The sequence below is a fragment of the Castanea sativa genome, chromosome 7 (assembly GCF_040712315.1).
Source record: "Castanea sativa cultivar Marrone di Chiusa Pesio chromosome 7, ASM4071231v1".
NCBI classification, from domain to species: Eukaryota; Viridiplantae; Streptophyta; class Magnoliopsida; order Fagales; family Fagaceae; genus Castanea; species Castanea sativa.
Window position 1 is genome coordinate 15066896 of NC_134019.1, and position 72089 is coordinate 15138984.

The 72089-nt window shown below is 34.9% G+C and overlaps 2 protein-coding genes, 1 long non-coding RNA gene and 1 pseudogene across 3 annotated transcripts; 2 read left to right on the forward strand and 2 right to left on the reverse strand.

Moving 5' to 3' along the window:
* Positions 1-10415: 10415 nt before the first annotated feature.
* LOC142642295 (vacuolar iron transporter homolog 1-like) lies at positions 10416-11776 on the reverse strand (annotated as a pseudogene).
* Positions 11777-18578: 6802 nt separating this feature from the next.
* On the forward strand, positions 18579-19789 carry LOC142643728 (uncharacterized). Its single transcript, XR_012845910.1, has 2 exons — positions 18579-18717; positions 19643-19789. It is a non-coding gene; the product is annotated as an uncharacterized LOC142643728 (long non-coding RNA).
* A 2324-nt stretch (positions 19790-22113) lies between these two features.
* Positions 22114-22974, reverse strand: LOC142644784 (vacuolar iron transporter homolog 1-like). The gene has a single exon (XM_075819358.1). The coding sequence runs from the start codon at positions 22916-22918 to the stop codon at positions 22268-22270; it is 651 nt and encodes a 216-aa protein (XP_075675473.1). The 5' UTR covers positions 22919-22974; the 3' UTR covers positions 22114-22267.
* A 34819-nt stretch (positions 22975-57793) lies between these two features.
* On the forward strand, positions 57794-59136 carry LOC142644028 (uncharacterized). Its single transcript, XM_075818716.1, has 2 exons — positions 57794-58145; positions 58229-59136. Exons 1-2 carry the CDS (start codon positions 57794-57796, stop codon positions 59134-59136), a joined length of 1260 nt encoding a protein of 419 aa, XP_075674831.1.
* The last annotated feature ends 12953 nt before the right edge of the window (positions 59137-72089 follow it).

The following is a 72089-nucleotide window of genomic DNA, read 5'->3' on the forward strand; positions in this document are numbered from 1 at the left end:
GGTATGGATTTCATTGTGGTTGACGCATATTCTCCATACACGGCCATCCTCGCCAGGCCTTGGCTGCATGCTTTGGGTGCTGTCTCCTCAACTTTGCATGTCAAAGTAAAATTTCCTTCGGGTGGAATCATTGAAGAAATTCTTGGTAACTAAACAGTAGCAAGGCAATGCATATCGGCAGCAGTACTGCATCAGGCCAAGACAGAGTCCTCGGCTTTGGCTGTGGTGGACTTATAGCAATTAACGACTTTGGATGCGCCTAGTGCAGTGACAGCAGAGGATGTCATGTGTGAAGATTTGGAGAGATTTCTCATAACTGATGATCCTGAAAGGTTCTTCCAAGTTGGGATACGGTTACCATACTAAGAGAAAATGGAATTGGTGAAGTTTTAGAAAAACAATATCGATGTCTTTGCTTGGGATCCCTATGAGGCTCCGGGGGTTGACCCAAGCTTCATTTGTCATCATTTGAACGTCAACCCTACCGTTGTTCCCAGGAGGCAACCACCTCGGCGTTCCTCGAAAGAGCATTCTAAGGCTGTCAAGGAAGAAGTGCTCAAGCTCAAAAGGGCTGGGGCTATTAAAGAAGTTTTCTACTCGGAATGGTTGGTGCACACAGTCGTAGTGAAAAAGAAGAGTGAAAAATGGAGAGTATGTGTGGACTTCACAGACCTAAACAAAGCCTGCCTAAAGGACTCGTTCCCAATGCCTCGCATCGATTAACTTGTGGATGCTACGGTCGGGCATCCTCGGATGAGTTTTTTAGATGCCTTCCAAGGTTATCACTAAATACCATTGGCGTTGGGTGATCAGGAGAAGACTGCCTTCATTACTCCTACGGGAAATTATCACTATAAAGTAATGCCGTTCGGGTTGAAAAATGCAGGGGCTACTTACCAAAGGATGATGACCAAGATGTTTGAATCGCAACTTGGAAAGACCATTGAGGTATATGTGGATGATATGATAGTGAAGAGTAAGACAGTACCTATGCATGTGAAAGATCTAGACGACACCTTTTAAATACTTAGGAAGTACAAGCTGCGCCTTAACGCCTCAAAGTGTTCTTTTGGGGTGGGTTCCGTAAAGTTCCTAGGCTAGATGGTGACTCATAGAGGAATAGAGGTGAACCCGAAATAGGTTAGAGCCATTCAGGGCCTGCAACCACCTCGGAATCCAAAGGAAGTTCAAAAATTGACCGGGATGACCGTTACTCTCAACAGATTTATCTCTCGGTCAGCTGACAGATGTAGACTTTTTTTCCAATTGTTAAATAAATGGAAAGGATTCCAATGGTCTGAGGAGTGTGCTTTAGCTTTCCAACAACTTAAAGAATATCTTTCCCGACCACCCATCATGTCTCGGCTGGAGGTCGATGAAATCCTGTTTGCATACCTAGCTGTAGCTATCCATGCAGTCAGCCTGGTTCTGATAAAGGACGACAATGGGGTACAAAGACCAGTTTATTATGTCAGCAAATCTTTGAATGAAGCTGAGGTGCGTTATTTGCCTTTAGAGAAGGCAATTCTGGTTGTAGTTCATGCCACACAAAAGCTTCCTTACTATTTCCAGTCCCACACCCTTGTGGTTTTGACTTAACTGCCTCTCAAGTCAGTGTTACGGAGTGCTGACTACTCGGGCAGGGTGGCCAAGTGGGGAACTATTCTGGGAGCTTTTGATATCAAATACATGCCACGCACCTCGGTGAAGGGCCAGGTCCTCGCGGATTTGGTGGCAGAATTCGCCGAACCATCGTTAGAAGAAACTGCTAAGGAATCACACATGGATGAAAAATCAGTTGGCATGATCACGGGTAAAGGACCTCCGATTTGGAAAGCGTATGTTGATGGGGCAGCCAACTAGAGGGGGTCTGGCGTTGGACTTGTTTTGGTATCCCCTGAGGGAATTATCTTTGAGAAATCATTGAGATTAGCGTTCTCGGCCACTAATAACGAGGCCGAGTACGAAGCGTTCTTGGTCGGTATGAATATGGTACGGAGAATGGGGGGAAAGGCAATTCATATGTCCTCGGATTCTCAATTAGTCGTGGGCCAAGTGACGGGGACCATGGAGGCTAGGGATCCAAGAATGCAAGAGTACGTGACCTAGGTCAAATGTTTACAATCCGAGTTCGATTCTTTCATCCTTTCGCACGTTTCTAGAAGTGGAAACACACATGTGGACTCGTTGGCCACTTTGGCGACATCCTTGGCTCAATATTTGCCTAGGATTATCCTCGTCGAAGACTTGCTAAAACCAACTCTAACCACTGCAAATGCAGTCCACATCCATTTGATAAGGTCTGGACCTAGCTGGATTGAACTGTGGTCTCTTTTCTAAAAAGCGATATTCTACCCGAGGAAAAGTTTGAAGCAGATAAGAGTCGTTGAAAGGCGCCTCGTTTCTGGTTGTCCGAGGATCAAAAATTGTATAAACGCTCCTTTTCTGGACCATACCTGCTGTGTGTACATCCTGAAGCAATGAAGGCACTTTTGGAAGAATTACATGAGGGAATTTGTGGAAGCCATACTGGGGGGAGATCCTTCGCCCATAGGGCTCTAACTCAGGAATATTGGTGGCCCAATATGCAGAGGGAAGCTCAAGACTACGCAAGAAAGTGTGACCAATGCCAAAAGTTTGCTCCCAATATTCATCAGCCTGGGGGAGTCCTTAATCCTCTGTCTAGTCCTTGGCCATTCGCTCAATGGGGACTGGATATAGTCGGGCCTTTTTCGAGGGCAGTGGGAAACAAAAGGTGGCTGCTCGTGGGAATTGATTACTTCACCAAGTGGGTCGAAGCCGAGCCTTTATCAAATATTAGGGATGTCGACTCCAAGAAATTTATCTGGAAGAATATTATCACTAGATTTGGGGTACCTCACACACATATTTCAGATAATGGCGTACAATTTGATAGCAAAGATTTCAGGAAATACTGTAATGACTTGGGCATCACGAATAGATACTCCACCCCAGCTTATCCTTAGGGAAATGGGCAGGCCGAGGCCGTTAACAAAGTCATAGTTAATGGACTTAAGAAGAGGCTAGATGATGCGAAGGGTAGATGGGTAGAAGAGTTGCCACATGTTCTATGGACATATCGGACTACGCCGCGAAGATCCACTGGAGAAACGCCCTTCTCCATGACTTACGGGGCCGAGGCGGTGATACGTTTAGAATCTGGGTTTCCCACATTAAGTACGAGTTCCTTCAGCCTAGGGAATAATGATGGCCTCCTAGGAAAAAGCCTAGATCTGGTCGAGGAAAGACGAGAGGCCGCCATGGTCCAAATGGCTTATTATCAGCAAAAGCTTAAACGAGGATATGATGCTCATGTGAAGTTGAGGCCACTAGCACCTGGGGATTTGGTGTTGAGGAAAGTCGTGGGTACTGCCAAAAATCCAGCATGGGGAAAGCTAGCACCAAATTAGGAAGGACCATATCGGATCATCTCCGTAGCAGGCATAGGGTCATATCGATTAGCTGATCTAGATAAAAAAATTGTACAACGCCCTTGGAATGTAAACAACCTATGAAGGTATTCTTATTAATAAAAAGTATTTTTGCCGTTCTTTGTTCAAATTATCAGTATGTAGTTTGGTTTATCTATCACTGCTCATAAGTATCAAACAGAAACTTGGTCATGCCGGTCCTTGGACCACATGCCTTGTGAAAATTGATATCTTATTGTCTGTTAAACAGAACCTTAGTTATGTCGGGTCCTCAGACCTTCTACTTTGGAAAAATTAACATTTCAAGTTACTACTTCTAAGTATCAAACAGAAACTTGGTCATGCATGGTCCTCGGACCACATGCCTTATGGAAATTGATATCTTATTGTTTGTTAAACAAGACCTTAATTATGTCGAGTCCTCAAACCTTCTACTTTGGGGAAATTGATATTTCAAGTTACTACTTCTAAGTATCAAACAGAAACTTGGTCATGCATGGTCCTCGGACCACATGCCTTGTGGAAATTGATATCTTATTATTTGTTAAACAGAACCTTAGTTATGTCGAGTCCTCAGACCTTCTACTTTGGAAAAATTAACATTTCAAGTTACTACTTCTAAGTATCAAACAGAAACTTGGTCATGCATGGTCCTCGGACCACATGCCTTGTGGAAATTGATATCTTACTGTTTGTTAAACAAAACCTTAGTTATGTCGGGTCCTCAAACCTTCTACTTTGGGGAAATTAACATTTGAAGTTACTACTTCTAAGTATCAAACAGAAACTTGGTCATGCATGGTCCTCGAACCACATGCCTTGTGGAAATTGATATCTTATTGTTTGTTAAACAGAGCCTTAGTTATGTCGGGTCCTCAGACCTTCTACTTTGGGAAAATTAACATATCAAGTTACTGCTTCTAAGTATCAAACAAAAACTTGGTCATGCATGATTCTCGGACCACATGCCTTGTGAAAATTGATATCTTATTGTTTGTTAAACAGAACCTTAGTTATGTCGGGTCTTCAAACCTTCTACTTTGGGGAAATTAACATTTCAAGTTACTACTTCTAACTATCAAACAGAAACTTGGACGTGCATGGTCCTCGGACCACATGCCTTGTGGAAATTGACATCCTACTTTTAGTTAAAAAGAAGTTTGGTTATGTCGGATCCTCGGACCCTCTACTTAGGGAATAATCGCAGAAACCATACCACATTAGTATTGAGGTGTTGATGAGCCACTTGGATTGCTTTATGCCCCAAACTGAATTCTAAGTTAAATTTTTTGTGTATTGCTGTGTTACATATATTATGCTCTTGAGGCACAATTTACAAGTATACGCTAAGTATATGTACTTTTCATTTAAAGTTACGGCTAATTGAAATGTTGGAGGTGGTGTTAGTTTTTCCATTCATTCATTTTTGCGCTAAAGAGAGGCGAGTGAGTATTTTTATACTAAAGATTGGAAATCAAATGAAAGCCAAACAGTCAAAGTTTCTCATTAATTTCTTTTAATGTACATTCAAAGCAAAAAACCTTAATATAAAATTTGTTACATAACAAAAAAGGGAAGAAGTCCTAACTAGCCTAAGCCTTAAGCCTTAGAAGGGGGTCCTACTCGGAAGTGCTGGCAGCCTCTGTTCGTTTCAGCTCTATTTCAAATGAGGTCTGGACTTGTTTCCCTTTATCTCTAGCCACCGGTGGAGGGACATTGGGCTCGGCATTTTGGCTCGTAGTCTTCTCGGCGCCATCGCCCTATTCCTTCTCTTTGTTGGAACCCTTAGGTTCTTTAGGAGTTGGAATGGGCTCCGGAATCATGGAGGGGAGTGTGGAAGACGCCGTCTCGGGGGCGGGTGCGACAGGAGGAAGTTCTTCGAGCACCTGGATGTCTTGGGGGAGCCAGATGTTTTCAGGCTTCCTCAACTCGAAGGTTGTGGGAATCTCTGCCACATTTAAGGTTTCCTCTAACACTTGTTAACAATATTCCCAGCACAGCTCGGCGAACTCCTCAGTTAGTTGGTTTTCTGTCACTTCCACCCCTTCCTTGTAAGCGACCTTATTCGCGGCCTTCATGGAGTCCTTGAAGGTACGAGCCTCATCCCTCATCCTAGCAAGCTCCTTCTTCAGGTCGGAGTTTTCTTGTTGAGCTTTGGATAAGTCTTCGTCCTTCTGACGAAGAAGCTTGCGTTGCCCCTCCACCTGGGTCCTCATTGTCTTCAGGCTGGCCTCGACACAGTCCCTCTCCCTTTTTTGCTCTGCCAGCTGTGTGGTTAGTTTCTCGTTCTGCATAAGAGCTTGGCCTAGGGACTTCTCGGTTTCCTGCCTAATCTCCAGTTCAACTGCAGCTTTCTTCTGAGAGTCTTCCACCCACTTCTCAGCAACGAAGACTTCCTGAATGGCCTGTGGTTAAATATCAAAATAAATGCATTATTAGTAGCACAAATTTAAAGTACATAAGAATGATTCTTTCGTTAAGGTGTAATGAAAGCAATAAAGTGATGATAGGACTTAGATACTCACCAAGGCCAAGTCCCTTTTAGCGAGAAGAACAGATGCGGTTGGTTCATCTTGTCTAGGGCATCCATGTCCTTGGGCAGAAGAAGAGGACGTTCCGAGGCATCAGCCAAGTGGTGAGCGTGACCTTGTTGGAATGCCCTAATGATGGATTGGCAAGAGATTGGTGCCCCATCTAATTTCAGCTCGGGAGACCAGTTAGTCGGTGTACAGCGTACCTCGGCAAGGTCTCGGTTCTCCCCACTTTCCACTGAAGAGGCACGTCCCTTGTCTTTGCTAGTTTTCTGTTGTTGTTGTTGTTGTTTTAGCTTCTTTTGCCTCTCCGCATTTGCCTCCTCGGCCTCATTCTTCCTCTTCTTCTTAGGCTCCGGAAAGGGAGGCTAAGGGTCGGAGGGAGGAGGGAGGAGGGGGTGGTGGCAAGGACAGAGGGACCAAGGACCCACCCGTTTCCTTGTTAAAGACTTTCGAGCCCTTCTTATTCATCAGCCTCCGCAGAGTGGCTATATTCTTCTTCTTCGGAGCTGGAATCAGGCTGTGCAATTACTAAACCTTGTATGCCCAAATTTCAGCGGGCGCGTGCTCTTCGTCCGAGAGGATGACGAGTGGATCTTCTCGGGGTCTTTCAACTTCCTTGAGTCAAAATTGGTCGATCTCCTCGTCTAACGATTGTTGCAAGGACCCTTGCTCTTCTCGGACGGCAGTTGTTTGGGAATGTGCCGAAACAGGAATCGCTGCGATCAGGCGAGAGTATAGTATGATGGAGGGGTTGTCTGGGAGTTCACGGTTAGAAAGGAAGCTTGGTCGTGACATGTCTATCCTTCTGCGTCGTTTGTCTCCCGCGGTGATCGCGTTGTCAATTTCTTGAAAATCCACTGATAAAGGATCGTATCCTAGTATCAGGTGGGCAGCTCTCACTTGTAGGTCTTCGCTGACAAAGACTTCGGAGCGAAGGACGCAATTCAAGTCTGCAACGTTGCAAAAGCTTAGACGTGGACGTACATGTTGTTTATTTGTGAAAAGAAACATCTGAGAAGACGAGCATGGTTGGATTAGTGATAAATACCAAGGGAAAAAAAAATAATGTGCAATATAATTCAAAAAAAGCAAATGTAACAGGATTGAGTCATGGGTTAGGATATCTAACTCCTATGGAGTCACACCTGGCTCTCCCCATTTGATTGGGCAATAAGGACCGTCAAACCAGTTTCCCGAGGCGATGAGATAGTCGTCTTTCATGCCTTTGTTGGATTTGGGAAGATAGGATATCAGCCTAACAATGCTAGACCTGGATTTAATGTAGTATCCTACACTTTTGAGTTTATGGCACTCGTACATATAGGCAACATCGTGCCATGTAAGGTTTAGACCCATTTGCTTGTTTAGAGCATCGACACAACCTAAGACCCTGAATACGTTTGGTGTGCACTGATCTGGGCATAACCTATGGCTACATAGGTATTCGCTAGTTACGTTTTTCATGGGGAGGGTCATCCCGCCTTCTATGAAGGTGATCATGGGGATGATAACTTCTCCCTCTCTCCTTGCGTCACCTATGGCTTCTACTGGGCAATATTTCAAGCCTACGTCATGAGGAATCTGATATTTGGCCTAAAAACCCTTCATACCGGCGTCGGTATCTACTAGACACTTAAATCTACCCATTTGGTGGGAATGAAACGAAAGTTTAAAGAAGGAAAGGGATCTAGATGGTGGCCGAGGACAGAAGCCGAGAAGGAATGAGTAAAGAAAAGTGAGAACTTACGGGAGTTGATTAGGCGATTCTTCACGAGCTTCTTGAGAGAAAAGATAATGATTGGCACTTAGATTTCATTGATTTCTGAAAGAATGGATGGAGATACAGGTTCCCAGGCGTTTTGACGTGCGGGAGGCGGCCTCGAAATTAAAATTCTCCCGCTCAATTTTTAGAGCAAATCTGGGTCGTTGGATGTGTATCTCATCGTTGAACGTGGGGAATAGGATGTAACTTATAGACATAAATGCGTGCGTTCCGGGTTTCGAAGCGTCAGAGACGTTTTAAGGGAACGAAAGGACCCCTACACGTGTGGCAGTTTGCAAAGTGTGTGTAGGGTGCGCTGTTTGGTTTAAAACTCTATTTCTCCCCTCGGATGGAAGGGAAAAATAAAGTTTTGAGGGGCTATTATGGGGGTAAAAGTGCTTGAATATGTGTTTGGGTTTTGGGCCTGATTAGTTGGTACAAATCTATTCAATCGGGGTCTCTAGGCCCACAGGTCAGTCCGCACTATAGTATTCCAATGAGGTGTCCGAGGAGGAGTCTCTCCTCAGACGGGCCCAGCAAAGGCCCTAGGACTTGCTAAACAGTTTAAAGGCAGGATTCTGGAAGATCTATTGGGTAAAGGTGTAGTCCAAGCACCCTTTAGAAGCAGGAACGTGTGAGAAATATCTGGGGAAAAAGCTGCTACCACCACATTAAAGGCCCTGCATCTACCTCCCTGGCCGCATTGATGAAGAAATGACCTCTGAACAGTAGAATTCAGCCTTCCTGCAATTATTTGAAGACTTCAAGAAGGTGGTGGATGAGACAAGTATCTAAGAGGAAGATTTATGTGACACGTGGATGAAATATGGAAGAAGAAGAAGTATATAAGAAGACGAGAAAGGAAAGAGGAGGGGGATCTTCTTCTTGGCTAAAAAACTAAGAATTGTAATATTTTGCTTAAAAAAAGGAAATACTATATAAATTGTCATCGGCTTACGTCCGATGAGGGTTTTTTGTTACGTCCATCTATTACTTGCATAGACAGCGGCATTCTAGCCTGTTGATCAACTTTCCAACATCCCAAACCTAAGTTTCAAACCCATACTCTACAAATTTCATTGTATAAGGCTCTTTGGGCCTGAGCCTATCACTTGTTTTTGGGTCCGGGTACAAATTGTGCACTTACACTACTATAAATCTCTTTGTAGCAGTAGTTTTTTTTTTTTTTTTGTAACAGCTACAATATACTTTTTATTTATTTATTTGGTAGCAGTTTCCCAATTGCTACAATATACTCTTTTTTTTTTTTTTTTTTTTTGCACCTCATAGGTACTTTCTAAATACAAAACCACAAAGTTTAGTCCTTTTTGTTTTTTTATACTCCAATATAGATAACTAAGACCCTAATGACCAAAATATATACCCCTAAAATACTCATAAGGACACAAATACCCCTAGAACTAAAAATGACCAAAATATCCCAAAAATTAATGTCCAAAAATAGAGAAATATTTTTAAAATTTTCACAAAGAACAATATACCCCTAGACCTCCAAAATTACAAAATACCTTAGGAATGATTAAAATGAACAAAAAATAAATCTCTAAAATCACTAAATGATAAAAATACCCCCCCAAACCATAGTATTACTACTATTATCTATTGGTTTAAACTTTAAACTGTGAAGATGTTTATCCTTAGCAATCTAGCATTTATTCTATGTGATTAGAAAAATTACTAATAAAATAAATATGTTTATTTTGATATATTAACTATTTTAAATGAAATATAATATCATTTTTCTAAGATTTATACAAGAAAAAATTGAATTTTTCTCATATTCTTGCTCAAATTAAGTTGTTTTTGCAACAATTGAAGCATTGTCCAATAAAAGGAAAAAAAAAATTTAGTTACACACAATCAAGAATGTAAAAAATAAAATAAAATAATAGTAATTGTAGGATATTTGCATTTTTTTTTTAGTAGGCATGAAACATGCCTGTCTATATTGGCTACTATATCATGCAATTTTCATGTTGTAAACACATATATATAGTGTGATCAAATCGCTACAATATTCTTGTTGTCTTTATATTTGAATTTGTCTATAAAATAACTAAATATTACAATTTTTTTACAGGAAAAATTATTAAAATAATTTTTTTTATACATTGATTGTTGGGGTGAGAGATTTAAACCTTGGGTGTCTCTGTTGGAAAAGTGTCAACCAGTTAACTTACAAGATTCTTGGCTAAAATTATTGAAATATTAGAGAAAACTAACAATAAGTTTCCTGCAGCAATTCTATGAACTGCTGCTAAAAGATCTATAGCTGCAGTTACATAACTGCTAGTATAAATAATTAATTTCAAAAGTAATGGTTGTGTGTACTAGTAGTTTTTAATTCTCAGAACTGCTGCTATAGATATTTTCTATACCAACAATTCCTAAAATTGTTACTATAACTTATAGTGACGGAAACTTAACAGTGGCTATTCAGGTTGTAGTAGCGGCTTAGAAAACCGTTGGTATAGACCTATCTGACTTTTAGCAACTGTTTTTGATAGTTTTAGTAGCGGTTACAACTGTGACTAAAAAACACAAGGTTTTTTTTTGTAGTTATGGGAATTCTCAATTTATTTATTTGTTCTTGTAATACTACAAGATAGGTACTACAAGAAAAAGGCTTGAAAAACTAACATATGATTATACTTCAGACTTACCAACAAGTTTGGTTAAGCCATAAGTAACTCCCATAGCAATCCAACCTCCCATCAAAAACCTTAAGGAGGACTTCAATAGGTGTCTTCCCTAGAAAAGCACCTAGTCCTCCAAACCCTAACTAGGCAAAATTCACAACCCCAATTACCACTCCCACCCTCACTGCATAGTCCTTATAAACACTGCCCCCAAGCAGCGGTACTAATTCTCACACTGCAAATGAAAATGCTGATGCTCTAGCCGCATGCCAAGGGCTTGGCAATTTCTCTTTCTCAGCATTTTGTTCCTCCACTCCCATATAATCATTGCTACCATCTCTCTTCATTTGTGCCATTTCAATGTCGTGTATATTGGTGGGTTCTAGTTAGTTCAACTGGTAAAGTCTCTAATGGTTGTATAAGAGATCTAGGGTTCAATCCGTGCCTATACCAAAAACTGATTGGTGTCTTGGTCTAATGATAAAGAGCTATAGTCAAGAGCGACGCCATAGGTTGAAACTCTCTCAAAAAAAATGTCGTGTATATTGTGGGTAATTGGGGCAGAGTTATAACAAGCCTTGGGGGGTCATGGCCCCCCAAAATTTTTAAAATAAAAATTTATTTTATATTATGTATAAATATTAAATATTTAGCCACAATAATAGAAGTTGGCCCCCTCAAATGTTTGAGTTAGTTGAATGATGCTCTTAAAAACCAATATAATATGTCAATTAGTCTAGAATTCATAGAGACAACGTAGTTTTTTTTTCTCTAATTTGTTTTTTTTTTTTTTTTTACATGTTTAATATCAAACTAGACAAATTTTGTTTAATATTGAATTTTAAAAGTTGATAAGTTCCCCTAAAAAATTATTTTGCGAATATACATATATGAAAGTTGGTAATTTTATATACAATATATTTATAAATTATGACCTACTCTAGTCTCTAGTATTAAAATATTGATGTTTATATTTGTATATATTCATTTACGTATGTGTGTAATGATTTATCTTAACTTGAGACTAATATATTAGTAACAAAATTTGACCCTCCAAACAAAAAATCCTAGCCCCACCCTTGGTGAGTAAACAGAAACGAGCTCTCCGATGGCCATACTACATGCTCCGGCATCCAACCCAGCAACCTCAGAAAGGATCATGGATTTAAAATCCGTTCGGACAGCTCCAACTCCAATCATAAGGGATGCCGTGGAAAGCAACAAATCATTGGCACCCAAGATGGCATTTCTAAGCCATTTTCCCCTTTTGGTGCAGTCTAATTCATCGTTTTTAGTTTGTAGCTCAACTTGGAATGATTTGACTTCGTTTAAGGCTGATGGTTGGTCGTGAACTTGATTGGCTGCCATGGAAGAAAGGTAGTAAAAAAACAAAGCAAGTAAAGCTACCATAATGAAGAAGATTATAATAATGAGCATATGCAGAGGAGTGTGGAGGGCACACTCTCAGGAGGTTATTTATAATGGAAAATGGTAGTCTTAATGGAATCTAATGTGTGTTCACACTCCAGAATATATATATATATATATATATATATATATATATATATATACAAAGCAAGTAAAGCTACCATAATGAAGAAGATTATAATAATGAGCATATGCAGAGGAGTGTGGAGGGCACACTCTCAGGAGGTTATTTATAATGGAAAATGGTAGTCTTAATGGAATCTAATGTGTGTTCACACTCCAGAATATATATATAACATTTGGAAACTTATTTATTTATTTTTAAATAACGCCTCACGTTACTTAGCTTTAGTTAATGTTTTGTGATTACGTCGTAAGTTGTTATTGACTTATGAAAAGACAATACAAAAGATCAAAAGCGTTCCCTAATGAGATATTCTATCCACATTGTAGGGAAGGGATATGAAGTTGTTGTTTTTGCTTTGGATTGCGAGCGAGGGATATCTATTTTTATTCTTCTTCATTTTTCTCTTAGAATATATTTATTGATCTGCTCATCTACGTTACTTATTGATCTGCTCAATGTAGTATTATAAAATTCACATATTGAGTGAGCAACCTATTTTCTTGGAAAACTTCTAATTAAAAAGAATGGTCAACGCTCACAACGATAAATCTGTATAACTATAGGATTAAAAGATTAAAAAAAAAAGATTAAAGGTTTCTAATGAGATATTCGATCTACATGTTGGATATGAAGTTGTTGTTTTGTGTTTGCGTCGTATATATTACTATATATTGCTGCCTGTTCAAACATGTCTAAGACCTGGAATATCTAACCCTTTTTTCCAACTCTAACAGATATATTTGTTTAAACATAGTCTTTATGAAGAATCAAAAACTTAAATTGAAGAAACAAAATAGAATAAGAAGAATGTGATCATCTTTGTGCTTGTGTTGTTCGTTTTTACTTTTTGTTAAGTTTCTTCTAATTTTTTTTTAAAAAAAAAAGGTTTCTTCTTATTATATGTCGTCTCCAAATTACAAATTTAAAAAAGTTAGATGTAAATTTCTGTTTTTAGCGAACATTTTAATATTTTGATTGTTATGTACATCTAACCTTGGTATCATGACTTTCTTTGGGTAATAGCTTGTACAAAAATCGATAATTTTATTTATAAAATAAGTACGAAGTTTAACTTTGCAATTATAAAAATAAAAAATAAAAAATTTAAAAAGAAGAAGAAGGGGAAAACAGCATCTTGAGTTTGCATGAATGCATTAGATTCCAACGACACCATCTTTCCGTACATGTCGAAGCGACCTTCACCACATCCCTAATTCATCATTCCTTCATTTAAATAGAAAGCCCTGAGGCGTGTGTCTTTCACTCTCCTTCATAATCAATACCATTTTATTACTACTTGTATATAACATGAAATGGAACCAATTTTTTTTTTTAGTTTTATGTCCACGCTTGAACCAAAGAAAATTAGTGGCTGCTCTAGGGTTATTTTTTTGAGGGGTCAATAAAAAACTTAACTCATACAAAATTTACAACAAAAGAGAACTTGAATACATTAGGAAAAAAAAATAAAAACTAAACTGAAATACGTAAAGTTCTATAATTGCTTTCTATGATATTTCATATTTTGAAATCGTTGCATGATATTTTCATTAATATCAATCTTACGAGTTACATATATTTCAATATACATAGTCAAACAATCATTTATCCATTGATCTTCTATTTGATTGGTTTATTTCAAATTTATTAAGATATAAATGGGTTTTTTCTAAGGTTTAAGATAAACAAATTTCTACTTTTGTTGTTAGGCTTATTAAATTTTTTTTTCCAAATTTTAGATCAAATTGGTTTGTTATTGAGCATTTTTTGTGTTTAAAAAGACTAAGATATTGTTAAGAGGATTATATTCAAACTTATTTTAGTTGGGCTTAAAAAATATCTATAGTCAGGGTGTTCAAAATTTTATTTTAGGGGATTAAAATGAAAAAAAAAAGTAAAACATATTATTATTAATTTTTTTGGGGCCAGTTCAGGGGTTCATTTGAACCCCCTAGGCTCCAAGTAGAGCCGCCTTAAAATTCTTGTATAATTGTGTGTGATGATTTTATGATGAGTGGAAGCATAAAAGAGAAAATACACACAAAAGTTTTAGTCAAGCCTGCTCAACAAATTTTAAAGTCTAAAGCGAAAACTTTAAGTGGGCTTTTTACTTTATTTATTATATTTAAATATTAATTAATTAAATAATATTAATTTAATTAAAACTATTTTCATTATTATCTTCTAAAAATTTTTAATGGATTTCTTGTTCATTTGTTATACCCAAAATTTTTGTTGTGTATTGTTTAATATTGAGATTCAATTTGTCTATAGATTCTTTTTGAGATTCAATTTGTTTTTTAATTTTTCTCTTCTTCCTTTAAATATTTTCATATCTAAATGCATATTTTCTAGTAAACATTTATAATTTTAAAAAATATTTATAAATAAATGAAACATGATTTATAATAGAAAATTATAGTTTAACTAAAATAAAATTTTTAAGTATAAAACAATAGACTTAATTTATCAAAAGTAAAATTGTAGCTTTACTAAATGATGTGGTCACTTTATATTCTAAACTTACACAAATAAAAATTTATTTATCATTTAACTGAATAAATTAGTACTAATGAAAATATGTACTTAAACCATACAAATTATATAAATTACTTGAAATATTTTTTGAAAAAAAAATGGTAACAATGGAAATAGTAAAAATCCAACTAATTAAAATATAAAAAACTTTAAATAAAGTCGCAAATGGGCTGATGTGATATCACATCAACGGCCACGTGATGATGGCTAGCTAGAGTCTATAGACTCTTTATCTATTGTTTAAAAAATAGAAAGTAGACTAGTTTTTTGTATTTTGAATTATTGTGGGGGTCTTTTTAATATACAATGTATTCTATAGAGAATTCGTAGTAGATGTTGCAAAAAAAATGTCATTTTACAACACCAAAATTCTATTTTATTATTTTACTACATTATTTTACAACATTTCATTTATCAGATGTTCTATTATTCAATTCTATACATTAAAATAATATTTCCTGCATATTAAAATAATATATTATTTACTCTCTATTATCACCGTCAACAACATCAACAACGGCACATCGACCACTGCCGCAACAACAGCCACCAACAATCATTGCCGCATCAACACTGACCAGCCACCATCGGCATAACCACCACTTCGCCACCACGCATGCCCAGCAAGGTAGCAACCACCACCACCCCACCACCACCACACACCCCAGCAAGGCAGCAACCACCAACAAAACAGGTGGAAAAAAAAAACCAGCAAATACCAATCACCAAGCACAACCACCACCCAAATGCCAAACCACCACCGATTCAAACAAACAAATAGCCACCGATTCAAACAGACAAACACCAACAGCAACAGCAACAGCCACCGATTCATCATTTCATCAAACAAACACCAACAGCAACCTTCATCGATCTAGCCACCGTTTCAAACAGACAAAAACCAACAACAACCATCACCGATTCCAGCCACCAAGAAACCACAAACCCACAAACCACAAACCCACTCACCTCTCCGTGACCCACTTCGCCACAAGCCAAGTTGCTGCGACCCACCTCGCAACGACCCACCTCCCCTCGACCCACCACACCGCCGTACCCACGACCCACACCGTCACCTGACCCACGCCGGAGCCCACGCCAGAATATACCCACATCGGAACCCATCCTTCACTAGAGAGAGGGCGATTAGACAAAGAGGGAGGAGAGAGAGCAGAATCCGGAGAAGTGATGGAGTGGCTCAGAGTGGGATGACAGAGAATGAATAAAAAACTTCTTTTTTTTTTTTTACCATTCTCGTCCATACCGTTGCAAAAATGCAATGGTACTGTTCACATGTGGCAAAAATTATGAGATTTGGAACATTTGATAAAAGGGAGTTTTTGATATTTGGTGTGCCAAATGTGCCAAATATTTGGCATTTGGCACATTTACCACATCTAGTGTGGATGCTCTTAGCTAATAAAAGTGGCCTTAATTTTTTTATAACATAAGTAAAAGGATAAATAACACTTAATGAAAATATAATATAATATAAGATGTGGTATTCTTTTGTTTGGGGGCCTTAGGTGAATACCTTAGTTGCTTATATGCTACAGTCGGCCCTGATTTATGTGATGCGGTTTAACGGCCTATGTTCATGGTGTGAAAGTCTTCAAGAGTTAAATATTCTATTAAGCATTTATGTTACAAAGAACCCAATGTAGAATTTATACTAAAGAATACTTGAATAACCATAGACTAACACAATGTTGAGTTACTTGTTTTACAAGTACATGAACCTACAATTGATTTAGGTCACTTAAGCCAGAATATTTCTACCATGAATGATTTGAGAGGATTATCCAAACCTGAAATCATTATTAGCATCAACTCTTAAAAGTAATTCTTTTCACAATAAAGACCAAATTTGGGAAGGCGAACAAAAAGAAAATGCAATATGGATGTGGATGTGGATGTGGATGTGGAAGGGCATGCTCTCTTACAAATAAAAATAAAAATAAAAATAATATGGACCTTGGAGGTCCTCTACAAAATTGAGGTTTTGATGAGGGCCAGATTTAGGTATAACCCTACAACACCCTATTATAAATAATAATTGGTGTTACGAACACACACATAGGTGAGTTGTGCACTCTTCCCTTCAACTCTAAGAAAGTCTCCAAAATATTAGACTAAAAGAAATTTAATCCTATCGAAAGTCTAAATTGTTTCATGATATACAAATTGTTTCATGATCAATTACCTTAACATTATTTGGCTTTTATAAAAATTAATTAGTTTCCTAGAATTAAATTTTATTATTAAGTAAAGTTACAGTAATACCTATAAAAATTAGAATTAATATTGTTCTACACCTTGAAATTTATTGTATCCTTGCTGTCATATTTTTATTATGCGTCTATATTAAAGAAAATACTTTTTCTATTTGTAAATATTTTCTAATTAAAAATATCGAATAGTTGAAAATATTAAGCTAGATATGAAAAACCTAAAATAGAAAGAGAGAGGGAAAAAGGGTAGAAGAATAAAAATTTAACAAAATCTCAAATAGAATCTCTTAAATAATTTTATTATCGATAATATAAAATATATATATATATATATATATATATAGATATATAACATAAAATTTAGATGAAAATGCATGCATCACTTACAAAATTTATTCACAATACTTGTTATAGTTATTTTTTAAAGAATAAATTCCAAAATAAAAATAAAATTATACTTAAGATCAATTATGTTACAAAAAGATTAAGCAAACTAGCTATTATCAATTGAAATACGAATAAGAAACTTACATACAAAAAATTAGTTAGTAATTTTGCAACTCAAAAAATAAGAATGATTTTCAAATAAAAAATAAGACATATAGAAAGTTGAGTAAATATTATTTAATTAATATTTAAATATCAAGAAAAAAAAAACTCCACTTAAAGTTATTGACATAGTCCTCAAACTATATCAAGTTGGATTTGGTTTTGATTTATCAGATCCATTTGTTAATTGATATTTAGTTGTTGTGAGGGTTCAAAATAAAAAGAATGTGTAATCCAACAATATAAATTTTAAAATATTAATCCAATAAAATGTTATTAAGGGTTACAACATTAAAAATAAGTTATATTAGGTGTGGGGGATTGGACTGAGTCTACCCTGAAGATCCCAATTCAAAGAGAATATTCCTAAAAATCCCATTCACAAAATGGACTCGACCCATATGTAAATATAGGATAACCAGAGCCACGTAAAAAAGAGACCATTTGGAACCATTATCGAGGTACTTCGAGGAATCAACCTTCCCAAAGAAACATAGCTCGACCTAGAAGCGGTCCTATGCTTTACTGAGGACACCTTTTCGCTTATCTTCTCCGAGGAACATGTAGAAGAAGATACAAAGCTTAATGTAATAGTCACTTTTGCATTAATGAGCTCTCTCTTTATCTAATGTCAGTCACATTAAATGTTGAATGACTGGCCTAAACAGTAACAACACCCCTAAAGTCTATCTTCATGATCAAGAAATTGTAGGCAGAGGGATTGATGGGATAAGTATCCCACAAATCTAGCTAAGACGGATACAGTTGGAGGGGGAGAAAGAGTGAATATAAAAGGGGGAGGAGGTAGACGAGAAGGGGGATTCAGAAAAATCTAAGAACAAGAGAGAGAGAGAGAGAGAAAAAGAGAAGAGTCTGAGTGTAACACCCCAACCTAATTGCATAATTAAATTCATGAGTTTATATGTTTGTTATTACCTTAATTATTTTAAGTGCATTAAAACTTTGCTATTGTGATATTATGGAAGACATATGCTCTTTTAATGTTGTAGAAAAGAAATTTTATAAAGATAAGGATATAGATATATATATATATATATACACACACACACACACATATATGCAAAGTTATATTATCATTGGGCCTTTCTTGAAATATAAGTTTATATGGGGTGAAATGAAATATAAGTTTATATGGGGTGAAAAGTATAAATGCCAAAAGTGGAAAAGAGTGGGAAAAAGTGGTCTTTGATTTTTCTCCTATGCTATACACGTACAAGCCCTCAAAGTCAATTCCTCATCTTTTCCTTTGCTGTACCAGAAGCTTCTTGCTTCATTTCTCTTGCTTTTTCTTTTCTTTCTCTCTTTGCTTTCACATGGCAAGACCTCTCTCTCTCCCTCTCTCACCAAAACAATAAATCTCACTCTAAAGAAGGAATTAAGAGCCTAAAATTAAAGCTTCAGCTTCAAATTTGTGGGTAAGTAATTAAAAACTTATTTGATTTTAGAGTATTTTGATAGTTTAATTGTTTTCCCTTCTTTGTTCTCAAATCTGATTTTAGGGGCTAAACTTGTGATTCTGTTTTTGTAAGTTGAAAGTTTGATGGTGTTATGGTCTATTGGATGCTTAATAAGTCATTTTAATGTTTATTGTATTGGTATAAAAATACCCAAATGAATTGAAGACCATTTGAATTTAGTTGATGAATTTTGTATCAACATGCACTGAAGCTGTCACTGTGACAGATTTGATGTTCACTACAAGAAAATTCTGTATTAAATCATTTACTGTGAATTAGGATGTTAGGAGTAGTTTTTATGAATCCTAAGACACATATGGTTGTTATGGAAGTGGTATCACTGCATTTGGATTAATACAAAAATAATGGTTTAATTTCTAAGTTGCATAAATTTCTGTCAGGACATATTTGAGCACGTTTCCTTGTACGATTTTTAATAAATTATGATTTTATTATTTGACTTTGAAATTTATACGGTATATATTAGACATACGGGGGAGTAGCTCTGTAAAATTTCATGACAATTAGATGTGTTTTGGCAGCTCATTCGTATTTTACAAATGGGGAATTTGCTACTGGAATGATCAGTAAACAGTGTAGGATAACTATGACTTTGTAGATTTAATTTTGAAGTTAGGGTTAATTTTTTGAGCTATAATTTAATTTGCTTATCTTTTAGTATGTTTAGATCAGATATGAATTTTTATGGCTTGGTTTCTCTGTGTTTTGGTATGTTATGAGTTTGGTGATTGTACCTTGTTTTAGGGGAAACTCTATGTGATGGGAATTAAGATTTTACTAAGTTCAGAGTTAGGTTGTGTTTGAGGTATAAGTTTATATTTTAGGAAGAGTTGTTAGTAATAAGTTTTGGTCTTTCATTTAGGTGACGAGAACGAGAACACGGACACTTGAGCTCCTCTGGTACAAATCTCTCGCGTCTTCTGTTTTCAGGTAAGGGATTTGTGACATGTGCGTTTGATAAGTATAAGGACTATTTAGAAAACTATAATGCATTAAAACCTTTTAATTAGAGATATTACATATAAGCATGATTCAAGTAAAGATTTATGTTCGTGACTTATTAAATCCAATATATATATATATATATATATGATAATTTTAGCATACTGATGCTATTACTCATATTACGAACATAATGTTAAAAGAAAGAATTGGATATGCTATTGTTATTAAATAGTTATGTAAAAGTATAGTATCTGAAAAGTATAGTTTTTAGTTATTCCATTGTCATGATCTGAACTCAGCCAGTAGGGGTTATAGTACTAGTATTTCCATGGAGATTTTGTTTGGCCATTAAAAGTGGGACTAGCTCTGCTGTACCCGCCCTTGTTGGTAACCGCCAACTTGTGGAGGATGTCAACCTACCCCCATGGTTGAAAGTATGTATTATGATATGATTCCGGAATTACCTAGCATTGTGGGGAATGTTGGATGCCTGGCACTAAGTGCTGGAAGCCTTCCAAAGTTGTGACAGACTTACAATTGGATTAACTAATATGTATTATAAAAGAGCTATTAAACTATTTGAAAGTTATAAGAAAAGTATGATGATAAGAAAAGTATGTTGAATTATGTTTAAGTTCCTTATCATGTTCTTTTATTATTATATGAAAGGAAAATGAAGTATTTTCATTTGAAAGTTCATAAGTTAATTTAAGAACAATATGAATAGTATGAAGGCTATTTTTATCAAAGCTGACATATCCATAAAGTATTTGATTTACATGCATTCTTATCAAAGGCCCATGGAGCTTAAAAACCTTACTGGGCTTCGCAGCTCACCCTATTATATTTCAGTGCACAGGTCCATCCTGGAAGCAGCGAGAGTATTAAAGTTGGCAAGATTCTATGATTCTCTTTTGTTTAGATTGTATAGTTTTTTTTGTTGTATAGTAGTTTAGCTCTTTTGTTGTATAAGAGGAATCAAGATATACTTGATTCTTTGAGCACAAATGTAATTCTGAACTTTAGTTTGGTTTGAACCCCAGTGGTATGTCTTTGGGGTTAGGTTTGTAAATAAGAGTTTTTGCTAAAGGTTTAGCTATGTAATATTTGCACAAATACCTGAAGTTTCAGCCAAGTGGCAATCTTGCAAAGTTCAAATGAAATGAATTTTCAAGGTTTTCACATTTTTGTATATTATGGCTTTTATGTAAGATAATAAGCAGGTATACAGGAAACAATTCTTGATAAGCACCTTCTGTTTAGGTTGGTTCGTGTTAGTATTAAGGTAAACTTGATATTAACATGCCGGTCATGCTCTAAATTCTGAAGTACAGGTTTGGGTCGTGACACTGAGCTTGTATTTTTCCCTAGAAATTCTATGTATACCTTGGGAAACAGATTTTCATCAATATAAGAGTCTAATTCAATCATTTTCATCTCCAGTTATCTGTCTGATCTTCCTATTGTGGGATTTCGCCATTTTTTCTTAAAAAGTTAGTTGTGTTGGTCTGAAATTCATAGCAAATTCGACCCCCACATTAGGTATAACTTAATATTTATGACAAATGTATAATCAGTCTTATGCTTAAACTTTAAATTCCAATTCAATAATTTTGTCTCTCATTTCTTAATTCATCTTCACGTCATAAAAGAATGAATAATGCTAGAGGCACAATATTTTCATGATATTTTTTTTACAATGGTTGAGTTGACAATTTTTTATTAATTTTTATTAGATCCACCATTAACATTAATTTATTTATATTTTGAACAGGAAAACTCTTGTTTTGTTTTGATAGACCGTCAAGCTGATTTTGACCTTTACAGAATGCCAAGTTAAACTAATTTAGATATGATGCAAAATTAGATAATAATCATAAACTAATTTAGATTATGATTATTCTTCAACTTTTTTTTTATACAAGATAGAATTTCTATTCTAATCCAATCTAAGTGTATATATGTGTGAAACTCCCTCCTAGAGACTTAAACCTCAACCCTTGCCCCCCACACCCCACAAACATTTATATTAGTAGAGTGACCACCGCACTAAGGGTGCACCGTGGTATTTCTTCAACTTTAATATAATTTACTAAGTTGTAACCCATATTTTTGCATGAAAATATTTAATAGTTGTGATGATGAGATAATCTTAGTAAGGTGAGTGAGCAATATAATACACTTTGACAGTGTTTGATCATTTTTTGTTTATTATTTAATTAGCTAGTTACCCAAAAATTATGTAAGGTACTAGAAAAAAAATGAAATGTACAAAATATCAAGGAAAAGAAATTAACATGTACAGTTTGTTTCAACCAATATTTTCATCTAAATTCCTTTGCCAAAGATACAAATATGATAGAAATAGACAGACAAATAGAAATATGAGACTTCTCAGTTTATTTGTGCTTGTAACACTACAAGATGGGTACTACAATGAAAAGAAAAAGGCAAATTTATTTGTGCTTATAACACTACAAGATAGGTACTACAAGATCCAAGAGATCTTGAAAAGAAAAAGGCTTCAAAAACTAGCATATGATTACAGTCCAGACTTACCAACAAGTTTGGTTATACCATAAGTAACTCCCATAGCAAACCAACCTCCGATCAAAACCCTTAAAGAGGATTTCACAACAGGTGCCTTCCCTAGAAAAGCACCTAGCCCTCCAAACCCTAACAAGGCAAAACTCACAACCCCAATTACCACTCCTACCCTCACTACATAGTCCTTTATAAAAGCTGCCCCCAATAGCGGTACTAATGCTCCCACAGCAAATGAAAGTGCTGATGCTCCAGCTGCATGCCAAGGGTTTGGCAATTTCTCTTTCTCAGCATTTAGTTCCTCCACTCCCATGTTATTAGTGCTACCATCTCTCTTCATTTGTGCCATTTCAATGTCATATTGTGAGTAAACAGAGACGAGCTCTCCAATGGCCATACTACATGCTCCGGCAACCAACCCAGCAACCCCAGAAAGGATCATGGTTTTAATATCTGTTCGGACAGCTCCAACTCCAATCATAAGGGATGCAGTGGAAAGCAACCCATCATTTGCACCCAAGATGGCAGCTCTAAGCCATTGTCCCCTTTTGGTGTAGTCTAATTCATCGTTTTGAGTTTGTTGCTCAACATCGAATGATTTGACTTCATTTAAGGGTGATGGTTGGTCGTGAACTTGATTGGCTGCCATGGAAAAAAGGAAGTAAAAAACAAGAAGCAAGTAAAGCTACTATTATGAAGAAGATTATTGAGTACATGGAGAGGAGTGTGGAGGACACACTATCAGGAGGTTATTTATAATGGGAAATCAAGATTAGAGATTTTAATAATGGAGGTCTGAAAATGGTGGTCTTAACGGAATCTAATGTGTGTTCACACTCGAGGTTATATATATAAATATATTCATATTTATAATTCGGAAGCTTTTTCTTGTTTTTCTTTATTTTCTTAAATAAGGCTTGACGTTACTTTGCTTTGTTGTTGACTCATGAAAAGGAAATACAAAATATCAAAATGAGATATCCGATCCACATGTAGGGAAGGGATATGACATTGTTGTTTTTGATTTGGATTGCGGGGGAGGGATATCTATTTTTATTCTTCTTCTTTTTTCTCTTAAAATATATTTATTGATCTGCTCAATGCAGTATTAAAATTCACATATTGAGCAACCTATTTCCTTGGAAAGCTTCTAATTAAAAAGAATGGTCAAAGCTCACAACGATAAATCTGTATAACTATTGGATTAAAAGATTTAAAAAAAAAAAAAAAAAGATTAAAGGTTTCTAATGAGATATTCGATCTACATGTTGGATATGAAGTTGTTGTTCTTGTTTGCGTAGTACATATTACTATATATTGCTGCCTGTCAAAACATGTCTAATACCTGGAATATCTAACCCTTTTTTTCAACTCTAACAAATATATTTGTTTCATAAAATAAACATAGTCTTTACGAAGAATCAAAAAGTTAAAATGTGATCATATTTGTGCTTGCATTGTTCTTTTTTCCTTTTTGTTATCTAATTTTTTTTTTTTTAAGTTTCTTCTTATTATATGTCAGTTGTGTTTGAGATAACTTATATTGGATAGCTTATTTTATTATTTAACTTATTTTTACCACTATTCATGAGTCTCATTGTACTTTTTGATACTATTCATGAGCCTCATTGTACTATTTCAGTTAACTTTTAACTTTATCTACAGACTTTTGATGACTATACAATTTACACTATGACCTAACCTCAGTATCAATGACTTTCGGTGGCTAATAGCTTGTAGAAAAATCGATAAATGTATTTATAAAATAAGTACGAAATTTAACTTTGCAATTAAAAAAAGGAGGAGAAAGCAGCATCTTGAGTTTGAAATTGTAGGTGTGAATTGCAATCATGGTTTTAAAAACTGGTACGGTGAGCGAATCGGAAAAGCAGCTAATTACTGGTTTTAAGGTCGGACCGGGGTCCGACCGATGGTCGAACCGGTAACGTCATAAATAATTTAATTATTATTTATTTAAATTATATAAATAATTAATAAATTTTTTAACGAAGTATATAACATTTTTTAAAGAATTTAACATAAAAACATTACAAAAAAATCATGCTTAACATAATAAACTTTCAACAAAACCAAATAAATAAGTTCATTAGTCATTATATTTACATCCAAATGACAAATAACAAATAAGTTCATTACATCCAAATAGCAAATAAGTTTTAAAGTTTCAAACAAACAACTAATAAGTTTGAAAACTCAAGCATCATTTGTTATGAAGAAAATTGAAATCAAGATCATCATGTGAACCAAATGCTCCACCACTAGCATCATTATCATCATCCTCATCCTCATCTTCTTCATCTTCAATAGGAATAGGATGATTTTTATCTCTAAATCTGGGAGGATCATCATCTTCATCACCAAATGATTCCAAATTGATGTCATCATCATCCTTAATCACTTCATTATCCATATCTATACAAATTCCAAAACCAAAGAACAATACATGAAATAACGATTCTAATAATCATTTATCATAAATATTGTGACATAAACAAACAATCGTATAATTCTCTATAAAAAATATTTCACAAACAATAATCTTTGTAAATCAAATCCACAACAAATCCACACCATACAGAGAATCCACAACATGATCAAAAGCAAAATCAAACGGAAAGAATGTTACCTGATGAAGCTGAGCTGAGAAACAGAGAACAGCACTTCAGAGGGAAAAAAAAACCCAGCACTTCAGACTTTAGACTTCAGAGTCCACGATCACAACCATAAATTTCTCCTACAAACGAGAATTGAAGCATGGAAATGAGAAATTTAAGTGAAAAAAGAAAAGAAAAATGAAAAGAAAGAAAGGGAAATTGAAATGAAAAAACAAAGGGAAAAATGAAATTGAACCATACACATTTTTAATTTCGATCAGGTCGCAGACGCCGTTATGTGTGGAGGCAGAGAGAGTGATGGTGGGCGTGGTGAGGGGCTGGGGCATGCGCGCGCGAGGGGCTAGGGCGTGTGCGAGGGTCGCGAGGGGCTGGGGCTGGGGCGCGCGCGAGGGGGTGAGGGGCTGGGGCGTGCGCACGCGCGCACGAGGGGGCAAGGGGCTGAGCGCTGAGGGAGTGAGGGACAGAGGGAGAGTGTGACTGTGAGAGGCTGAGAGCTTGAGGAATGAGGAGGCTAGAGGCGTGAGGACTGAGGAGAAGTGAGAGAGGCAAAGAGCTGAATCTGATAGGTTATGAACTTAGGAGTTAGGGTTAATTTTTGAGGGCAAAACGGCACAGTTTTGCCTGATGACAGGTTCCCGATTCGACCGGCCGGTTTTGCGGTTCTTAAGGTTGAACCGGCCAGTCAGAACTGTTCATCGTTTTTTACATTATTTTCGGTTTTATATCATAACCGGACCGGATTTAAGGCCGGCTCCCGGTTGAACCGGTCGGACCGGTCGGTCCGGTCCGGTTTTTAAAACTATGATTGCAATAGACTCCAACGATACCAATCTTTCCACCTGCCCAAGTGACCTTCACCACATCCCTAATACGTGATTTCTTCCTATAATTAATAGAAAACCCTGAGGCGTGTGCCTTTCACACGCACTCCTCCATATTCAATACCATTTTATTACTAGCTACTTGTATATCATGGAATGGAACCAAATTTTGTAGTTTTACGTCCACGCTTGAATCAAAGAATATATAGAAATATGCTAAGATTCAAGATGCTTCAAGTTAACTCAAATGGACCTAGTGGAGAGGAAGCATAAAAGAGAAAGGGTACATAAAAGTTTTCGTAAGGTTCATCTCAACAAATTTGGGACCTAAGGTGAAAACTTTAAGTGGGATTTTATTTATTTATTATATTTAAATATTAATTAATTAATTATTATTTATTTGATTAAGACTATTTTCATTATTATCTTCTAAATATTTTTAATAGATTTTTTGTTCATTTGTTATATTTTCACCCAAAATATTTTTTTGTGTGGACCTAAGACAAAATTGCATGCATCACTTACAAAATTTATTGACAATACTTGTTATAGTTTTTCTAAAAAGTAAATTCCAAAATAGAAATAAAATTCTACTCAAGATCAATTTTGTAACAGAAAGATTAAGCAAACTAACTATTATCAATAGAAAACATATGAGAAACTTACATACAAAAACTTAGTTAGTAATTTTGCAGCTCAAAAAATAAGAATGGTTTTCAAATAAAAATTAGAAATATAGATAGTAAGTAAATATTATTTGATTAATATTTAAATATTAAGAAAAAATCCACTTGAAGTTATTGACATAGTCCTCAAACTATATCGAGTCAGATCTAGTTTTGATTTATTAGATCCATTTGTTAATTGATATTTAGTTTTTATAATGGTAAAAAAAATGTAATCCAACAATATAAATTTTAAGATATTAGTCCAATAAAATGTTATTAAGGGTTAAAAGCACTAAAAATAAGTTAATTTTTAAGTATAACTTAATATTTATGACCTATATAAAATATAATCAGCCTTATACTTAACCATTAATTTCCAATTCAATAATAATGTATCTCATTTTTAATTTTATCTTCACATTATAAAAAAATGAATAATACTATAAACACAATATTTTCATTATATTTTTTTTCACAATAATTAAATTAATAATTTTTTATTAGTCCACCGGTAACATTAATTTTTTTATATTTTAAACAAGTAAACGCTTTGTTTTGTTTTAATAGACTGTCAGGCTGATTGTGACGTTTTCGGAATTGACCCAGTTTGGGCCGCAGTTTACAATAACATTATACATATAAAACATAAAATATATTAGTGAACATGCATGTAGTGTGACCTCCACAAGGAAGCCACAGTAGATATTAGTTATTTTTAGGAGTTCACTTTCGGTTCAAACTTTTGAGTGACGTGAAAATATAAAATTACACAATTTGTACTATAAATAACTCACTCATATGGTGCTACAGCTCTTCTATATAGCTAGTATCTTGTGAATGATAAAAATGTGTTTTTACATGAACCTATCATATGTCATTTTATATGTTTTAGTACTATTCCTTAAAATAAAGTAAATTATCTCAAATAAGGACGATGTCAATGTCATGAGGGTACGTGGGATCAAGTATATTAGCCCAACAATTTTCTTGTCTTCTTTTGTGTTTTGTTCTTTTCCTAAATTTGTCTTTCTAAGATAAAATTGCGCCAGATGTACCATACTGAGATATCATTCTACACATAACTAAAATAATTTGGTTAGATATATAGTACTAAACCCTAATGATGCAATCTTTATCTTAAACAACACAGGAGATACTCTGCTTTTCTTATTGCAGATACAGCCATCAATAGATCATGCTATCGTCCTTTATTTATTTATATTATTATTAGATTTTAAAATCAGGTTAGGTTTTTGCCAAATTATCAAGTTGAAGCCTCCATTAATTTTAAAGTTTTTTTTTAAAGAAAAAAAAAACCCTCAAACACTAATTATTACAGGCTACAAGCTCTGAAGATGTCACAAATTGCTGAAGTGGACGATTGTAAATAATAAACCATCACTACTCGTCATAAATGAATATATAAACCATTATTACAATATTTGAATTCTTTGTTTGTGATTTGTGGCAATCAAAACGTTTGTAAGCATAGTGTAGTACAATATATGTAGTACCCATGTGTTTTTGGGGATGAAAAGAATACTTTTTTAATTATTATTTTTATTTAATACACATGTTTTTAATGTTTATATTAACTTTAGATAATTAATTTTTTTTAAGGAAGATAACAACACCACAAATATTTTCAACATATGCCATAGTTTTCTGTTTATTTTCATCTTCTCCTTGTTTTACAATTCTTGAGATAATTAGAAAATCCAACTTTATTGCAATTTTAAAATTTTATTTAAAAAAACTTTGCTGCAATTTGAACTTTTACATTAAATGGAATTCCTTGAATTTTATATATCCTTTATTTTTCTTGGTGGAATGAAACCAATGGCGGTTCTAGGAATTTTTTCCAGGATGTTCCTATAAGTTCTCAGAAATTTTTCCCATGAATTTTTTCCAATGTAGCAAAAGAATAAACAATAAACTATAAGTTCATTTGAAATATTAATAAAATTATTAATTATTGTTGTTTAGTTGTTTCATTAATTTTTTTGTCTTTTATAAACTATAATTTGTTATATTGTTGTTTCATTAATTATAAAATTATTAATTATTGTTTAGCCTAACGTAATTTAATTTGTTTGTCTTTTATAATGTATTGATTAATTATTTTTTATTAGTTGCTTTTCCCAATTAATTATTGGTTAATTAAATTATTGTTTATTAATTGCACTAGCACACATCTCATGTGCATTTTCTTCCCCCAATTCAAATATCCCATGTGCCCATCCACCCCCCACCCCACTCAACAGACAAGCCTCATGCCTGATGCCCCCAATCACAAGAGCCAGCTACCAATCAAAAATTTTCACAGTCACAAATTACAATACACATTACACTAAAAAACAATTAATATCTCACCAACACCAACACACACCAACACCAACGGATAAGATAAAACCAAATTCAAAAAATAAAAAATAGGCAAAATATTAATAAAGTTAAAGCTTCAGCCAATCACTGTTCAAAAGAATTAGATGAAATACCTCACAGTTTCTCTAACTCACTTTCACAGTGCCCTCATAGCTATTTCATACAAGCTCCTCAAACCCTAAGCTCCACCACCAGAGACCCAAAAGATGCCTCCAAAGCTCGATCCTTACAAGTGGTGGACGTGTACGTTTGAGTCACTGGAGGTGAGGTTGGAGCGGCGAGTTCACTTGCTCCGAAGATCAGTCCACTAGGTCTCTCCCCGAAGAAGATCGGAGAAGACATAGCCAAGGAAACCACCAAGGACTGGAAGGGCCTCCACGTAACGGTCAAGCTAATAGTTCAAAACCGTCAGGCCAAGGTGTCCGTGGGGCCCTCCGCCGCCGCGCTGGTCATCAAGGCGCTGAAGGAGCCCGAGCACGATCGGAAGAATAAGAAGAATATCAAGCACAACGGTAACATCTCACTCGATGCTGTCATCGAGATCGCTAAGGTGATGAAGCCTAGGTCTATGGCGAAGGAGAAGGATCTTAGTGGGATTGTGAAGGAGATTCTGGGAGCTTAGGGTTTGCTTTAGCTTTAGTGATTTCTGATTTAGTGATTTGAGTTTCTGATTTAGTGATTTGCTCTGGGTTTTTATTTATTTATTGAGAATTCGTGGGTTTGCTACCTCTGTAATCTGTTGGGCTTGCCGTTGGACTTGTCGTGGGCTTGATGGTGGGCTTGCTTTGTTACAATTATTTTTTTTAGATTTTAGTTCAAATTTGTTTTTTGGGCTTTTTTTTTTTTTTTTTGCTTGAAAGTAGAACAAATAATTATTATTTTTTAATTTGAGGGTGTTCCTAATTTTTTTTAGGGGTAAACAAATAAAAAAATTTAATTATTATATACATATATATATATATATATATATATATAAATTAGCTCAGGGTGTTCCTGGGAACACCCTGACAGGAACACCCTGAGCATAATGTGGCGCTGCCACTGAATGAAACTCACCCCAAATTATGAATCCCCAAATTCCTTAATGTCTTTACCTCTAGCTACATAGGTATGTATTTCTTTTTTCTTTTCAAAGTTGTATTCTTATTCATGAGTACGGACCAGTAAGTTCAATGACAATAATAACTGAAGCCTTTAAATAAATCCATAGATATTATTTTCAAATTGTATGCTTTGGTATAGGTGTAGGTGTACTGTGTACATATATATTGGCTATAATTCCCTAAAAAAATATTTATATATATATATATATATATATATATATTGGCTATAAAAGTTTTTCACTTTATACTTTGTGGTGTTGTATTATGAAAGATTTGTCTAAATTACTCTCTCTCTCTCTCTCTCTCTCTCTCTCTTTTTGGTTTAAGTTACACCTTTGTACGTTTTATATAGTTGTATCTTCACTCCTTTATATTTTTTCGAGTAAAGCGAAAATAGATTGTTTTCTCAATCCAAATTAATAACAATATAACATAAATGACAGATACACCTTTTTGTGGGTTCCACATATACCTTTGCTCAATTCAAATTTGTAACGAAAAACTTGTAGGGAACTAACACGAAATTTCCAACTTGTGAGAAACAAAAATAAAGAAAACGCATGCCAAAGAAAAATAATCACACGCACAAGACAGTATTTACGTGATTCGGCAATTTGCCTACGTTCACGGAGTTACAGAGATTTCACTATTATCAGGGAAAAAAATACAAAGTGCGGCTACAGTTTTTCACTCTCTCAAAAACAACAACAGAAAACCCTAATCACCAAAACAACTTTTTTTCTATATCCTGCGCACAGGATTCACAATGGCCTCCGCTCCATGGACTAAGACTCAGAAAATCTCCCATTAAAAACTACACAATATTATTCGGGTTGTCAACTGGATCAAACACAACTAGACTCCACAAAGCTCAACAAATCTCCCATTTGGAGACTAGTTCAATCACCAACATCAGCCGCTATCTTCCTAAAAACAATCCCTCATCCCTTCAACTCATCCTCCTGTCCTCAAGCTAGAAGACTAATTGAAACTGCACACAACTTCAGCTTCTCAATAGTGATACCCTTAGTCAACATGTCTGTCGGGTTCTTATATCCATAAATCTTCTCAAGTATTACCAGCTTATCTTCAACAAGATACCGGATAAAGTGGTATTTTGTCTGTATATGCTTCGAATTTGAATGAAAAACTGAATTTTGTCTGTATATGCACATCTCTTGCTTCTTACCCAATTCATCTAAGAAGTCATGTTGCTAAATCATCTCCTTTCCAACTTCAATTGCTACAACATACTCAGCTTCTATAGTATACAAAGTAACAATCCTTTATAAATTTGAAGCCCAAGATATAGTTGTACCACCTAGAGTAAATACAAACCCAATAGTACTCTTTCTACTATCAATATCACCAGCAAAATCAGCATCTACATAACCTTGCAGTTTCAAACTTGCACATGTGAAGCAAAGACATGTATCTGATGAACCCCTCAGATATCTCAGAATCCACTTGACTGCCTCTCAATGCTGCTTTCTTGGCCTACTCATGAATCTGCTCACAACTCCTACTGCATATGCAATGTCTAGCCTTGTACACACCATAGCATACATCAAACTGCCAATAGCTGAGGCATAGGTCACCTTGCTCATATAGTCCCTTTCTTCTTCTATTTTCGGTGATTGTTCTTTGCTTAGTTTGAAATGACTATCCAAAGGTATGCTCACTGGTTTAGCTTCATTCATATTGAATCTGCTAAGAATTTTCTTCACATACTCTGATTGTGAAAGTTTCAATGTACCATTAGCCTTGTCTCTAATGATTCTCATACCAAGGATTTGTTTTGCAGCTCCCAAATCTTTCATTGCAAACTGTTTTGACAATTGCTTCTTCAAATTATTAATCTCCTCAATGTTAGACCCTACAATGAGCATATCATCCACATACAACGGTAAAATGGTGTAAGAATTGTCAAAAAACTTAACATAGCAACAGTGATCAAATTCACATCTCTTGAACCCAATTCTATGCATAAAACTGTCAAATTTCTTGTACCACTGTCTAGGAGCTTGTTTTAGGCCATACAAGCTCTTTCTCAATTTGCAGACTAGATTCTCTTGTCCCTGAACAATGAACCCTTCTGGTTGAATCATGTAAATGTCTTCCTCCAAGTCACCATGAAGGAATTCTATCTTCACATCTAACTGCTCAAGATGTAAGTTTTCTACAGTCACTATTCCCAATACCAGTCTAATTGTTGACATCTTTACAACTAAAGAAAATATCTCTGAGTAGTCAATGCCCTTTTGCTGCTGGAACCCTTTAACAACTAATTTGGCCTTGTAACGTTTGCTACCATCACTACAAAAAAAGAGTCTACTAGCGAGGATAAAATGCCCTCGCAAAAATTCAAATATCGTCGCAAAAAGCTATTAGCGAGGGCATATGGCCTTCGAAGGCCGTCGTATTTGCTCTTGTTGCTAAAAGAGATTTTGCGACCATGCCTTCGCAAATAGATAATTTACGAGGGCAATTTCCTGTAGTTACTGAACAAATTCACCTTCGCAAATATATTACCAAATGACAAGAAAAGTCGACAACTTATTTTTAGCGAGGGAAAATAGTCGTCATTAACAACTATTTGTAAGGACTTTTATACCCTCGCAATTAGTTATTTGCAAATTTCAAATTAACAACATACTTTTTAGAGAAATAATTTCATCGCTAAAATTTATTTGTGAAGGGTTTTAACTCCTTGCAATTAGTAAGAAATAATAGTGACAACATTAAATTGTCGCTTAAGATGTTTTTGCAAGGGATTAAGTGGCATTGCTATTCTATAAATTGCGAGAGACTTTGTTGTCACTATAAAATTATATATGACCAAATTTTTATGTCATCAGTGATAATATTTTATATAATTTTTGAAATATTTTATTATTTATTTATTTATTTATAATTATTTTATATTATTTTTTTTAACTATTACGATAGTAAAATAATTACTAAAAATTGATCAATTGAAAGATAAAAATTCATATAAGTTCAAACTTTAAAATATAAAATATACAAAGAAATCCTAAAATTAAACCTTGTTTTAAACTTAAACAATTAAAATTATGACAAAATCTTATACTAGTCTTCCTCTGAGTTATCCTCCAAACCCTCCAAGTTGTTTTCAACCTCACTCATGTTATTGATTGAGTTGTCCTCTTCATCTCTACTAGTACCATCCTTAAAAAAAAAACAAAACAAAATGGATCTCCAACAACTGCAAAATAGAATTGGGGAACTGAAAGTCTGGGAGTATTTAAGATGCAGTAGATTGCTTCAAATATGAAATGAGGTCAGCCGGATCCAGTGGTTTCTTCAGCCCGGGGAATACCATCTTAGTCTCAGGAATGTACTGCACGAACAAAAACAAAAAACAAAAAACAAAAGAATTAGGCCATGTTTGGTTTATCAAAGTTACAACAAAACACTTCATTGTATATACTCACACCAAAAGAATTTATCACACACAAATGCATATACTTGCACCAATGAAAAACCGCTCTCTAAAACATGCAAGGCAATATTCCCAAAGTAGGATAAACCATCTTCAGATTACTCTCTCTATTGCATACACACACATGCAAGGTGATCATTGCATTTTCTAACATTATGGCAGTGTCTTTTATATTGAGTTGATTCATACCTTTTTGGGGTTCAGCAAGTAATCATACAATGTCTTTTCCTCCCAATTGACAGCCATGTTCTTGTTAGCAGCTGAATAGGAGTACCCGAAGTTGTACCAAACTGCCTTCCGAACAATCCATTCAGATTGGGACCTGAAAATTTAGATCAGTTTTATACACAACTCCAAAACTTTCAAGAGAGTAGCGATCACAACTTTCAAAAAGAAGCAAGCACAAAAAATTCTAAAGCATATTTACAAAACTTATTAATAAACTAACAAGTGCATCTGCATGAAGTTATATCCATAAGACACGTTACTTTTCTCAGAGCATTCATCGAAGGAAAGAAAAAGCCAAAGATAGTTTGTTTTTTTTACAATTTAAACCAGTGCCCAACCTAGTAATGAAATCCTTGAAATAGCAAAATATTGTGAATTTTAGCAAACTTGAAACATGTTCTCCGCAACACCCATCACAACGTCCAATAATGCAATGTCCAACAATCTTAGCTCGGACAAGAAATTTCTCATTAAACAACAAATCAGAGAACTTAAAAATCCAAATAACATACAAAATAGTTTCATAATTCATTTCTACTTATAAATAAAAACAAACATGGAAAACAGTCCATATCTTTTAAAATCAGCACCTAAAGCCTTACACACCTGCCAACGAGTAAGTTTTGCGGGTAAGAATCACTCCAAATCTAAAGTCTTACACATCCATAAAGTGACATATACTTAAGTTATAACATAAAATATGTATAACAACAAAACACAACGAGTTTAATCGTTAATCTCATGCCCAAAGATTGATAAACATCCCGCATCAACAAGCAAAAGTGGCCACCTTTAAGCTACCTATTTTTGTTGGGTCTTCATAATATACACAATAATCCTTTCTCATGTTACAAAAAATCAATCTTACTTTTTTTTTTCAAAATTATATTTTTAAGGACTGCTTGACAATTCCCATATCACTAAACAGCCTTCAAAAATAAATTCCAGCTCAAAAAACTGTTTCTATTCAGAGAATTTTACACCACATCCTTATAAAATTTAATCTCATCAAATATATGCATCTTTCCTGTCTCATCATATGTTGGGGTGAAGAAAATGTATTTTCCACACTACAAAACACGCGGGTCTTAGGCCGCGTTTTTTCCAGCCACGTTTGTAAAAATGCGGCCTAAGACCCTAGTTGAACCGCGTTTCTGAGAAACGCACCCACAGCACCTAATTTATGGCCGCGTGTGTTGAATACAGCCCAAGCCTAAGTCTGTAGCTGCGTTTTTTGGTTCTCCAGCTGCGTTTTTCTGGAATGGGCTGAAGCCGCGTTTTTAAAATGCGGCTTCAAACCCATCTAAAACGTTTTTTTTTTTTAATATATGTCTTGAAGCCGCGTTTATAAAACACGGCTCTAGATCTGTCCTAAAGCCGCGTTTATTGAAAAACGCAGCCATAGTCACCCCTGAAGTTGCGTTTTAAAAAACGGGGCTAAAAGCCTTATTATAAATTAGAAAGAAAAAATACCCTTACCAAAAAAAGACCCTTGCCAAAAAAAGACCCTTGCTCTGTCTAAGCCCTTCAAATCCAATTCCCTCAAAACCCAAACCAAACCACTCTCGGTCACCTCTGAGCTCGCCACCATCCCAGTCCTCTCCTTCACCGGCGGCAAAATCGGCGACACCCAACTTGAACTCAAGTCCACCCCACCCGACACTGCCTGCGCCATCGTTCACCAAGGCATCATCACTGACCTCCAGACCAAGCGCCGTGGCACCACCTCCACCCTCATCTGCACCGAAGTCTGAGGCAGCGGCAAAAAGCCTTACCCTCAAAAAAATAAAAATAAAAACCCCTAAGGCACCGAATCTCCACCACCGATCGTACACACCGGCGCTGCCTTGGGTCTCTCCCTCTCTCTCTCCAACTCTCAATCTCACTCAAGACACTGACAGGGCCGACTAACAATAAGTTTTTTAAATTGATTGTTTTGATTTTTGCTTTAGGGTTTCCATTTTTGTTTTAGGGTTTCGATTTTTGGTTTAGGGTTTTGATTTTTGGTTTAGGGTTTTGATTTTTGGTTTAGGGTTTCGATTTTGTGATTGTAGGGTTTCGATTTTAGGTTTAGGGTTTCGATTTTGGGTTTAGGGTTTCGACTAACAGTAATTTTTTTCCAATCTAGGTCTCGCTCCCCTGAGGGATTCTCCACGAGGGTATTCTATTCCTACACCACTGAAGGCGCAGACAAGACTGCTTCTAGTGCTTCCTCTTCTCCACGAGGGTATGTTTCATTTTTTTTTTAATTTCTTCTGTATTTTGGTGATTGGTCACTGATTGTTCAATTTCTTATGCAAATCGGTTAGTTAAGTTTATAAAAGTTTGTCACTGATTGTACTATCCATCCCTAAAATTTGTGCCAATCACTTTTGTTTTTGGTTGATTTGGTTTGTAAACCTTAAAGACAATACCTTTGATTGAGATTCTGTATTGAATTTGATAGTATGGGGTTTATAAGTTGCTGAAACAGATGCGAGAATTTTAATTTTTCTTCTCCAAATGATAGATTTGGGTATTTGGTTAATTATATTTTTATTGTGGTTTCCAGAAAAATGAAGTAAATTTTAGATTTTGGGTTTTTGTTCTATGTGAGAATCCTGTTTGGGTTTCATTTTCTTGCGTTTTGTGATGTGGCGTTGGCTTTAATCGTTTTTCTAAGGACCCATTTTGATTTTTTTTTTTTTTTCAGGTTTTGAACTGAAGAGCTATGCTTCTCTGCCTGCACTGAGTTCTCTCTACGTGTGTAACAGTGTAAGTCATCCACTCATCCTTCTCTTTGTTGGGTTTTTTTTTTCTTCTTCATTTCCCTTGTCTTAGTCTCTGATTTTTACAACTTTTAGGAACAACCCTATTCATATTGATGAAAAGTAACTACTTTGGATCTGATGGGTTGGTGGGGTTTTGTGTTTTCTAGCATGCAAACAGGGACTAATGGGTTTCTGTTGTTAGTGTCTATTTTTCTGAGCATTATTTTAGTTTTTTTTTTTTTTTCATTTGGGTTCTTGTTGCGAGATTGTATATAACAAAACAGATTGTAGAAATGTTGGATCTCAATTAGTATGATTGCTGGATTCTGTTTTGAGTATTTTCCTTGGTGTAAATGTCTAGTTTTGGTCGGTAATAGAATTACTTATCAACAAATTTTGGTTGCATATTTTTTTTTAGTTCTGCTTTACCATATAATTGTTTAATTTAAAATCTCCTCATTTTTTTGATCTTCCACCTTTTTCTCTATCTTTTTCCTTGTCAATTGATAGTTTGCTATATGTTTCTAAAATTTGTTTCTATGCTTTGATCAAACTCAATTACTTTCTCTATTAATTCATTCTCTTTTGGAATTGGGAAAAACCAAAAAAAAAGACTGAGCATCACCGCTTTTTTTCCCTTTTATCAATTCCGATTTTTTTTTTCTTCATATCATTGAAAAAAACAAACACTATAGATTTTTTTTTTTTTCATGTTATTCTCTGTGTCTGTGACTCTATTCTTATGTATCTCCTTGTCAAAACTCAAAAGATCACTTTGTTTGTTTGATGGGGCAAAAGGGTATTTCTCAGAATTTGGACTTTGATTTTCATGAATGAAAGTCTTCTATGATATTTTGAGCAACTGTTAGATTAGTAATAATTGACAACATAGATTTTATTTTTAAAAATTGAAACAATTGCATGTTAATATATTATTATCCCCAAGCTATATTCAAATGTTAAAATGAGATTGTTTCAAATTAATTTTCTGTAAACAAAATTCTCAAGAATAAACCAAACTCAATAAATAATATTTCTAAGGATCTTGTCAAATTCCTAATTTGTCTCTGTAATAGATGCTATTAAAGAGATTATTAGTAATTTCATTCAATGAGATTTTGCTGTAATTTCATACATTTTTCTTTTTAATCATTTTGGTGCAAATATGCTAGCTTCTGCGGGTGCTGGGGCTGCCACTTCGCCAGACCCGCCCCCCCTCCAGTGAGTTCAACGGTGATAGGAGCTAGAGACCCTCAAGGTTTGGCGCCCATACAATAATTAAGGTTGTCTCCAAAATTTCCCAATCTAAATGCTTCATTCATGTTTATACACAATTTCAAGTTTGTGAATTGAAAAATAAATATAATAATTTGATGGGGTATGTTAGACTCAAATTTTTTATTTGTTATGATGTGGCAGCCTTACGAATCTATGGCTGTGATCTCATCCAAGAAAGTGGCATCTTGCTTAAACTGTATCCTGTTTTTTATTTATTTATTTATATGTTGGGTTTCTTAATTAAGTTGGTTCAGTATGTTACCTTAATCTTTTTACTTATAGACCTGAAGCTGTGGCAAGTTGACCTCACCATTTACAGCTCGCCACGTGGCAAGTTGTGACATAATTTTGAAATATTTTTTGTTCCTAGCATTTTTCATTAATTATCAAATAAGTCTGTCACAACAATCTCCACAACTCGCCCATGTGGCAATATCTAAATGGTGGAAAAAAATAATTTATTGTCCATAACTCACACTTTGCAAGTTTCCCAACCAAAAAAAAAAAAAAAAACCCTTAATTCATCTTACAGTATACTAGTACCGCATTTTTATAGTTATGTAAAATGAGATATATCTTCCTATAAAATAATTAAATAAATAAAATACGATATATCTCATAAACGTTATTTTTTTGTTTGAAAAAGTAGTTAATGTGTAGCTTAAATTAGAACTCATACAACATTTTGTTCTCTATCCGGCCAGAATTATTGATTGAAAAGTAGTAAACATTGAACCCACTATCTTTACCTTTGAAGGTCAAGATTTTGTTATTATTCTCTTAAAAAGTGTTAAGAAAATATATGTTTATATATTTAAACACCGAGATTTATTCTTAAACACCCCTCTGCCTTTTGAGTTTTGGCCCACAAAAGTAAAATAAAAAGTATACACACATTTCTATGGTCCTATGTATTATATAGAATCTATACCGTATCATTTTATGCTCTCTTTGTTACTAGTGTGGGCCGAGGTCCCCGGATATGAAATTACAGAAAATCATTACAAATAAATAAAAATTATAGAAAAGGCTAATTTTTTTTACTAAAATAACTAAATTTGGAGTAAATCATCCACCAAAACTATAGTAAAACACGAAGGCAATTCACCAATGACAATATGCAGACATTTATAATAAATAAAAAAAACAGATTAGGATTCAGTACAATACCCAAAATATTGCATCCAATGTAATAGTATTGAGATTGAAAATTGCAAAAAATAACTTTCAATCTCAACCATTAACTAAAAAATATTAAAATGTGGTAAAAAAAAATTAAAGTTGATCAACTTAAAAATATAAAAAAAAATTTTAAAAGAAATAGTGCAATTATGTCCATGGATGAGTATTTTCTCTCTCTCTTTCTTTCTCTAACTTTGATTCAGATAAAACCCATAGTATTTTTTTTTCCTGTTCTAATCACAAAAAATCAAAGACTATAGCTCATATAAATGTTTTCTTTTTGCAGATCTCCAAAAGACTCTAGCAGAGTGACATCAAATTCTATCACAGCCGCAACAACACGTGTACATGTGACAGCCTTCAACGGCCTACTGAATGTAAACTCACTCTTCACAATAGCAGTCTTTGTGGGTCTTTCTCTTTTAGCTTCTTCTTCTTTTCGTCATTGCTAGCACAGGGGCTTAAGTTGGCTATCACCTTGTTGAATAGTAAGGACGTGGATGAGGCCTTCAGGCCCCACATAAATTTGAATTAGTAGACAGATTATCATAAAAAACCAGGATTTTTTTTTCATAATTATTGTTATTATTATAATTATGATAACTACTATTATTATGGATTGGTCTACCTCATTATATTTTGATTTTAAGTAACATTAAGCTTCCTCCAAGTAATTCATATTGAGAAGTGAAGTAGTATTTTGTTAAAAAGAATAAAATCCGTACACGGCCTTATGACATTGTGTGAATCATCTACAATATTTTTAAATTATCCTCTCTATTATTGGTTCGCAAAGAAAATGTGTATTGTATTGGAAGTCATAATTATCAATTGTATTTTATGGTCCTCACCACAAATTTTATGTAAGTTGTAAAGAGAAAAAAGAAACTGTCCCACTTTTTAATCACACCCATTTAAGAAGTAAGAAGTACCCTACCCCTACCATATCTTGGAGGACTAGATAGTACCATTAAGAGCATTGCACTTTGCACTGCTCAAGTAAAATAAACTTTACTAAACTGCATTGTGAGTTAATTGCCCTCCTCTCTTGCATTTTATCTTTGCTAGAGATATTACAATGTATGTACTTTCGGAGTTTTTACAGTCAATGTGAGACTAATGCAATATTAAAATTGTATAATGAGGGCTTGCTTTGTGGTGAGTGTACTAGTATAATGGATTGTGCACATCAGGAACTCTCTTATGTAGAAAATAGATCTAAACTAGCTTGCTTAACCTAAACTCAGGCGTGGAGGTCCTTCTCTCCTTTATGGATCCCAAATGCATCATTATAGAGATTCTTAAGTCAATTTCTTTAGGCTAGTAGACAAGCATATCTCTCCTTCATTGTCATCTCATGAATAGTCACATGTAACAGCCTGGTAGAGAAGCATATCTGCAGGCAATTAGAATTTAACTTTTCTATTCGTTTCTTTTTAATGCAGGCTGTTCAATTTCTCTTGCTCTCTCGTGAATACTAAGCATTCTCATTACTCTGATAGTAAGGCTGAAGAGACAAATTTGCAATAGGTGGACCCTGATCAAGTGAGTTGTAGTTTCTCAATGACAGATTGCACTTGTAACATTCCAATAGTATAAAAGTAAAAGGAAAATGGAGGATTTCAAAATATGTTTCATAGTAATTGATTTGCCATTCAGGGAGTGGTCTATAGAACTTAGAATACTAAGGTTTTAGCCCTTTAGACTCACCAAAGCATTACATTTGTTCAACCAATGAACAAAACTTTGGTTTTATGTGGATAATGAGTGTAGAAAGTATGCCTTCACCAAAATGCTGTTGTCATCTCGTTTAATACTTATGGAGTAATAACAACAGACCCACATATATGACGATAATAACTCATATCTGTGAAACACCATTTATGCATTCACTTTTCTACATTAGTTTTTTTTTTGTTAAATGCAGCCAAAAATCATGTTATTATGTGATCATGTTTTTTGTTTATAATACTTACTAATTAGCAAGTCAAAGGCTACTGAATAACAAAGGATGGGCACCAAGTCATGAACCCTATTATTAAAACAAGAAATTGATTATTACTCTCTTATTTTTGAAAACTCATCTATAGTATGGAATTTTAAGTAGCCTTATAAATTATGCCATTGGTGCTTATAGAAAATGGGAGGAGAATGTTAATCATATTTCATGTGAGAAAAAGAACCACTTTAGGAGTACCATTTGCTTGGCTTTCACTTTTTATATGTACAATGGTAGTATAATAGAGACATAAATATACACCGTAGTTATTGTGGACCCCCGAAAGTTGTTGTAGTTCTAGGGAGGCTTAAACTTAGTAGAGATATAAGGCCTACCAAAAGATGCAAAATGACATAAGGCCATTGGTTCGTTAGAGACATTATTGTCCTATATATATATATATATATACACATATTAATATACACACACATGCACATACACGCACATTACACCTACCACATTCCTATTTGTAAATGCAAAAGAGCCTTTCTTGTTAAACCTGCTTGAATTGGATGAACCCTTGCTGACAGTAATATGTGTGATGGAAATTTTGTGGATTGCAGGTTGGGGAAGAGCTTTTTCCTTTGAGTTAGATGAGAACAGTCAAGTGGTATGAACTACTTTCCTTTTCAACACCTGCAACTTTTTGTCATCATTGGGTGTGATTGCATTATTTACTTCTGTGATGACACTGTGTAAAACAGAAAGCAAACAACATGAGTCATTTATTTAGGCATTGTTGATGGATTACGTTCATATAGGTCATTTTGAAGCACATATTTCATATGAAACCAACATCACACTCTTGCATCCAAAATTTTTTAAACTCACTTTTGACCAATGACCCAAGTATTTAAGCATCATGGTATGATAGAGTTAAAAATTATTACAGATGTAATAATTATTACAATTACATTAATTGGGTATTTGTTAATATATTTTTGTAAAACACTTATGCTTAACTACTTTTAGAACTTATCACACTGATACGAGTCTACGATAAGTGTTATGTGTTCTAAGAAAATTTAAGCATACTTGGGTATGTCTGTTCTTAACAAATCACAAATGATATTATATATAATAATAATTATTACCTTCGTAGTAACAAATCTTGGTGTAGGTAAAATTCCATAAATATTGTGCTGCAATGGATAAAAGTTGGATGGACAAGAAGAGGGGTTCAAGGGAATATTTTGAAGGTGTAGCAAAATTCATGGAATTTGCCTCTCTATCTGCACGCAATGGGAAGATCTTGTGTCCTTGTGTGAAATGTGTAAATTTGATTTCAGTACTGCCAAATGTGGCACGTGATAATTGTTGGGGTTCGGGGATGCTTAACAATTACAAAGTTTGGAAATTTCATGGGGAATCGGCAGCTGCCACGACGGCTACCGTATGTGGGATCTCTCATGTGCAAGAAACCCTAAATGAATATGGTGATTTTCGTGGGATGTTGCACGATTTGTGCCCCCCGCATGAAATGGCACCCGAACCAATGGAAGAAGGTCCAACTGTGCAACATGCGGCTGAAGGGCTAAATGATGAGGCCAATAAGTTTTACAAGATGATAGATGATGTAGACAAACCTTTATATGAAGGTTGTACAAAAATTTAGCATTTTCTCAGCCATTGTCGTGTTGTTCCAGTTCAAGACTCTGTGTGGTTGGACGAACAAGTCATTTACTATGTTGCTTCAAGTTTTGAAGGATTTACTTCCTTCAGATGCCAAGTTGCCAAAAGACCATTATGAGGCTAAGAAGATAATCCGAGACTTGGGTTTGGGTTATGAGAAGATTCATGCTTGTCCCAATGACTGCATGCTATTTTGGAAGGACAATGTTAACCTCGACACGTATCCTTGTTGTACTACTTCAAGGTGGAAAACAAATGAGGCATCTGTTGCTAGTAAAAATGCTTCATCCAATAAGGGAAAGAAGAAAGCTGCTAAGATCCTTCGGTGGTTCCCTTTAAAGCCAAGATTGCAGTGACTATTTCTTTCACCCGATTTGGCTAGTTCTATGAAATGGCATGTTAATGGTCGTACTGATGATGGGGTTATGCGGCATCCTGCTGACTTCGAGGCATGAAAAATGTTTGACACTAAGCATTTAGAGTTCTCGTCTGACCCTCGTAATGTCAGACTTGGATTAGCTACGGATGGGTTCAACCCCTTTGGAATTATGAGTACTAGTCACAGTACATGGCCTGTCATGTTGGTCCCCTACAATCTCCCACCTTGGCTATGCATGAAACGGTCATCTTTGATTCTATCAGCAGTTATTCCTGGTCCTACCTCACCAGGGCTTGCTATAGATGTGTACTTGCAACCATTAGTAGAAGAACTAAGGGAGTTATGGGATGTTGGAGTACAGGCATACGATGCATCTTCAAAAGAAATATTCCAATTGCGTGCAGCATTGATGTGGACTGTAAATGATTTTCCTACATACACAGATTTGTCGGGTTGGAGTACCAAAGGTGGGTTGGCGTGTCCTCCTTGTGCCATGGAAACCGACTCTCGGTTATTTGAAAAATGGCCATTAATTCTGTTACATGGGACATAGGCGATGGTTGGATCTTGACCACAATTTCCGGGAAGAAGGTATGTTATTTGATGGATCTAATGATACGCGATTGGCTCCTGTACCACCAATCGCGTCACAGATTATTCCGAACACTGAACATTTAGTTGGACGCTGTCTGAGAAGGAAATGTCAACTTGCTTACAATAAAAGAAAGAGAGGGGAGGCAGATCAAAGTGGTTGGAAGAAGAGAAGTATATTGTTCACCTTGCCTTATTGGGAGGTTCACAAGTTGCGACACAATCTTGATGTGATGCATATATAGAAGAATGTGATGGACAATATACTTGGCACACTGTTGCACTTGAAGGATCAAACAAAGGATAATTACAAGGCACGGCTTACTTGGCGGACATGGGGATAAGGACTCAACTTCACCTACAACGAAGAAGTGATGATAAGTATATTATACCACCCGCTTGTTTTCATATGAGTTCATCGGAGAGAGATGGTTTCTTGCAAGTTTTGAAGGATGTAACAGTGCCTGATGGGTACGCTTCCAATATCTCACGCTGTGTGAATATGAAATAACGCAAGATTTATGGTTTGAAGAGTCATGATAATCACATCTTAATGCAGAAACTTTTTCCCATAGCATTACGCGGGTCTTTGCCATCTCATGTTACTAGGCCTTTGATAAAGTTAGCTTGCTTCTTCAGAGAAATTTGTTCCAAAACCCTTAGTGTTTCAGATATTGCGACTGTTGAGGCAGACATTGTAGTGATGTTGTGTGAATTGGAAAAGATATTTCCTCCATCCTTCTTTACAGTGATGGTACATTTGGTCATGCACTTAGCTGCTGAAGCCAAGATTGGTGGTCCAGTGCACTACCGGTGGATGTATCCCATTGAGAGGTAAGACGTATGTAATATTATTGATAAACTATGAGCTTCATGTGCGCGTTCGAATAACCATGGCCAATCATTAATCTTAATATTCCTTTATAGGTACCTCAGACGCCTTAAGTCTAACGAACGAAATAGAGCTGCTCTAGAAGGGTCTATTGCTGAAGGATACATAGTAGAGGAGTGCTTAACATTTTGTTCACGGTATATGGAAGGAGTTGAAACTATATTCAATCGACCGACCAGGATGATTGAGGAGTCAACAAGGGTTGTTTCAATCGTGAAACTAAGCAATAGAGAGTGGACCCAAGCCCATCGCTATGTTTTATTCAATTCTGAAAACATCAACCACTTTCGTGAGTAAGTACTACATATTCCAATATGAGTGCACGTCAATCCATTGTACGTTAGGTCTATTAACCCTAATACAATTGCCTGCACAGGATGCACAAAAGATTGATGAAGGACGAACTCTGAAAAGGCCACCATCGTATATCCAAGGCCATTATATATAAGCACCACATGGAGCACTTTTGTAGTTGGTTTAGGTGTCATGTACGTATGACAGTTTCAACTTCTTAAACTTGTAACACTATGGTTACTTGTACTAATATGAATAATTTTGTTTTGATATGTTAGGTGATGTCATTGACTAGTGCTGATAGGGAAAGGGAGAGAGTTAGTGATACCCTTGCTGCACTGTCCAAATGGCCATATAATTATGTAAAGCGGCTGAAGCATTATGTCATAAATAGCTTAAAATTTAGGAGTGTAAAAGATGAGGTAAACAGAAAAACGCAAAATAGTGGAGTTAGTGTCGCTACTGATGGTGGCATTACATATTATGGTGTTTTAAGTGATATAATCGAGTTGAATTATTCTGAGAATATCAAACATGTGTTATTCAAGTGTAAATGGGTTGATGACCAAAATAGGAGAGGATATAAGACTGATGAATTTGGGTGTCCCATGGTGAACTTTACACACTTCATACATGGTGGAGATGAAATGATAGATGAACCGTATGTCTTGGCATCTCAAGCTACAAAAGTTTTTTTATGTGGAAGACAAAAGGCAGAAGGATTGGTATGTTGTTGTCAGAACTAAAACTAGGGATGTGTTTGATGCCGGTGTTGGTCTCCAATGTGACGAGAATGACACATATAGTTTTTCTAAGAATGCTCCGTACAATGTAAGTAGTAATGAGGTTGTGAGTGACAACCTTGGTTGGGCTCGGGATGATGTAGAGGGAATGACAATTGATGCCTCTATCATTGCTGAAAAAGATCTTCATGAAACAGACAACTTAGACGATTATGAGTTTATTGACGATGAGTCCAACAATGAAGATGCCAACGAGGACGAGTACACTGATGATGAGTAGTGTAATAGTTTAGTGGTGTATTATGTATTTGGATGTTACAGTTATTAATGAAAATGTATGCCATCATGAATTTGTTGGAATGCCTTTGTGTAGTATTTGATTCCTTTGTTAATGAAACCTTAATATTGTTAATTCCTTAAATTTTTACTTATTATGCATCTAATTCCTTCTCCTGCTCACTATTGGATTTGAAATTCATTTGTTATGAACTTGGATATATGTTCATGTGGTGTTAGGGTTTCCTTTCGTCGTTGTTAAAGTGTTTGGCAAAGAGAAGCTCTTAAACTTCGATATGTGGCTTGTATATGTTGTTAGATATTAAAATGAGTTATTTTACTTTGTGTTTTTCACTTGCATTGTAAGCAATTGATTGTTGTCTATAATTAACATTTTCTTTGTGTTCTAAAGTTGTTGAACGCAGGAATGGGAAGGAAACGTCCATTGAAGTTTGTTCATGTTGACGAAGGATCGTCACGTTTAAGACAAAGGAGGGAGGAGGAGCTGGAGGCTGCCTATACTGTTGAGCATGCAAGAGCCGATGCAAGTGCTGATGGGACACAACCCCCAGGTAGTGGACACGTCTTCAAATGTAATGTTTGATATTTATTACTAGATGCATAATTATGCTATTGTTGGCTGCAGCAATGAGAAGGGATCGTGGATTGACGGTTGTTGAAGCTGGCGAAGGAAATGGATGTTCACGACAGAGCGTGCAGAAGGAGCTAGACGCCGCCTTTGCAGCTGATCAGGCAAAAGGGGATGGAAGTGATGATGATGAGATGCAACCCCCAGGTAGTTTACATGTCTAGGGACAATTTGAATTTTTAGTGTACAAAATTCCTTTAATATTAATATTAATTATTACCATGGTTCGTTTACATGGTTTTTATTATGTTCTTCAGATAATAACAATAGCTGCCCATTACTTCTTTTCAATTTATGAAAATATGAACGAGTTAATTCACTTATTGTACTGAGTAATAAGTAAATTAACAAAATCAATGAGAAAAAAAAGATTAAGTAATAATATAGTATGAAAATGTCCACATTTACCAAGAGCATATTCATGTTACTTGAGCACTTGAGCTATATACAATAATTTCTGTAATTGTGAACTTAGAAATTTCATTCGTAATGGTGGTTTACTATATGCAGATGATTTAGTTCAAGAAACCCCAGCATCCAATAATTTGCGTAAAAAGCGTGGGAATACGCTGCTTACGCAAATATGGAGTCTTCCACCTAACATGAAAATTGAATGTGACTTAAATGCACGCGGCCAACCAATTGGGGAGAGCGGAAAAACGTTCAAAAGGTGGTTGGGCACTTTTTGCCTCAGCCACATCTACTGCCCACTTGTGCCAACTGCTTGGACGCGTGTCCCGACTAACAACAAAGTAGATTGTTGGATGGAAATTGAGGTAGTATCAAATTAAGCTACTTTAAACTGTTATGTATAATCGTGTGTGTGGTAAATCTTAACTTTTCAGTAGGGTGGACTATTGTACTATGCTAACTCAATTTTTGCATTGCAGAAACGGTGGATCATTGACCCAGAAATTATCAAACCAGCTAATGAAATGAGTTGGGCAATGCACCAGCTGAGGGAATTGAGGAGGAATCGACGGGGCAAGTTGAAAAGGAAATGCTACAAAGATGATGCGTCGAGAGCAGATGTCATTCAAAGCAGACTAGAATGGGCTGACGAGCAGCAGTTTATTCAACTAGTTAACTATTGGTTTCATCAAGACACGCGGGTATGGAAATTTTCTTGCTATTTTATCTGTTAGTGGTAATATACATATGATGGGGTATTTGAATTTACAGAGTACAGTTTATGTAACTGATTTTTTTTGTTTTCTTTTGTTCGTAGACATTAAGTAGTACGAACAAAAGAAGTCGTGGTAAACAGAAGGAGATCGCAAGGTTAGGGCCTATAAGTTTTGCCCAAACTACGGACGATATGGTAAGAAATGCATTATATAACAACTACCCAGGGTTTTAATATTGTACAATTTTAGATTCAACTGTAAAGAATATAAAGAGTTTAATGAAACTAATTCACAGAAGAATCTTGAGCATTTTGTGTGAATTAATATGAAATTGTTAGCATTGCTTGCCTCATTAGTAAAATTCCGTAATGAAACGTCCGGTCAGAGGAGCATTTGAGGTTTCATGTTGATGCAAATGAGAGCACAGTGTTGGGGTAAGAAAGACTTGGCTTTTTTGCATGTTCATGACTGTTAATACACGTTTCTTGTGGTGTTTCCTGTTCTTAATTAGTGATTTCATTAAGAAATATGTTTGCCATGTTGTAAACTTGCTATATTGGTTTGGTATATAGCAATTGGTTGTTCTTTGAATGTGTTTTCCTTTATTACATTCTCTGTGGAAAACTAAATAGGTTGAAAGTGGACAACTCCAATACAATTGGCATGCATATGTTTGGTAGGTGCATGCATACAACACATAGGAGTGATTAATGTAGAGTGATAATGTGTGACTATGTTTAAGGTACAATTGTAGGATGCCTAGTTGGTGGTTTTGACTGATAAACATGCCTATCACACAATTGATTACAAAACTCATACTTGCATCTAAACTTAAGCTGATTTAACTTGTGCATGGAAGGGAAAAAAAAAACAATGCATGAATGCACTATCAAAGTACACCTATTTGTTACATTTTGCACAAGATAGGAGTATTAACACAAGGATACAACATACTTTTTTCAAAATATGTTTGTGAACCATTTTCCTACAAACAAAGTAAGAATAAGTGAACCATTAAGTGCTGTCTTTCTTTGTAACATATTAAAAGAAAATTTTGTTTGAAAAAATGATTGTCATAGTTGAGTTGGAGGAATGTATTAAAGTTGACCCTGAATGAATATGCATCTGAAAAGTTGCTTCTTGTCATTTATTTTTATTTAGAAACTTAGATTTTATACTACAACGGTGTAATTCTGAGTGCTGAATGCATTTTACTTAATATTGATTCAATGACAAACCATACAACTTGAGTGTATTAATAATTTCAATCAATATAAACCTGTGTGTAATATTTACTCTTTTTGTTTAACCTGTTACACTTTGCTTCTCTATAAACAGTTGTCATATATGTATATTTACATGTTGGTCAAGGAATTAGGCAATGACATACAACACCAAAGCTGGCTTCTATGCATAAAGATAGGGACCAAAATCGCTTCATACTAAGCATTCGCATAAAGATAACAAAACTTGTCTTCTTGAACGTAATAATGTAATGGTTTTTATTTTATTATACATTATACTGCATGTTATGAGTGAAATTCCATTTGCTAAGTTTGGTTGTCGATTGCCGCTTCATATCACCAACATAAATTTTCACTATTGTAATGAGAATGTTGAATATATAGGCAAAAGAAACTGGGCAAGCAATGGAGCGTGCCGTGCTTTTTGCGAAAGTATACAGCACCAAAGAAGGGCATCCTGTTACTCCTGATGTGGAAGGGAAGATTGTAAGTCGTATATCGTAACCTATTTCTTTTGTATTTTGTGTGTGAATTGTTTAGAGCAAGTACTATGTTATTTGGTTCTTGTGTGAAAACATAAACAAATGACTGAAATTTTAAATCGTGGGAGCTCACTAGAAGGATCACGGCGCGAAGGAATCCTATGGTCAAAGGATGATGCTTTTGCTCAAGTGATGGGGGCAGAACGCTCTGGACGTGTTCGTGGGGTGGGTTTTGGACCAACTCCATCAAGAAGAAATGGGTCCAACCGTTCATGCTACACACTTCCACCGTCGTCCATCGAAACAGCCCATCGAATGACTGAATTGGAAACTTCGCACTAGACTTTGAGGGACCAACTTGCCCAGGTAGAGCAGAGGCATCAGGAGCAAATCGCGGACTTACATGAGCAGCAGAAGGCGGAACTCACTTCAGCAATTGCCCAATCAAAAGCAGAGTATAACAAACAAATGGCAGAGGTGATGAAAACAATGGGCGACATGTTACGTGATTTAGGCCCACTTATAAGTGCTTCACAGCTGCAGTCTCAGGTACTAAAAATGTTGTGTTTAATTTAATTTAATGAAAATAGTGGTTTATTGCAATGAATTGTTACGTTAGAAATAATACGATGTGTTTAATGTATTCAGGGTAACGCTGCATCGAAATGAAGACTCTTCGTGGATATTTTGTGATTGTATATTGTATTATACACAGATTGACAATATTTTGGTTGTTCATGAAGGAATATTGTAGACATTATTATTATTTTGATATTATACACATGTCAATCATGCCATTCAAAGATGGACAATATTTTTTGTGCATAAAAAACCTTGTAGTTGTATCTCTTGTATATGTAGACAACTACATTGATGCTTTAACAACATAGAAGAACGACCAAGAGGATTAAATAGTGAAGCCATGCATTCTCATTGTAAGTTTGAAATATGAACAATACCGTTTCGTAATTTGTGGTTTGATTTGTTTTCTTTATTGTTATTTTAGTACTTTTTGCTAATTCAATTTGCATAATTTTGTTGGATAGGAAAGTTTCCATTATCGCTCATGTTGATAATGGCAAGTCGAGTCTTTGCTGACAGGCTTTTGGACCGCACTAGGACCATTAAGAGAGGACATGGTCAGCCTCAGTACCTTCACAAGTTGCAGATATGTCGACACTTTTAAAAGATTTGTTTTTGTTGTTGTTTAGGAAGAATTTGACCTTTGGTATTCAAAGGAATTTGTATTGCTTTCGAGTGGGCTTGTTTAAGAGTGATGAGTGAAGTTTATACTTGCCACGTTGTCTAGGAAGAGACATACATAGGGAATGATATGAAATTTATAGTGCTTTTGGTGTATGACAACTGAGAAGTTATGAATTTTTACTATTTACCAGGAAAAATTGGGTAAAAAGTTGCAAACCTTAGCAGTGCTTCAAAAAAAATAAAAATCTTCATAGCTATGTCAATTTTACTATAAATAGTTTCCAAATTAATGTGTAAATCAATGTAATTAGTGTCACATCAACAATAATTTGACAAAGTAGTTTATTTAGTATCACTCTTGTTGCTGTTAGTTGCTAATGCTTGTTGTTGTGTTTGTTGAAATTCACAGAGCATTCGTGTGTGTTGCTAAGAAGTGGAAAAAATGAGCCTTGTTGGGATCAGTGGGGACTTGGTGAGCCACTTGTTGAATTTCACGGAGAGCTTTGAGAAATTGATGTTTCCTTCGTAGGAACACGAGTCCAATGAGAACAAGGGTGCGTTGAGCATTCTAGTTGACATTTTGGACACTCCAAAGGAGTACATTTTCTACATGGACGTGCCTGGTCTGTCCAAGTCTGATATTCAGGTGTGTCTATCTTTCCCACCTTCCTACATTGCTATAGGGTTTTATTTTACAATATTGTGTTTATTGAATGGTGTGGTTGGACTTAGAAGTTTGTGGAATTTGATAAAGAGGAGGTACAAGGTTGAAAGAGCTTGTAGTGATAGTTGCACATCCATTTTCATTTGATGAAGAAGAGAATGGTTTGTTTCTAGTTAGGTGCAAAAATTTGAGACAGCATTTGCTGATAATGTACATCCAATTTATTTTGATATGGATATGGTCCATTGCATGTGGAAGATTTTGATTTCATAAATTGGGTAAAAAGTTGTAGAGACCAAATTTCATCCGCAAAAATTATAATTGCTTTAGAATTATAAACATGAATTGGGTAAAAAGTTGTCTAGCTTTACTAATCTTGTTTTTTAGAGTGTATGTATTTATAAATACAGCTGCTAATCTTGTCTAACTGCTGCCATTATATTTTTGTAGTGCCATTATATTTTTGTATTTAGTAGTGTTTGTGTCAATCACAGTTACCGGGAGGGCTGGCTATGCAGGTGTGGGTCTGAACCCCTGCAAGATGCTTGGCTCCAGCATTGTTGCAAGGAGGCACATTGTGGGATGGCCATTGGGTTTTCTAGGCTGGGTCTTTTTTTGCTTGCATTGCTTATTATTGTTTCTCTTTGAGCTTACCAAAGGAATTTCAATTTTCGAGATCCCTTCGAAGTTATAAACTTTTTTCTAGTGTATATGAAGAACGCAGTATTATTAGAAGATTCCAAAATTTTGGTTTGTAGTTTTGTAATTTTGTTGATAATGGCACAATTTGCCACATTTTATCCTCATGTAAAGCTTGCTATCTCTAGTATAATGGTCTCTATGGCTAGCAAATGTTCATTGCCAGAGTGTCTGTATTTATAGATACAGCCGCTAATCTTGTCTAACTGCTGCCATTATATTTTTGTGGTGCCATTATGGACATAAACTGTGTTCTACCTGTAAAACAAGGGTACCCACTTGTAGACAAGAGCTTGGAGATGGGAAGGAACCCCTAAAAGCATATGTGTAATGTTTGTAGTTGAGGATGGTTGAAAAATCATATGTTGATGCTTGTTGCAACTTTTTTGCTGTATTGAACTGCATATTCCTTGAAGGTTGATAATTTTTCATAGTCCTTAAAGCTTGATTGAGATTGTGACAGGTTCGAGATTGTTATTTTGTTGCATGCGTTGGAATTTTGCAGGAATAAGAAGTTGGAATTGTGTGTGTGACAGGTTTTTTATAGTAGCGTTTGTAAAATTTATAGCAGCGTTTGTAAATGCATTTGCCATGTGACCTACAAATTAAAAAAAAAAAAAAAGAAGTCTATAGCCGCGTTTTAAAAACGCGGCTATAGACAAATTCAAAAAACTATTCAGGGGTTATAGCCGCGTTTTCAAAACGCGGCAATAGTAGTGGGCTGAAGCCGCGTTTTTAAAACGTGGCCATAGTTGTGGGATAAAGCCACGTTTTTAAAAACGCAGCTTTAGCTCACAACTATGGCCGCGTTTTAAACGCGGCTAATCTTTCTTCATGGCAATCAACAATTGGCCTATAGCCACATTTTAAACGTGGCTATAGAACGTGGCTATGGCCGCGGTTTTGAAACCGTGGCTAGAGTATGTCCTATAGCCACGTTTATAAAAACGTGGCCATTGGTCCTGCCTATAGCCACGGCTAAAAAAACGTGGTCATAGACCCATCAAGCCTATAGTTACGCATTTTAGGCCACGGTTGAAAACGTGGCCTAAAAAAACACGGCTATAGACAAAATCGTCCTATAGCCATGTTTTTTCGAGCTATAGCCACGTTTTAAAAACGCGGCTATAGAACCTTTTTTTTGTAGTGCCATTTCCTGTGTAAATCTTTACATCTCATATGTTGGGATGAGGAAAATACATATTTCCGATACATAAGATAATTTTTACTTTGTTAGAAGTACAATGTTAAAATAAACTAATGCCTCTCTCCATTCTAGTACAATATATATCCATCTCTGTATAACCAACAGTAGGTTCACAACCTAAAAAAAACACCAAATCCATCAAATAATGCTGGCCGTGTTGAGTTGGATTTTGATCTCTTCCCCTGTCAGGTGAATTGTGTAAGTAGGCCAAATTCTGCTAACTCAAGCACAAATGGTATTTAAGAGAAGATTAATCTGTGAGCGCAGATTTTCATGTTCCCAATAGATGAATTACAAATAGAGAAGCTGCTATATTCTGCGAATTCAAAAGACAAGAGGTACACCAAATCAATGAACATGCTAGCCCAACTGTGTGAACATGGCTAGGGTTGTGTTGAATGGGACCTTAGTTCTTCAAATAAGCGGTCTGCTAAGAACGACGGCTTGTGTTTTGTCAAGACTAACTAGTGGAGTTGGTCGTAGAAGCCTTCTTGGCCAAATGATGCCTTCTTTATCTCTTGAGGATTTAGAACCTGAAATAATGAGCATACACTCAACTCTGTGTTTTATATATATATATATATATATATATATATATATATATATATATATATATATATATATATTCTAGTACAACAAGTACAATAGATTTGGACCCACAAGTGAATTTGGACTAATATTACTCTTAACAATATTATAAGTTAGGTAGGCCTCAATATACCACTTTGGATGAAAATTATGTTTTTATTTATTTATGTATTAGCATTTAACTCTGTGCCGTTTTTTTATTACCTAAACCAAAATGCATCAGCAAAAGAAAAAATATTGAGATTATGCAAGAGATAGACACAAGTAAATAAAGTCTTTTTTGATTTCTTTGTTACTACAAAAATTTTCAACATAGGGAAAACTATTAAGTGCTTTTAGAGTTTAGCAACGTGATATTTCATCTCCTCACATGAATGGTGGATTTTACAAGAACTTTTATTAGTCAAATCCACTATCATATGAAAAGATGAAATATCACCTTAGTGTATTCCTGGAGTACTGAATAATTAGGGTATACAAAAGTGCCAAGTAGAATTTGTTATAATGCTACTTCAACTGAAATCGTGATCAAAGTGGAAGTAGCACAAACTTCCTCTTTAGTTACCCAGGCCCTTACAAAATTCCTCACCTTTATATGTACCCCCTAATATACAGCTTTGCTAAGACAAAATCTCAAAAAAATAATAATAATAAAGAAAAAAAAAAAGAGGAGAGATTAATAAATTAAACAGGCGAGTTATTACTTTGATCTAAATCCCCGGGTAAAATTAAAATAGGCTCCTTGATTTCGGCTTTGAATTTCTTCTGTCCCTCAACCTCTTTAGTTTGATCTACGTCCTCAGATAAATTTAAAATAGGCCCCTTGATTTCAGCTTTGAATGTCTTCTGGCTGTCATCATCAACAAGGACAGCTCCGGTCAGCTGCTCATGCATTTTGGTTTAGGTAATAAAAAAAAAGGGCACAGAGTTAAATGCTGATTAACAAATAAATAAAAACATAATTTTCATCCAAAGTGTATATTCAGACCTACCTGACTCATAATATTGTTAAGTGTAATATTAGTCCAAATTTACTTGTGGGTCCAAATCTATTGTACTTGTTGTACTAGAATATATATCATATTACTATCCAAAGCCCAAGCATCACGAAAGAAGGAAAATTCTTCATACAGAAACTTGAAAACAGAGAAAACCCATCTGACTTTGGCCTTCATAGAAGCCATTTCCATAGCCAAAATTGCTTTCCCTATGATTCTTACAGGCCTTTTGCTTTACTCTCGCTCAATGATCTCCATGCTCTTCCTTGGCCGTCTAGGTGAGCTCGAATTAGCCGGAGGTTCCCTCGCCGTTGGCTTCGCATCACCGGCTACTCTATTCTCTCCGGCCTTGCTATGGGAATGGAACCAATTTGCGGCCAAGCTTTTGGTGCCAAAAAACATACTCTTTTAGGCCTCACCTTGCAAAGAACGGTTATTTTGCTCATGCTCATTTCAATACATATTAAGGAGGTAGTTGATGGGTATGTGAAGGATAATTGATAGAGTGGCACAAAAAGTTAGAGGCAGAGTTATAGATTGTGATCGAAGATAGATGCGAAATGGGTGTAAAAGAGATTGAGCTAATAGGTCAGGGAGTGAATAGATAAGATATGATTGTGCTTCTCTAGCAATAGTCTCATCTTGACCACAAAAGAGAAGAATTTCCTTCATGTTTAGCCAGAGAAGTGAAACTCCGGCTAATTCGAGCTCACCTAGGCGGCCAAGGAAGAGCATGGAGATCATTGAGCGAGAGTAAAGCAAAAGGCCTGTAAGAATCATAGGGAAAGCAATTTTGGCTATGGAAATGGCTTCTATGAAGGCCAAAGTCAGATGGGTTTTCTCTGTTTTCAAGTCTCAGTATGAAGAATATTCCTTCTTTTGTGATGCTTGGGCTTTGGATAGTAATGGGGCCTTGTGCATGTTGTCCTCTGATTCTTCAATTGTGAGGAGGACGTAAGGGAAATCTGATGAATTGCAGGGAATAGAAGAAGTTAGCTTAGACATTGTCAACAAAAAAATTTGTTAGAGAGAGAGAGAGAGAGAGAGTTTGTGTACGTCTCCGTGTGTGTTGTGGGGGGATTGAAATAAGTGAAATTGCTCTCTAGTTTTTATAGAGGGTGTGTGTGAGTATTTTGGACAAAGTTTATACAATCTATTTATTGAACTAAGATTTGGAGGTTAAATCTGTTGGACCTTTTCTTACTACATATATAAATCTATTTCTTCCGTCTTATTCCTTTTGTTTCTCCTATGAATACATCTCTACGAGTTAAAAGTTTTAATTTATATTATATGCAAAACTCAAACCAGATTTTGTATATTGGATTACAGATAAACTTAATCAATTTTGTATTACATATAAAATAGTATATATGAGAGAGTCAAAACAGGTTTTTGTTAGCGTTTTGGGACAGGGTAATATCGCCACGGAACAGAGTTTTATGTCCTAAGGCAGAGAGCAAAGACAAAATTGTTTCTTGGACAGTTAAGACATTGAACAAGTTTCGGCTATTTGCAATGACACCAAAAGAGAGGCCCATTTGGGCCCATCAATGAATATAACGGAGTTTAGATAAACATTATAAAGGTGGGATTACCAAAATTAAAAATGTATATGCTTCATGGCCGGACGGCTTAGCCATTGTTACTACTAAAAGTGTTTTTTTTTTTTTTTTTAATTTCAGCAATTTTTGGCTTATGGTGGTTTAAAGAAACGGTTTATTTTCTTAGCCTTTTGCCGCTCTCAGGAGATAGGTAAAAGGAGTATTCAAATCTTCTTTTACTTCTAAAGGAGTATTCATTCAACTTTTTGCTATGATATATATCCTGGTTTTAAATCCTTTCTTTTTTTAAAGTACAACTTTTTTACAATTCACTTTTTTTCTAACCACAATTTTTTTTTTCAAACAATCATATAACGTTGAAAAATAAGCTATAGTAAAGGAGCACATAATTTCTTGTTCAAACTTGTAGATTTAGAAGATTTAGTAGGCTATTACAAGTCAAAAAGTTTACTAGCTTGAAGTACCGAAATGAATATGAGGCTGGTTTTTTTTGGGGATGTCGGATGTCCTAAATTACAAGAAAAGACCTAATACAAAAAGTATCATTATTCATTGCAACCAAAAAATAATAATAATAATAATAATAATAACAACGGATGTAATTATATACTATTGCATTTCTAGGTTTTTTTTTTTGTTGTAATAGTAACTTAAATTTATTACATCAATATAAGATTGTAGCAATAATTATTATGTTACATCGAAATATGTTGTTGTAATAAGTAACTCTTATTTTACATTGAGATATGTTGTTGCAATAAGTAATCTTTTATTTTACATCGAATTATATTGTTGTAATAGGTTAAGTTTTTTTCACAACAAATTTTTAAAGTAAATCATTGCAAAATATAAAATTTATTGCAACAAAAATTTAGTGTTGCATAAACCTATTGTGTCGGAGTTTATTACAACGGCTTGCATCGACTTTTTTGTCGTTGCAATAACTTTTTTTTTATTGTATTAGGTCTTTTTTCTTGTAATCTCTCCTTATTTTTTTCCCAATTATAGGGTTTGGCTGAGATAGTGAGGGTCCTTAGGTTGGCTAAGATAGTGTCGAACACAGGAACCGGCACGATTCATTGGACTCCGGTGTCCAAGTAGTGTCTGTTTTTTTTTTTTTTTTTTTTTTTTTTTTTTTTTTTTTCCGCTTCTCCGACACGGCGCTGACGCTGCTCTAACACGTCCGACATGCCAGCAGTGAAAAAAAAAAGAAAAAAAAAAGAGGAAAATCACAGATTTTTGACAGATGGACTTACCAATACCGTTGATTTCATGATATACCCTAAAACAAAAGTCTGAGAACTCATTTGCCTGAAACCCACAAGCTCTCACTTCTTAGTTCTTAACCCACCAACCCTTCCTCTGATCTCCGCCCGCTGTGCTGCTGACCTGTCTCTCACCGGAGCTAGATCGGGCCAATCGGCGAGCTCCATAGACGTCGACGCCATCCCTGTCCCTTCCGATCTCTCTTTCTCGGCGTGGACAACTCAAGTCCAACGCTTCTCTCTGTTTTTTTTTTTTTTTTTTTGTTCTTTCAGATATTTGTTTGGCTGGTTGGGTGAATGGGACGGGTAGCTTTATTTAAGTTATCTTATAACGTTTTTTTTTTTTTTTTTAATCCCACTCTCATGGTCACTGTGTGACCGTGAGAGTGGGATATACTGGAATTTTGTTACATTATTTGCCATATGATATAATGTTGTTAGTTGTTACTGCCATAGTTTAATTTATTTATTAAAGTTGAATTACTTAAATATTGTAGGTGATTTACTAAAATGAATATTGAAAGTGAAAAATCAACTGAGTCAACTTCTCCTCTATGGAAATATGTTACTAAGTTAGAAAAAGCCGCTGCTGGTGGTGGGAACGTTACTTTCAGATGTAACTATTGTGAAAAAACTTTTAAGAGGTCTTATTCAAGGGTGAAGGCATACTTGTTAAAACTGTCTAATTGTGGAATACAACCATGTGGTAAGGTTGGAGATGAGTATCTAAATGAAATGCAAAAATTAGAAGATGCGTATGAGGAATCTTCGCGTAGATTGAAGAAGCCTAAGCTAGTGTCTTTACCATCTGATTCTCCTAGTAGTCCTCATTTGGGTCCTACTCTCAGTAGTACAGCTACAAGTCATCCATTTTTTTCAGAAAAAAAGAGGTTGGGAATCTTACTTTGGAGATGTGTTTTAACAATCAATGTCGAGATCAATTAGATTCTCTTATTGCTAGGACATTTTATTCTGCTGGTTTACCCTTTCACTTTGCTAAGAACCCGTATTGGGTTGAGATGATCAAATTTGCATGTAATAATAATTTAGCAGGCTATGTTCTACTGGGTTACAATAAATTAAGAACAACTTTGTTGCATAAAGAGAAGGTACATATTGAGAAGTTGTTGAAGTCAATTAAAGACACTTGGAAAGAAAGGGGTTTAAGCATAGTAAGTGATGGGTGGACAGATCCACAAAAAAGGCCACTTATCAATTTTATGGCTACATCAGAGAAATGGCCACATTTTATCAAATCCATTGATTGTACCAAAGAGTACAAAGACAAGCACTTCATTTCTGATTTGTTTCTAAAGGTCATTGGTGAGGTTGGGCATACTTATGTTGTCCAAATTATTATTGATAATGCATCTGTTATGAAAGCTGCAGGATCTATTGTTAAAGCTGAATATCCTCATATATTTTGGTCACCTTGTGTTGTGCATACCCTCAATTTGGCCTTGAGGAATATATGTGCACCTAAGAATTCTTTGCAGAATGAGGTTGCATATAATGAATGTAACTGGATTGCACAAGTTTCAAATGAGGCAACTTTCATTCGTATTTTTATCACAAATCATTCTATGAGATTATCAATTTTTAATTCATTTTCCCCTTTGAAGTTACTTGCTGTTACTAAAACACGATATGCTTCAATAATCATCATGCTTAAAAGATTGTTTCAAGTAAAACAGCATCTTCGAAATGTGGTCATTAGTGAGGAATGGATGTCATATAGAGAAGATGATGCAGGAAAAGCTCAAACTGTCAGGGATTATGTTTTGAATGATTTGTGGTGGGACAAGGTTGCATATATTCTGAGATTCACAAGACCTATTTATGAGATGCTTTGAGTGGCTGACACGAATGCACCCATTCTCCATAAGGTGTATGAAATGTGGGATTCCATGATAGAAAATGTGAAGAAAGAAATATACCGGCAGGAAGGCAAGGAAGAATATGAGGAGTCTCCATTCTATGATGTGGTACATGCTATACTTATTGAACGGTGGACTAAAAATTGCACACCACTTCATTGCCTAGCCCACTCCTTGAATCCGAAATAATTTTTCTATCTCTTTAATCTTTTTTTTTTTTAATATTCTTTAGGCATTTCTAATTTTCTTTTAACTAGGTATTATACTAATTAATGGATTAAGGAAGTCAGAGGTCGTGTTGCGCCACACAAGGATGCTGAACTTTCTACGGAGAGAAACAAGTGCCTCAAAAGATTCTTTCCTGATATTGATGATAGGAAGAATGTTACTATGGAGTTTGGTTTGTTTTCAGGAATTAGGGCTTATGATGATGATAACATGGACGATAACATGGATGATAGGTGGATCTTGGATCCAATGCTTTGGTGGTCACATTATGGGTCCAGGTTGCGAATGCTTCAAACTTTAGCTCTAAAGCTTCTTGGACAGCCTTGCTCATCATCATGTGCTGAGAGAAATTGGAGTACATATGGCTTCATCCATTGTATGAGGAGGAATAGAATTACTCCTAAACGTGCTGAAGATTTAGTGTTTGTTCATTCTAATCTTCGACTTCTTTCAAGGAGGAGAGAAGAGTACACTAAAGGAAACTCTAAAAAGTGGCACATTAGTGGAGATACTTGAAATGAACCATTTGGAGGACCTGGGTTGCTTGAGATTGCTTATCTCACACTAGATGAGCCAGAGATGGAGATAAGTCTTGTTGAGAATGATGACTATATTGATGACGACGATGATGTTGTTGTTCTGTGATCCTTTTATGTTTTTAGTTTGATATTGAACTTCTTTTTCTATGGTAATCTTGACAGTTTAAAGCTTGGTTTCCTTTTATGTTTCTAGTTTGATGTTGAATACTTGAATGTAGCCTATTTAAACTTTTGGTTTATACTCTAAACATTTTATGTATATTATTGTATTACTTTGGATGTTAATTTGCTTATTTGTAATTCTTACATAATTTAAATTTTAGACATAAATGTATTTTATGTCTAAAAATATTTTAAAAAATGCCTAAATATAAATTTTAATTAATTATTTAATTGCCGTGTCCATGCCGTGTCGTGTCCTTATTTTTCAAAAATTGCCGTATCGCCGTGTCCGTATCCGTGTCCGTGCATCATAGTCCTTAGGGAGGGCTACAGAATGAGGGTCGTCCCAACGGAACATTGCAACCAAAAAAGAGAATTCACTGCGTAATGTTTTGTTGGTATTAACAAGGACAGCTCCGGTCAGCTGCTCGGCTCTCTTGGCTTCTAAGCCCCAATCTGTGAAACCCAATACCACCAACATGGTCACAGCACACAAGCCCTGCGCTGCTAAAAGCCCCAGCCACAGTCCTCGGAAGTCCAAACCTGCATAGAAACCCAACCAAATTGCCACTGGCATTCCCACTAGGTAAAAGCAACCCAAGTCGATGTTTGCTCCAACTTTAGGCCTCGCAATCCCTCTCAGAACTCCACAGCATGTTGTTTGTGGACAATTTCCAAGCTCACAAAGACCAATTATGGGCAAAACCAGTAATATCAAGCCTATAATTTCTTTATCTTGTGTGAACATGCTAGCCCAACTGTTCCTCACCATCACGGCAAATAACAGTGCCGAGAATCCCAATAAGAAGCTGAATGAAAGGCCTACAGTGGCTGCTAGTTTTGCTTTCTTGGGCTGCTATAGAATGAGGGTCCCAAAGGAACATTGCAACCAAAAAAGACAATTCACTGCGTACTGTTTTTGTTGGTATTGTTCTGTCCAAAAGGCAGAGGATGTTAAAAAAGGAAATTTCTATTAATAAAGTTAGAGCTACAACACATACAAATCATTTGTCTAATTTGTTGTATTTCACTTTTTTTTCCCATTAATTACAATTTGTCATATTTTTATTTGAATTTTTTTATAAAATAACTTAAGTTTAAAATTATATTAAAAAAAAATTCAAGCACATGATATACCATAATTGATGAAACATAAAGTAAAAAACAAATAGCAAGACAAAAGGTTTATATTAAAGATAAAACCATAGTTTTAAAAACTAGTACGGGTAATGAATCATTTTGACACCCGATTCATAGTTGACTTGGTTTAATTAGTCGGTCTGGTTCAGTTTTTAAAACTATGGATAAAACAAAAGTTCACAACAATTATACCACATTCTTAAATTAACCTACTAGTCTACTACCTTACACGTACACCACAATGTGTAATCTAATTTTTTAATGCCAAATTAAGAATGCAGTGAAATTAGTATGAATTTTTATTGTACCCTAGCAAGAAGAGTAGATGCCTAGATGGTGCTTTAGACCTCAACAGGAATGAATATGCATGTGGGTTCTCAAAAGTGCAAACGATAGAAAGGAAAATGTTACTCATTTGCACAGGAGATGTTCTGCTCTAGTGCACTGTACGAAAAGTCAGTCTTACCAAGGATACTACAATTTTCATCAAAAGTCCTACTTTAGCACTATATTTGGGCCTACAAATACGTGATTGTAGTAGTAACATAGTGACAAGTGGATGGCAGTCGTGGTTCCACACCCATAAGTGGGTGGGTCTTTTTGGCTACGAGTCTATGCAACCCTTTATGACAAGGGAATGAGCCCACAGGAATAGGGACCCTTTTGACTCAAACATACATAGAGACAATCTAACGCCGTAGTCATAAAAACGTGTAGAAAATTCAACAAAAATGAAGTTTTTGTTTAAATCTCTTTTCATAATACTTTTTGAGTCCTTGACCCCCCCAAAAAATTTGAGTGCCCATATTCTTTTCTTCCGGAAAGAAATGCATGTAAACCAAACTTGAAGCACTAGCCTAGCCCACAGAACTAGTCCCACCGTACTTGTAGCTATTAGGAATGCTAATTTTTGTCCATTTACTTTCGGTGGATCCTTCGACGTACGCGTGAAGTTTTGGAAAATACCCTAATTGATGACGAAGAAGAAAACTAAGGGATATAAAAACAACCATAGCTGAAGAAAACTACTACACTATTATGTACTATGCTTGATAATCATTTGATAAAAGACTGACGTCTTATTATATTGAACTGAATCGAACATTGTTCGAGCTAGAGACTAACTATAATTTAGCCACTAGTGAAAAATGTCATTGCAAATAATGAAAGATTGAACTGTATCAAATATCATAAAATAGATTGCCTCTCTTTTTCTTTTTCTTTTTTTTTTTGTTCTTTTTTTTTTTTTTTGTTGAGAAACCGGCCTAGAAGGCCACTTCAAATAAAAGAAGAAAAATCCGACAAAAAAATTGTATTTATATAAGTTAAGATATGTGTGCTATACAAGAAAGGTAGTATAATAACACATTCGGTCTCAACCCATTAAACTTATATTCTAACAATCATTAATATCTAAATAAAGAAATTGAGAATTAATTAATAGCTTATCTTATATTCTACCAATCGTAGCCTAACATATGCATATCTTCCTTTTATTTTTTCCCCTACATAGTAACCAAAGTTTCAAAAAGATAATAATAATTATAAAAACAAACAAACAAACATATAAAATACTGTGGGAGGTGAAGTATAAAATGGGACATTAATTGAATAATAATTCAGAGTGAGAAAATTGGTTTTTATTGGTAGGTAACTACCTATAAAACCAAAAAGGCAAAGAAAAAAAATTCCAAATGCAAGAAGTCGATGGATGTGTTAAAGACAGTAAAAGAGTGCTTTTTCTGCATTCTGATGACAAAGTTAAAAGGTAAAAATGCCAAAAGCACATGCAATCCTATTCGCTAGTTGAGAGAGACAAACATACAAAAAATGCCATCATGATAATAGATCAGACATAGACTGAATCTCTAAAATGTGCTGAAAATTGTAACCATGCTTGAAGACATTGTGAATCGCATGCACCGACATATCTACCCACTACTAATTAATTAATTAACTCCATCGTTGGGCATGCAATAAGAGCTTGGAGAAGGTCAATAAGCACAAATTTTTTATCTTAATTTTTTTGTGGCCATTTAAAGACTCTTAATTTTCCTAGGAATTACTCATACGTATATGATATGATTTCTTAAGAATTTAGTGTATAAATAAAAAATTTTGAAAGTATAATTGTGTTAAAATTTTAGTTTAGAAGATAAAGCAACATATGTTAGAAAGCGTAAATATATATATATCTAAGACCTAAGTATAGTAAAACTAACTAAGAAGCTATTAGTTTCATAATAAGGAGAAAATGGGTGAGAGTGGAAAAGGGAGAGAAAAATAGAAAAGTATTCCATGGTATCCATATCGATCAGATACATTAATGTATATATGACTTTGATATTGAAGAACTTTTGCAATTTATAGTAATTAATTGGCTTAAGAACATATACGTACATGACTGAATTTTCCTCTCTACGACTATTTGAGCATTTGTCATTAAGAAGCCACATGCTTAGTTAGGCTCAAGTTAATTACACTCCGACATTTTGTCTAAAGAAAATCTGCCGCTCGTTACAGAACACAAATGATGGTGATAACGTTAACTATCATGTTCATAAACCTAACTAAAATTTCAACGTCTACCGTATAAAAACCAGTGGAGTCAATTCCGTACCGTACCGGCCGGTACGGCCGAAATTTATCGTACCGGCAGGTGAACCGGTACAGAAACACCCATGATTCGTACCGCTTAAAATATCGGTCCTTACCGGACGTACCGCAGAATATTGGACATCTCGGCCGGAAAATGAAAATCCGGCGGTACTAAAAACTTGAAGAAAATGACAAAAGTTAGCAACAAAAAGCTCACGATTCCGTCCTCACTGGTTGTCCAGCCGCTTCTCTTCCTTCTTCCCCCAGCCTTCCTCCTTCTGTTATATCCATCCACTTCTCTTCCTTCTTCTTCTTCTTCTTCTTCTTCGGTTTTGACCGAGACTGCACTAGTCTTCTTGTGCCTTTTTGTTTTAGTTGTGCGTGTGTGTGATTGTGTGGCTCTTGTTTCTTGTGCCTTTTGTTTAGTTGTGTGGCTCTTGTTTAATTTATTTTGTATGAGTTCTAAGTCTTCTAACACCCCCGTGAAAGTTCAAATTTCAAACATGCTAGGCTGGCTGCCACTCAAATTGGATAAGCATTTTATGTTTTTTTTTTTAATAATTAATATCATCTTTTTAGTTCTTTATTATTATTACAATCTAGTAAGTCAGGTTATATATATATATATATATATATATATATATATATATATATATATATATATATATTTTTTTTTTTTTTTTAAGTATCTTGAGTTGATATTTGAGCAAGAAATAATCATATTAAAAATAAGCAATTAATTTAGAGAAATATTTTATTATAAATTTAAGTATTCTTATATAGATTTATAAATAATTCTAAATAAATAATCAAGTATATATAATAATAATAATAATAATAATAATAATAATAATAATAATAATAATAATAGCGATAAACCCGAAACGGTACACCGGTATTCGAAATATATCATACCACTGACCAAACCGGTACAGCCCCCAGTACGGTATTGACTTCCTTGATAAAAATAACTACAAAGGTGACAAGGGCTTGACAACTATAAACAACTATAAAAACAACTATAACGTTAACTATCATGCTGATGCTCCAGCCGCATGCCAAGGGCTTGGCAATTTCTCTTTCTTAGCATTTTGTTCCTCCACTCCCATATAATCATTGCTACCATCTCTCTTCATTTGTGCTATTTTAATGTCATGTATATTGGTGGGTTCTAGCTAGTTCAACTGGTAAAGTCTCTGATGGTTGTATAAGAGATTTAGGATTCAATCCCCGCCTACACTAAAAACTGATTGATGTCTTGGTCTGATGATAAAGAACTATAATCAAGAGCGAACGTCATAAATTGAAACTCTCTAAAAAAAATGTCGTGTATATTGTGAGTAATTGGGGCGGAGTTATAATAAGGCTTGGGGGGTCATGGCCCCCCAAAATTTTAAAAAAAAAATTATTTTATATTATGTATAAATATTAAATATTTTAAATATTTAGCCACAATAATAGAAGTTAGCCCCCTCAAATGTTTGAGTTAGTTGAATGAACGTATTTTTTTTCTCTAATTTGTTTTTTTTTTTACATGTTTAATATCAAACTAGACAAATTTTGTTTAATATTGAATTTTAAAAGTTGATAAGTTCTCCTAAAAAATTATTTTGCGAATACACATATGTGAAAGTTGGTAATTTTATATACAATATATTTATAAATTATGACCTACTCTAGTCTCTAGTATTAAAATATTGATGTTTATATTTGTATATATTCGTTTACGTATGTGTGTGATAATTTATCTTAACTTGAGACTAATATATTAGTAACAAAATTTGACCCTCCAAACAAAAAATCTTAGCCCCGGCCTTGGTAAGTAAACAGAAACGAGCTCTCCGATTGCCATACTACATGCTGCGGCATCCAACCCAGCAACCTCAGAAAGGATCGTGGATTTAAAATCCGTTCGGACAGCTCCAACTCCAATCATAAGGGATGCCGTGGAAAGCAACAAATCATTTGCACCCAAGATGGCAGTTCTAAGCCATTTTCCCCTTTTGGTGTAGTCTAATTCATCGTTTTTAGTTTGTAGCTCAACTTGGAATGATTTGACTTCGTTTAAGGCTGATGGTTGGTCGTGAACTTGATTGCCTGCCATGGAAGAAAGGTAGTAAAAAAACAAAGCAAGTAAAGCTACCATAATGAAGAAGATTATAATAATGAGCATATGCAGAGGAGTGTGGAGGGCACACTCTCAGGAGGTTATTTATAATGGAAAATGGTAGTCTTAATCTTCCTTTTTTTCACCCAAAAAAAAAAAAAAAATGGTAGTCTTAATGGAATCTAATGTGTGTTCACACTCCAGAATATATATATACATACATATATATATATATATATATATATATATATATATATATATATAACATTTAGAAACTTATTTATTTATTTTTAAATAACGCCTCACGTTACTTAGCTTTAGTTAATGTTTTGTGATTACGTCGTAAGTTGTTATTGACTTATGAATAGATAATACAAAAGATCAAAAGCGTTCCCTAATGAGATATTCTATCCACATTGTAGGGAAGGGATATGAAGTTGTTGTTTTTGCTTTGGATTGCGAGCGAGGGATATCTGTTTTTATTCTTCTTCATTTTTCTCTTAAAATATATTTATTGATGAGAATAAGTTAGGTCCGGAGCTGGTGTAAAAGACACCTTTTACGCCAGCCAATCAACCAATCATGAGAAGACATATCAGCCAACCAATTTAAACTCAATACACCTTATTACATGCAATTCTAACCCAATTAAAACCCCAAATATTCCTCAAACACGTTCAAAGCTTCTTCAAACGGCAAACCAAGGGCAGACTCTCCTTCTCCTCCCCACAACGGATCTTCATTCCGCCACAGTCATCACTAGAGTTATTTTTAAAGTCTCAAAAAGATGTCGAATCTGCCGTTATGCTAGTGTCACAATCTCAAGGTTTGTTTTCTCATGATTTGGTGGTTTTCCCCTATTTTTAATTTCGAAATATCAATGGGATTGGTTTTTTTTGGACGTCAATCACTTGATAATGTATGGGTTTTGTTGATTTGGTATGGGTTTTGCTGTTTTTCTTATTGGATTCTTAAATCTTAAGTGGTAGGTTCAATGGGAGGGAGATGGATTGAATATGAATGTGGTCAATTTTTCTTCATTTTTTCAGAAAATTATAAATCTTAAGTAGGTTTTGATTGGATTCTTAATCTTAAGTGGTAGGTTCAAACCCATCTGATTGTGGTTCTTCAGTGATATGAAGGAGAATAGGATTTTTCACAGTAAAAGAACAAGAACTAGAATGATGAGAATAAGATTCAGGACTTCTCTCTACTTTTTATAAAAAATTTAAATAATTACTTCCTTATTCATACTACTAATTTAGAAAATACAAAGAGAACTTAATAGACTTTTGTTTGGAGTATTATTTTTAAGAAGCAATTAGAGTGAGGGTTGTATATAGTAGAAGTGCATAAGGATTAAATTGATGTTACTAATTTTCCGTATGAGGTGGGAAAAAATTATAGAAATTAACCAATTGCTGATTCTTGCTTAATTTCAAAGCAATAAACTTATGGTCAATCCCATTGTGCTCAAATTTCAGTTCAGTCAAAAGATATGCTAATAAAAAAATTACAATTTTTACAAGCTAAAGTCATAACAGAATTTGAAGTACATTGGCAGATGCTAATGACATACTTGATACCCCTTTGACAGAGTTTACTTAAAAAAAAAAAAAACTGGTAATCTTTATAGATGTTCCAGATCTGTTGCTGAGAATTTCAAACTAGGATTGATGGTTAAAAGGAAAAAAAAAAAAATCAGACTAGATAGATGACAGCAAGCATTATGACTTAAAGTTTACCATGAGGTTTGATATTTCTATTACTTTGTTGTGTAGTTGTACCCTTCGTTTTGTATTGACTTCTCAAGACTCGAGTGTTTTTATTGTCTGGATTTTTCAGCTAATGTTGGCTGCAGCTTATTCTCAATTTTTTTCCCCAGCTCTGATTATTTTTCTTTTTTCCTAGCTATGATGCAAAATTGCAGATAGATGGTTTTGAATACTTAAAAGAAAACTTCCCTACTGGCTTGACTGAATTCTTGGAGTATATGGCTAGAGTTGGTGAACAATCTGTCATCCTATGCCGATGTGGATATGAAGCCTAAACATCATGTATTTTGGAGGAACAACTGAATCATTAAAACTTCTAGAAACTTTGATATGAATGTATTGTTAATTAGAAACTTTTAGAAAGAATTGTGATAGGTTTTACTTAAATGTATTTCCAATCCTACATCTTTTTGTCTACCGAACCATGACAGGTTTTATTTTAAATGTATTTCCAATCTTATGATCCTCTTTTTGTATAATATATCATGACAGGTTTTATTTCAAATGAATGTATTCTGAATTACAGACCTTTAAATAGAATTGTGACTTGTTTTTTTTTCCTAATATGTTTCCAAACCTATGTGACAGGTTTTATTTCAGATTATATAATGGAATTAAAAACTTTTCAATTGTTGTATTGAGTATTTAAAAATCTCATGTCCTGAAACCTGCATAAGAGAGATTGGGAGGCTAGCAGAACTTCCATTAAGGTAGCAGCAACCAAAGTCAGGAAGCTTTTAACAACAACCAAAGTCAGAGGTCCGGTTGCAGACAACAAATTCAGTAGCAATTCACATACCAAGACTGGCAGCTCATCATTAAGGTAGCAGCTTCTGTCAATAGGAAATCCAAAAGGAGTGGCTATGCATTTGAAGCAACAACAATGGATGGAAGAAGCTTATTCAAAGGTGGTACTAGCTATGGCAGGAAGACTTATGGCCTTGCTCTTCAGGATGCTGTTGGAGAATCAATCTTGAAGGCCTTGGAGCTGGGTTATAACAGATTGCTTATCTTGAATTGTTGGAAGGATCTCACACAGATTTGCAAAAATGACAGACAACCAAGTTGGCAGCAGAAGACTATGTCTGCAGATATAAACCAACTTTGAAATCAAGGATTGCAAATAGATTTCCTTTTTGTTCCTAGTTATGTACTTAGCCATGTATCTGATTTAGCCTATATCACCACTTGTTTCCTTGTTCATAGGTGCAGGCTAAATCCAAACTTTGCTACTGCTTGATGTCCTGTTTTTTGTGTACTGGTTTTATGTCTCTTAATGAATGAATGTTTTCCTTTGGTATAAAAAAAAAAAAAAAAAAAAAATCCCATGTTCCTTTAAAAATTGAATTGTGTCAGGTTTTATACTACATGGAGAAATGAGTAAAAGTTTTTTGAGATGCGTTGATAAAATTTTCAAGTTTTATTCACCTTCTTGTAAACTAGGTGATCCTTCAACAAATTAACATTCTAATTAGTGGAAATCTATCTTAGTGGTATCTTAAGATTCAATAGAGAAATAATTGCCACTAGAAAGATCTCTAGAAGATTAGCTTGTGATGCTAAAGGTATAGGTATTATTTACACAACTTCTGTAATAAGCCAATTACCACTTGCAACATGCCATTTGCATGATTTATAATTAAATTAAGTTGTTCTCCAAAATACAAAGTTTTGCTGTGAAAAGAGCAAGAACTACAGAAAGTTAAAAAGTATATAATTTCCTCATTTGAGGGTTTTATCCCCTCTATATCTATATCTATATAAATAAAAAACCAAATCTAGGAAGTGACTTTTGCTGATTCAGTTCTCCAAAATATAGGATTTTTAGGCTTCATTTCCATGTTGGTTTTGAATGACAAAGTGTTCACTAACTCAAGCCACATACTCCAAGATTTCAATCAAAATAGTAGGGTAGTTTTCCTTTAAATATTCAGAACCATGTGTCTGCATCATAGCTGGGAAAAAAACAAAAACAGAATAAGTTGCAGCTAACATTAGCAAAAAAAAATTCAGACAATAAAAACACTTCGAAACCCACTTGAATCTTGAGAAGTCATTTAAAAAAAAAAAAAAAAGAATGAAAAGTCATATACATCTTGAGAACACTCATTCTAACCATTAACAAAAACTCTATTGGCTATGTAATGCAAAGGGCACAACTACCAAACTTCCCACCCTTCCCCTCCAAAAAAAAAAAAAAAAACCAAAAAGAGCATTAGAAACTCTGTTTTAATCTGTGCTTCCTTTTAGTCATTCATTCTCATGTAATTTTCAGTGTTACTTAGTATAACGAATGCAGGTTTATGACTACAAAGTTTACCCAAAAAAATAGAGTTTAGAGCTAAAAACATTATGACACATAAAGATATTATTAGTATGAACATGAGATAACATAATTATATATTATCCAGGATGACAACTGCAGGGTAGGTCACCTGCCTTCAAAACTAAAACTTTTTTTGTTTATAAGTACCTTCAAAACTAAAACTTCCCATTTGGATGCATGATAAGAATTCATACAGTACTTAATACACTTAATCAACCTATATGGCTAACTAATGGACATCAGAAATTCACAACTTGGCCATTTCAAATCAGTTTTTCATTTTTTCATGAATAAAAAGCCTATTAGGGAAGAACAAAAGAACAAACTTGCCAAATTATTGGATTGGCCATATCTTGATCAAAACAATTTGGGACCTATGACACCGACTCCACATCTCCAATTGAAATTAAAGCAAAAGCTTCATTAGGGAGAGAACAAGGTAGCTCAATCATATCTAATATAGAAAGCTGATTAGAACAAGCGTAGCCACACAAAAGAAGATATAACTGAATCTTGTTGTTCTTGGTTTCCATACAAAGGCATAATCTGGTTTAAGTAAATGAATGGTATGTACATAAATATTAACATAAAGAACAATTCAACTAATTAAATGAATCCTTTCAAAAGAGCAACAGCATAGCAATACTAGGGATCCAAATACATAGGAAACCTCCAAAAAAAAAATGTTTCATAACTTTAAAAGGAAGCACACAAAAATCATGATTTGGAACCAAAACACGATTCATAAGAACCCAGACTAGCTTGGAAAAGTACTGAAGAACCACAATCAGATGGGTTTGAACCTACCACTTAAGATAAAAAATCCAATAAAAAACTACTTAAGATTTATAATTTTTCTGAAAAAATGAAGAAAAATTGACCACATTCATATTCAATCCATCTCCCTCCCATTGAACCTACCACTTAAGATTTAAGAATCCAATAAGAAAAACAGAAAACCCAAACCAAATCAACAAAATCCATACAAAATCAAGTGATTGACGTCCAAAAAAAACCAATCCCATTGATATTTCGAAATTAAACCAAATCATGAGAAAACAAACCTTGAGATTGTGACACTAGACTAACGGCGGATTCGACATTTTTTTCAGGCTCTAAAAACAACTCCGGTAATGACTGTGGCGGAATGGAGCTCCAGTGTGAGGAGGAGGAGGAGAGTCTGCCTTTGGTTTGGCATTTGGAGAAGAAGCTTTGAATGTGTTTGAGGAATATTTGGGGTTATAATTGGGTTATAATTGCGTGTCATAAGATGTATTGAGTCTAAATGTTTTGGCTGACGTTTTGCTCCAGGATTGGCTGGCGTAAAAGATGTCTTTTACGCCAGCTCCGGACGTAACTTATTCTCTTTATTGATCTGCTCATATACGTTACTTATTGATCTGCTCAATGTAGTATTAAAAAATTCACATATTGAGTGAGCAACCTATTTTCTTGGAAAACTTCTAATTAAAAAGAATGGTCAAAGCTCACAACGATAAATCTGTATAACTATAGGATTAAAAGATTTTTAAAAAAAAAAAAAAAGATTAAAGGTTTCTAATGAGATATTCGATCTACATGTTGGATATGAAGTTGTTGTTTTGTGTTTGCGTCGTATATATTACTATATATTGCTGCCTGTTCAAATATGTCTAAGACCTGGAATATCTAACCCTTTTTTCCAACTCTAACAAATATATTTGTTTAAACATAGTCTTTATGAAGAATCAAAAACTTAAATTGAAGAAACAAAATAGAATAAGATGAATGTGATCATCTTTGTGCTTGCGTTGTTCGTTTTTACTTTTTGTTAAGTTTCTTCTAAATTTTTTTTTTTTTAAAAAAGGTTTCTTCTTATTATATGTCGTCTCCAAATTACAAATTTAAAAAAGTTAGATGTAAATTTCTGTTTTTAGCGAACATTTTAATATTTTGATTGTTATGTACATCTAACCTTAGTATCATGACTTTCTGTGGGTAATAGCTTGTACAAAAATCGATAATTTTATTTATAAAATAAGTACGAAGTTTAACTTTGCAATTATAAATAAAAA

Excerpts from the sequence above, each read along its gene's own strand:
- LOC142644784 (XM_075819358.1), bottom strand. The coding sequence starts at position 22,918 with ATGGCAGCCAATCAAGTTCACGACCAACCATCACCCTTAAATGAAGTC.
- LOC142644028 (XM_075818716.1), top strand. The coding sequence starts at position 57,794 with ATGAATATTGAAAGTGAAAAATCAACTGAGTCAACTTCTCCTCTATGG. Across the intron at positions 58,146-58,228 it reads TCTCAGTAGTACAGCTACAA|ATTCTCTTATTGCTAGGACA; the intron begins GTCATCCATTTT and ends GAGATCAATTAG.